At 33.6% G+C, this 63,875-nt stretch overlaps 1 long non-coding RNA gene across 3 annotated transcripts; it reads left to right on the top strand.

Moving 5' to 3' along the window:
* Positions 1 to 23,427: 23,427 nt before the first annotated feature.
* On the top strand, positions 23,428 to 57,051 carry LOC105377409 (uncharacterized). Of its 3 annotated transcripts, none has more exons than XR_001741523.1 (4): positions 23,428 to 23,699; positions 40,490 to 40,567; positions 49,971 to 50,093; positions 56,941 to 57,051. It is a non-coding gene; the product is annotated as an uncharacterized LOC105377409 (long non-coding RNA). The 3 variants fall into 3 exon arrangements; XR_939181.2 differs by lacking the exon at positions 23,428 to 23,699 and adding an exon at positions 35,586 to 35,897; XR_939180.2 differs by lacking the exons at positions 23,428 to 23,699; positions 56,941 to 57,051 and adding exons at positions 35,586 to 35,897; positions 51,763 to 51,799.
* The last annotated feature ends 6,824 nt before the right edge of the window (positions 57,052 to 63,875 follow it).

Below are 63,875 nucleotides of genomic sequence, written 5' to 3'. Positions count from 1 at the left end.
TTTGGTATCTCAATTTCATTTAATGTAGGTCATAGATTTCTTCCAGTTTTAGAAAATCAACATAGCAATCCATTGGAGCTATTTCCAGCTGTTCAAACTAGAAAACGATGAAAACATATTACATGGGATTTGTATCTGTATAAGATAACAAGCTTAGAAAGGTCATCTAGAAAAACAGAGAACCAATTTAATGGAAAAGTAGGTAAAAGATGTAAATAGCAAAGAACATTAATGCAAATGGGCAATTAACACGTGAAAAGAAACTCAGCTTCATGGTAATTAGCAAAATCCAAATATTAACAAAAAAGAGATATTGTTTTTTACTTATCATATTGGTAAATGTTAAAATATTTGGTAGCAGTCATATATTTTTTCCAAAAATAAATTGGTGCAATTTGGAAGGGAGGAGAAAAGTGTTATAATCCCATATACACTTTTATTTTTTATATGCATCTTACAGAAAATTTTGTTCATGTCCACATGGATAAGTGTCTGTGTGTACGTGCAAAACTACAAAAATAAGGAACCCATCTATGGAAATTCTTTACATAAATATAAGCATTACAAACACATACCCACACATACATTTTTTGTGTATCCATGTATGTGAACGAGTGCGTGTTTGTGTGTGTGTGTGTAGAAAGACTGACATAGAGATGGAGATAGAAAGCTAGAGGGAAAGAAAGGAATCCTTAAAATAAAACAGACGTTTTGCCCCATTTGTATGTCTTTCTTTCAGCCTGCAATGCAGACGTGAGAGTTGGAGCTCCAGCAGCTAGCTGTCTTGGACTAGGAGTTGATCTTGAGATAGAAATCTGATGTTAAGATATTTGAGCAGAAATATAGAAAACGTCTGTGTCCACAGTGACACTGTATCCATGATAACAATTCTGGACTAACCAAACCTTTAATGTTTATGTTGAAAAGGTTGAAAAGGTATGAAAAGGTATGTTGAAAAGGTATGTTTATGTTGAAAGGTATGCATTGAATCATTGCAGCTTCTGTGTGATTTTGAGCATCTGCTCTCTACAAAGGGAGTGAACGCAATTCTGCTTGCGCAGGACAGAAAGTTTGTTCTCTATGTGAAGTCCTCATTTTATAATATCTGGGGACAGCATGTGTCAGAAAATATCATAGTAGGGTGTGGAGTTGTATCTAAGAATGATTTTTTTCCATCCTAATTAAATCCACATTGAATTGTGCGGGCTAAACTTGATATTGTTGGTGGCAAAGTATAGACTGGAAAAAGAAGAACAGGTTTCAGTGGAAAGGCAGTACTTCTATAAAATGTTGGCTTGGGATCCTTGACTTTAAACTTAGAACATTGTCAATATCTTTATTCCCCCGTTAGTACTTACCAAGATATTTTTAACTATTTTAATATGCATCATTTCAATCTAAAACAGTGTCATATTTTGAGTTACATATATTTAAAGTCTATTTTATGCCATTCCAAAAATATACACTCTGCATATGTACTTCAAGTAATGTAGAAAATGCTGACTTTTTCCATGTCACTTTGTGCTTTCAATTTTATTTTATGAATGTTTACTTTTAATATTCTCCTTTTCCTCCCCTTAGGTCCGTGTTGCTGAGTTTATTGCTGAATATTATTTCCTCCATTCCTATAAATTCCCAATTCACCTATCTAAGTTACTGTTATTCTTCCTTTCTTCCTCTCCTGTGTCCTAAATGCTTCTATCCTTTCTTCCTGCCCACTGCTTTCACTTCCTCAGTAAAATTTCAAGCCAACACATGACTCAGTAATAAAATCATATACATTTACTATTTTCATTATTAGTAATGAACCTAAGAAGAAAAAATATTTTAGATGAAACAACATACTTTGTATAGAGCTCACAAATATACAGGACGATATGAAACTGCATGTGATTCTGCACAAGGCATGAGAACTTACTTTTAAAATACGTTGTTTTCCTGTGAAAATTTTCTCTTTCTGATAATACATGGTGAATAAAACCCCCAAAGGAAAATATCTACCTTATCTTTTTAGTTAAAAAGCATGATAAAATGTATAATGATATGAAATTTATAAAGAACCAGAAAGATCATTTTTCACTGGAAGTCAATCTAGGGAATTTTTCTTACTCCTATTTTTACAGGGTTTTTTTTTTTTTTCATGCAAAGGCCACTAGCGGGATATCTAAAGTATTATTTGAAAAAAACAAGTATGATACGTAAAATGAGAGGTTGATTATTCTTGATCCTCACCAACAACTCAATGTAATTCCAGATATCTCCACAATCTTTTATGGCTTAATTTAATTTCAGCTTTGATTATGATTTGATTGTGATTTAACTTCAAAATTAATGACTCTGTGCAGTCTATAGGACAGTTAGTTTTCTTCATGTGGGAATGAAGAACCTTCTACCTTGATGCTTATTTTCTGGACATACATGCTTTTATTTCTCCCTGACACAAACACACCCAAGCTATTTTCCAACAATACTTTGTCCCTTCCAATATCCATCCCTTTGATAATGTCATTTGCCTCGTTTATTTTTGGTCTGCTGGTTCTCATTTCTTCTTTATTCAGACTTCAGCCCATATCTGCCTCCTTAATAAAGTTTCTATTAATCACGTTGCATTTATTCTCTTTTGAACTGTAATAGCTTTGATTCAGTAATTGATAGATAACCATCATTTTTGGTGTTCCAACACAACATAGTACATTTTGTTGCACATGGTGCACTTAGGAATTTCTAATCATTTCTTAATTGTGTATCCTCAAAAAACCCTGTCGAATGAGATTTCATGGATCTAGGGCATTCACCTAAACATTGAAGGTATATACTAACATAAAGCATTAGTTCTCTATAAACATCTAGTTCTAAACGAATATTATACAACTGTAATTACCTTTGTGTTATGTTAAGGAAGTACTTAAATTTTAGTAGAGTTTGGTTTATATTCATATGAGATCCACAATGCCGTTGCAATATATGTAGAAAACTGATACATAGTTTTATGTTTTGATTTTAATATCATGAAAAACTTTGTAAGAACTGATCCTATAAAACTCCTAAGAATTTTTCATATATAATAGATAAAACAATTTTAAATGTGAAGTGGCTTTATATATAAAGACATTAGAAATTAATTTTAAAACCTACTCGGATAATTATAGAAATTATGTGGATCTGGGTGGGAAATATTGTGAATATATATGTACGTGTGTATATTCAGTGTGCTGCAACGGACAAACTATAGGAGGCACCAGTCATATGAATTACGATGTGAGTGGCACAATTAATGTTGGTACAGTGCATAGCCAGCACAACTATATGCAGCATTCCTGAACACATCTTAATATAGAAGGTATCAACAATCCACTTTTTAAGGGTTGATGTAATTTTGCCTAATTAATGCACTGAAATCTGATACAATATCAAGTGTTTTCTTTGATGAACAGCTTGCTCACATCAAAGAACATGAACTATTTGGAAGCAAGATATTATTTATCTAAAAATTTTTATATGCAAATGTTCATTGAAGTTGATTAAACAGAATATATTTTTTATGTTCTGTAAACAGAACATAGTTTATATGCAAATGTTCATAGAAGACATATTAAACAGAACATATTCTTCATTTTGTCTTGTTTTATTTTTTTTCTTTTTTGTGGAGAACTGGTCTTATTATGTTGCCCAAGCTAGTCTTGAACTCCTGGGCTCAAGTGATCCTCCTGCCTCTGCCTCTCTAAATGCTGTGATTTTTGAGTCACTGTGCCTGGCATGAGTCACTGTGCCTGGCAAAACAGAATATTCTTAATATTTCTTTTCTTAAAAAGTTTTGAATAGATTGAAATCACTTCTTTTTCTTATTAAGAAATGTTTAAATGTGTTTCCTCTCCATCAGGTATTCATTTCATATAAAATGAATCCTTCTAACATTATTAATATTAAGTTTTTACTATGTGGTAAGTACTTTTAAAAGATTTTCCATTGAGGATAATATACATTAAAGTGTACTAATCTTAGAAATACAGCATGAAGAAGATATAAAACATATCTAGCACCTAAGAATATTCCTCATATCCAATCCTAGTTAATACCTACCCAAAACCTGACTGCCCCCAACTCCCCAGCAGAAGTAACTCTTCTGCTCTTCTGACTTTATCACTCACTGTCACATTGTTTTGTCTAGGTTAATAAAATCATCAAGTATATATAGCAAATCTGCATTTGTACCTGAATTTTTCACAAAACATAATTTCCGTGAGATTCATCCTGTGGTCACTTACATAATTCATTATTTGTTATTGCTGCATAATATTTTATTATATGTATACCATAATTTATTCTAATATATTTTTCTCTGTTTTTGAAAGTGAGCATCAAATTGGAACTGCTAGAAAAAAGGTACAAACATCAATTAAAGGGATACACTCTTTCAGTTACATTAAGATTCAATATGGCTTTCTGTTTTACAAAGTAATGCAACTAAGAACTACTTTCATCCTTCATTTTGATGAGTAAAATTTTACATTTCTTTTATAACTCTAGATCTGAGAAGTTATTCTATTGTATATAGCTTAATGATGACAGAAAATTACTACACTCAATTTATGTGAAGTATAGAAGTTTATAGTGTGTATGTGTGTGTGTTTTGATGACCTAGGAAGTAGAAACCTAATTAAAATGCAATCAGCTATATAACAGATTTCACAGTCAGTAGGTATTAAGCATATGGAAGATATTATGCTTGGATTTAATAATCTGCACTGCCTCTGTTCTCCTCATAAGTGAATTCTTGCAATGACTCTTAAGCTAACTAAACTCTACAGCTCGTGTATACTAACACTTCACTAACACAACATTTTTCTTGTGTTAGTCTAATTATTTTATTCTGCTACATTGTTCACATGAAATTAATGTAGGAAGACATTCAATGTTGTAAGGAGAAACTTTGAACGCACCATTCTTTTACACAAAAAACCCTTGCAATATCATTAAGTTTTATCAAGAAAACCTTCCAAATTACTTTATTTCCTTAATAATTATGATGAAACAAATGATCTAAAGTTTGTGGATAGAAGTCAGAATGATTTTTTCAGGCAGAGATTACTTCAATTCATTGTGAAAATATACTTTCTTCATTTGCATTCACTACCATGGTTAGAATGTCATTTCACTACTCTACCACCGATAAATGAATATCAGAAACATATTTTTGAATAAATTTTAGGAAACAAATATTTTCTTTTTCTACATCTACTATTTGTTTAATCATGTGACTATTTGCTGAGGGCCTACTGTATATCAGGCATGTGTATAGAAAGCCAGTGATATAAACTTGAATACATTATAGGTCCTGCCTTCAAGGAGCTCAGTCTCTCACACCTTGGTATGATTTCACCATACGGATCACTGTTGACCAAATTGCATATGCAAATTTTAAGTGATGGACCATGAAATGTAGAAAAAATAATAATAAAATAACATTCGCATGTAAGCTGATCTTGTCAGTGTAGGCCATTTGTCAAAGTATTATTATACTAGGTAAGAAAATAAAATTAAAAATATAATAAAAATATAAAATCATATATTTTTTACTTATGTCTTTCCTATTTTCCATAATTTAAGTAGATTGAGTACCTTGCTATTAAAATCAGAAGAAAGCAGATAATACGTATTAACAAAGTTTATTTAATCCATATCATTCTTTTAATTTAATATCACGAAAGTTTATTTCATTCATTATTTAACTTAATTTTATTTAATTAATAATTTAAATAAATTATTTAAAGTTTATTTAATTAATATGTGTATTCATTTTTATATATTGGTAATGAAGAATATGAACTGTAAGAGTAAGGATGGTGTTGGCCAGAGTAGAAGTGCACACTAAGGATGAAAAGGAAAAGACGGTAAACATTTTATTGTTAAACAGGTGCATATTTTCTTTTCTCTTTTCTGCCCTCATCTTCCATTATGCAAAATGTAAATTATATATTAAAACTCACATGGATACTAAGATATTAACATTGACCACGTGTATGCAAATATTAACTTCTCTACTGCAACCATGCTTTATTCCATTGTACATATTTGTACTTCCTAAGGTACCAAATTGTCGTATACACTTCTAACATGGATGTTTAGCACCACATATCAAATGCTTACACAATCTTTGATAAGTGAATCAAAGCAAATAAATTAATACACTATATTATTTATTCTTTTTCTTTGTATATATAGTTGATCCTCGTGGATTCATGGATTTTGTATTTATGAATTTGCCTACTCACTAAAATTTATTTATAACTTCAAAATAAATACTCCTAGAGTTTTGTAGTTATCTGGAGCCATGTGCAGAGCAGTAAACATTTTGAGGCCTGGCACGGTGGCTCACGCCTGTAATCCCAGCACTTTGGGAAGCCGAGGCAGGCGGATCACGAGGTCAAGAGATCGAGACCATCCTGGCCAAAATGGTGAAATCCCATATCTACTAAAGATACAAAAATAAGCTGGGCGTGGTGGCACGTACCTGTAGTCCCAGCTACTCAGGAGCCTGAGGCAGGAGAATCGCTTGAACCCAGGAGGCAGAGGTTGCAGCGAGCCGAGATCGCGCCACTGCACTCCAGCCTGGCGGCAGAGTGAGACTCCGTCTCAAAAAAATAAAATAAATAAATAAATTTGAATCATCTGATGCACATGTCCCCAGCTGAGGTCAAGCAAGGTGATGCTCTGCTTTGTTTCAGCTCCTATACTGCAAGAAATGTCCCTCTCGTGGTGTATTTATTGCCACTTTTTTTTTTTAACCATTTGTGTACCTTTGTTGGTGATTTCACTATTTAAAGTGACCCCCAAGCGTAGTGTGGAAGCACTGTCCGGTGATCCTGAGCTCAAGAAGTCATCCATGTGCCTTACAGGAAAGATACAGATAAGCCCCATTCAGGCATGAGTTATCATGCATTTGGCTGCAAGTTCAATATTAATGAATCAATAAGAGGATAAACCAAGAAAATGGAAGAAAAAATTTGCCTGTTAGTATGTGAACCTTCTGCAGAATGCTACCATAACATCTATAATAATGATGAGGCTATAGAAAATATGAAAAAGCTGCTGAATTTGTGGATTCATGAGATGATGACTGATAAAAAAACAGTGGATAGCATTGTTGTGGGACTGAAAGCCAAAGAAATTTACAGCCACATTACCCAGGGTCATGAAAATGTTAAATCCTTCTTGGCTAATGCTGGCTGGCTCACACTTTTCAAAAGGCAATATGGCTTGAAAAATGTTAAACTTGCAGAAAAGCAGGTTCTGCAGATCAAGAGGTTGCAGAAGAATTTTAAAAATACCGACTAAGTGTTAAACAGGAAAAGGGTTATGTGTAAGAGCAGATTTTCAAAATTGATGAGGTTGACTTGTTTTACAAGAACATTGGCAAACAAACCTATATAACACACATGGCCTCCAAAGCCCCTGGTTTTAAATTATTCCAAGACCATGCAACTAATTATTTGTAAGAAATATGTATTAAAAAAGGTGCTTTAAACAGAGCTCACATAAAACAAGGCTATGTATTGATTGGTTGACAAAAATGTTGTTACCACAGGAAACCTAATTCTGTATTTTCCCCAGGGGCGATGGTTTCTTTTTGTTAATTCAGTGTGTGCAACAACTTTATAGACTATAACTACCTGTACTGTGAATAATAAAAAGTAATTGTGTTCTTTTTTTTTTGTTTTTTTTTTGAGGCGGAGTCTCGCTCTGTCGCCCAGGCTGGAGTGCAATGGCGCTGTCTCGGCTCACTGCAAGCTCCGCCTCCCGAGTTCACGCCATTCTCCTGCCTCAGCCTTCCGAGTAGCTGGGACTACAGGTGCCCGCCACCGCGCCCGGCTCATTTTTTTTTTTTTTTTTTTTTGTATTTTTAGTAGAGACGGGGTTTCATCATGTTAGCCAGGGTGGTCTCGATTTCCTGACCTTGTGATCCGCCCGCCTCGGCCTCCCAAAGTGCTGGGATTACAGGCGTGAGCCACCGTGCCCAACCAATTGCGTTCTTTTTAATGGTCACCTAATAGTCCACTTTTTGAATGCAGCATCAACAGCTGACATAAACTTCCCACTACATTTCCAGTAATTTGACCATACTTGATGTTTCTTGATAATCTTCTTTGACATGTTTTCAGACCCATCCTGCTTTATTCTTCCTTATTTTCCCTCTATGAAGTTTCAGTTCTGATCTTGTCTCTTCTAATTTGTGATCAGAAAGTATAACTCAATCCTATTTGTTAATTTTTGGTGCTGTCTCTACATGACCACATTTCCATTTCTGAACAGCATTGTATAAGGTTGGGGATTGCAATATGTTTGTTAAAGTAATCTATACACTGAAACATACCACAGAGATATCATTTATTTCCTGCATAGCAGATTCTTTATATTTGACAAGGGGTCAGCAAACTACTGCTCATAGACCAAATGCAGCCCACCATTTATTTTAATCAATAAAGTTTTATTAGAAAAAATTCACGGCTATTCATTTATATATTGTGCATGGCTCCTTTTGCACTACAGTGACAGAGTTGTGTAGTTAAAACTGATATCTTATGGTCAAAACCTAAAATATTTACTATTTGGCACTTTACTGATTTCTGACAAGACTATTAAGGCAACATTTTATCTTCAGTCTCTCATCTAGTATATATCTACTCACTAATTTCTTATTTTAATCTGTTTATTTAGTCAAAAATAATATTAGTACCATCATCAATTCTATAGTATTTATAAATATGTTATAAAATGATTTTTTTTCTAATTTTCATAGTTTTTCTGTAGGTAGGTAGGGCTAATACAAAATGTAATTAAAATTTCAACATCAAATCCCTCTATTATTTCCCTAATTTAATAAACTTGTATATTTCTGATTTAATCCTTAACATTCTATTATACATTGTTCACCTGGGAGGCATGGTGGCATGTTCCATAAGCCATCTGAACCTAAGTAAAATGTGAAAAGGGTTATCTACTAATTCGTGCCGTTGTAAGTTTTAGAAGAGTTCTTAGCACATGACAGAATCTCATAAATAATTAACTTTAATATTACTATCTTATATGCAAAGTGTCATCTATGAAGCCAGACTTTCTGGGCTTAATTTTCAAGTTACTCCCTTAGACATGTCAATTAACTCACCTTATTTATTGCTGTCTAACAAATTACCACCAAAATTAGTGGAGTAAAGCAATAAACGTTTTTATTTTCTGTGGTTTTGGAATTTGGAAGCATCTTATCTGGTTCATGATGTTCTGTAAGGTTGCATTCAAGGTGTCAGTCAACAATGTGATTATCTGAAGGCTTCACTGGGGCCAGAGGATTGATTTCCAAACTCACACTCATGGATGTTGGCAGGAGGTCTCACATTTTTGCTATGTGTTGCTGGCGGCCTCAGTTACCACGTGGGTCTTTTCACAGGGATGTTTGAGAATCCTAACACCGTGTTCTCTGACTTCACTCAGAGCAAGAGATCTGACAGAGAAATCAAGAGGGAAGCAACAGTATCTTAGATAAAAATAGTCTCGTATATCACACACTGCACTTCAATTATACTCGTTTCATAATAAGCAAGGCACTAAGTCCACCTCACACTCTAAAGAGTGGAAATAAACTCCAACCCTTGAAGAAAGGAGTATCAAAGAATATGGATATGTATATTAAACCTACTATACTCAAACTGCATCATCTGTAGAATGAAGAGAAATCAGAATAAAATAAAGATTAATTATTGTTTTGAGAGTAAAACGTAAATCACTTAGAATAGAGAGCAACACATGGTAACAAAAGTGAGCCAAACTTTGAGTTTTATATATAAATATAATACTTTCTGCTACAGTATTAGCAGAATGATGAAAATCCCTGAAATCCAACTCTCATTTTAAGATTATTTTGTTACATCATTTATCTGAAGTTTACATTTTATTTTCACACTTTAGGAACAAAATTTCTCTTAGGTTCAGTTATTTGTGTTCTGAAGAAAAATATTCCTTGCTTTTGTTTTCATGATGTAAGAACTGATATAACTTTTCATTTACCAAAATGCTGTTGGTTATGGTGCTCTCTCAGTGACTAGATGGGTTTCCTAGGTTACCACAGCAGAACCCCTTTATCTAGGGGTTATTATATTCACTTTTCTGTATTTATGGCCAAGATAAGCAGAAACATTTTTATAGAAGTACAGCGACGCCTATATATCTCTTTTATTTGACATAATTCAAGTTTCTTTCTGTGTTATTTTTGTTATTTATTTTTGATTTTCTGAAATTTTGCTATATATTTTCAGATTCAGATTATGATATTCAAAGTATATTGTCTGAAGTGCAGTCTCATTGTTATGAAAGATTGTGCAAGAAGTCACAGATTATGTCATCAGATGTAATGTGGAATCATCACAAAATTATGTACACACATGTATAAACACACAAGACAGACAAATCAATTGGCATAGGGACAGTTGACTATATATGGATTTAAAATGTACTTTTTGTAAGTTGCCACACCAATTCTCTTCATAACTTATTTAATTTCTTAATTATATTTGTTATACTTTTTTTGTCCAAAAGTGCAAATGTAAGGATTATAATCAGTGCCTATAATATTTACATCAACTATGGCTTGGTGAGTACAAAAGCTTCCCTCTAATCATGAGAAAAATGGAAACCAGGAATCACAGTTTATCATTTGTAGCAGTTCTCAGCTTTAACATCATTCTCTCTGGGGGAATTTCTCTGATTGAGCAAGGTTCTCTTGTGTTCGATTTCATAGCACTCTGTTATTTCCTTGTCAAAGCACTTATCACTCATTACTGTGCTTGCATCTAACATTGTGTGAATTCCAGTAAATTTTCTAAATTTCATAGCTACAAGGCATGGTGAACTTTTTTGCAAACTACTGTATCCTCAGTGTCTTGCACAATATTTGAATCACTGTAAGACTTGAAGATAAATTGCTTGAAGAAATGTTGAATAAAAGAGTTTGAGGTCAGAATTATGTTTACAATATGGCTAGGAATTATTTGACTGTCTGGGAGCTCCCCTACTTCCAACTGCACACTAGCTCCCCAACAAATATTTTGTAGGATTTGACAAAAATTCTAGAAGAATTTAAATGCATTAGATGTTTATGGAAATATAATTAATAAACAAAGGCACTTAGGATTATTACTATGAGTAAATTCATATTTGTTGAGATTGGCAGTAGGATATTGAGTACCAAACTTTATTGCAATTATTGTCACTATCAGAAGCAGAGTATTGGAATGGATGCAAAAGAGGTGTAGTTTAAGATGTTCTTTTCACTTTTTATATTATATTTGTAAGTGTATTTCTAACCCTAATCAGTTTAGATTGAATGGAAGTGGACATTAGGAGATGTGCAAAATCATTTCATTTTATACTGCCAAATAGTAAGCATTAATTGTTAATAAAACCTGTATAGCTACTATTCAATATCTACCATATGCCAAGCACTATATTTAGTATTTTACAAATATTATATAACCATACAACCATGCTGTGTGAAACTACAGATATTACCTTGAGATGATATTTGGGTAGCAATCATGGGTTTGCCATTTAAACACATCTGTGTGATCATAAGCCACTTAGATACAGGCTATTTGTATTTGTTTTGTCATTTGTTAAAATGGAGCAAATGTTACTTTCCTACATGAAGCATACATTAATAATTGATGATAGTCTGTATTATATTTGCACACATATTCAGCTAGTAAGCAGCAGAATTTGGTCTATACTTCTTTTTATCTTTTCTATGTGCCAGTTTTAAGCATCTTTTATCTCTTCTATTTTATTTTAAATCATCCATGGTAGTTTACTCGCCACAAGATAGGCCAGACATTCTTTGTTTAATTTCAGTTTCAATAGCATATCTCTACTACTTCCCAACCTTGGGAAACCTTCCCCATGTGTTTGCCTGTGTATGCCCCTGTGTGAGTGAGTGTGTGTGTGAGTGTGTGTGTGTATTCTTTGTGTTCATGAAAACATTTTAGCACAGTTGGATGCATTTTTCTGTGATGTCATAAGGAAAGATACAACAGAAGATTATAAATGGCCTGTAAACACTTGCCCCTTGTCAGTTTATAAATAACTGCTATAAAGAGTTTAATAGAGATGGCTGTAATCCTCTGGAGGAGTTCAAACTCTACGTCTCACATTAGAACTTATCTTTTTGGAATCACTTATATAATAATCATGAAGTACAGATCTTTACTGTTCTCACAGAAATTGATTTAAGTTTTACCATTGTAGCCAATTAGGGTTTTTTTTCTCTTTTTATATCTGACATATACTTATGTATAGTACAGGATATATGTTCTGAGAAAATTACAGATCAATGATGCTTAAATAATTTAAATGACTACAAATTTAAATCACTTAAGCACAGAGATGTAGGGTATGCATTTGCAAATTAGATACTATTCATGAAGAAACCCAGTTGCCAAAATGATTTCTTAGCATTTAAGTATCAGATATACCAATTATGTCCCATAATTTGGAATTCTGAAACTCTGCAAGAGTAGGATTGCAATTCATATTCTCACAGAACTGGCCTATAATTTAGTACCTTCTATGCAGAATGAGTAATACACTTATTGGCCATAGTATGTCTCATTGTTAATGAGGCATCTCTTGTAAATGAAAACATATGCCACATGGATTTAATGTACTTAATATAGTTTTCAAAATACCTTCTATAAATTATATTCTAAAATTAAACAGGGCATAAAAGAGTATTTTAAACAATTTAATTAAACTGGTCATAAAGTAATATAAAATTCAAAACTGATTCAAAAGATGCACCTTTGAACACATGATCTTCATAACTTATCTGTCTACATTAAACTACTTGGTAACCTTATTTTAAGAGCCCGTCATTATCTCTAATTTTACCTCTAATATTCCATCATAAAAAATTAACTAAGATAAATTGATTCAAGAAACAATGTGAGTTGGTTTTCTAATAAAGTTAAGTTATGCAACTCAGTAGATTTTCTGTGAATAGAATGAGCTCCAACATCTTATTAGACTTGTAAATGTAAAATTTAAATGGAAACATTCTTTTGAATATGAGAACGGTTTATTGGCTTATCCTGGCACAAAGTAACATAATAAACTGCTAGAATTTTAATTTAAAGCAAAATTTAAAAGCTGTTGTGGTTTGCCAAGATTATCTTCCATCAAAATTTCTTGAATATTTATTTGTCAACAACTTATGTAATTATCCCAATTTAATCTGAAACCAAAATTGAACCCAACACTTTCAGATAGTTTTGGAAAGCAAGAAACTTTTTTTTTTTTTGGCTATGTTTTAATGACCATGACAAAAAGTAAAGAAATTTGAATTAAATAAGGAGAAGGAGGGAGAGTAATGAGGAGAAAGCAAGGCAGCTTTTGCAGTAAGAACTACTACCCACAAATTTAAATAGACATTATTTTATCCTAGGTTTTCAAAAGACTTCATTGGAGTCAAATTAGTGATACTGTGCTTTCACTATTTTATCTTTGATAATACTTTGGTATTGGGGAAAATGTTACAAACTTTGGTGTGATTTTTATCCTCTAGAAAGATGAATTGTGTCAGAAGCCACATTTTTCAGGAGCACTGTGGTCATCTCTTTATTACACATTTGCAGAGAATGAGTCAAGTGAGGGTGAATAATTCAAATACCTCCTTCCTTTTCTAAGCACAAACTAAAGTGAGTAGCATGTGTCTTCCTTCCAAACTCAGCATTTCTCATATGTGTGTATGTGCATACACACATATTTATGTTTGATAGATATATGGATATGGCCTACAATGTTTTGGAAACTGTGTTATGTTTTGTGAGTCTTTCAAAGACATATTAAATACAATGCTTTATTTGTAACAAGCTATAATTTAAGCTAGAATGTGAAAAGTACCCTGTCGATAGTTTAGACTGGTAAAAGAATAAGCACCAGCGAAGTATTTCAAACCTATTGGGGACCCAGAGAACACAGTGGATAAAAATTTGTACATTACTCTTTTTCTGCATGTAGGTTAAAGGGCATTAGACAAACACCTAGTGGTTGTCATGTCATTTTATATAGCAATATAACCAAAATCTGTCTACAAAAACAACTTTTATTTATTGGAGAAAACTGAGTTGAGAAAGATTTGAGTTTTTATTGTCAGAAATCAATCACGCCGAATCAATTTCTCTTACCTCTCTCTCTTTCTCTCTCTTCTGTGAAAAACTGGGACCAAATACTATTGTACCTAACATAGCATTGTTACTTGTGTGGCTAAATTTCTTCAAGTTCCAAGGCAGGAGATATGTACTTAATAATAAGCATCACAGTCATTAATTGCCTGACTTTAAATAGATTTTATAAGGCCATTGGGTTTAATAATAGCTTTTGAGTATAAAAAGCATGCATCCAGACTTCAGACCATTTCACTTTTGCAAATGTCATGTATATTTTACTGTGATGATTGTAGAGTATTCTGTGCACGCTGTGGCTCTCAATACAGATTAAACCAAAAACAGAAACAGAAAGCCACAGCTCCAAAAACTAATAATGTTCTTCTCACTATTTAGAAATAACTGCTGTATTCTTATTAAGTTATTGTATTGAGTGACAAGACCAAATTTAAATCAACACAACGGAGTGGAGAAGACTGTATGAATAATCATTTTTTAGCTGCCAGTCGTTTTGAGTGACAAAGACCACGACAGCAAACTCCTTATGTGTACTCCAATAGTATAGCAGTAAAAACAATTAGGACACTTAAAATTTATTTTTCGTTTTACATATGTACATTTGAGGTCTGGATATTTTAACCTACACCAGATCAGCCTTTGTAGTGAAGTGGGAACTTAAGCTAGAGAAGTTTTCCAGAAAAGCAGCGGAAAGAAAACCTGTTCTGATTGAAGTACATCTGGGGAACGCAGAACGCAGCTTCCTTGGACCTCCAATCCCTCCCTTCATCACTAGGATAGGAGTTCTGGATCTCTAGAATCCGATAGCTTGCTGAGCATTGTTTCAAAAATACTACCTGAAAAAACAACATGCATTCCTTTCCCTTTTCACCTATCCAAATGATTTGGCATGTTCAATCAGATTTCACCTATCCAAATGATTTGGCATGGTAGGTCAGATTGCCAGAGGAATCTACTGGCACATGTGAACAAAATCTTCCAGTAATTTCAAAGGCATTTGATATGTATACAAGGCACCTGCAGCTGCAGAACCTTTGTTCTTATTTGGCACAGGCTCTAAAATTCTGGAATACTTAAAATTTTATGAAGTGCAGGGAAAGAAATAGGAATAACTATGTGATAGCGTCTAGGTATTTTCCTGAGTTATCATTCTTAGAAATATTTGCACAGATGTCTTTGAACCATTTTGTTAATTTTTCCCTCAAGAAGGATGAGAATTTGTATATTTTTTGTCCAATATCTGCTTTCATTAATTCTTCAAATATGAGAGATAATGCCTTGGTCAAGGAGTGTTTTGGTGCATTTTTAATTATAAATATTCACTGGTAAAAACATGTTTTCATTATTCTACACATGGTCATAATCATGATATTCAAATGCTGCCCACCTGAATACCACTCGTGAAGAATTTAAAGAGAGCCTATCTTATATAAATGCCTTGTATATGATGCTAGAATCTGCTCTAGCTCCCCTAGTGTATTGTTTACTATATTCCCTCCTGATGTATCAAACACTTGCAGAAAGCTTGTTTCTGAAACACTCGAATCTTGGCAAAACCCAGGAAAATTACAAGTTTTCCTCATTAATCGTGTGCAGGCCTCTGTCTTCTCCAGCTTGCCCCACTCCTGTCTTTATTTTACAATTTCCAGGATTCATGAGATCATGCATTTTTCCCTGAATTAATGATGAACTACAGAGTAACTTTTGAAATCAGACTGGAAGGGAGAATGAAAATTGGAATTTTGTATATTAAAAGGACAAAAGCTCTAGTCTTTATGCATCAAAAGATACAGTATGTGAAGGCCAGGGACACTCTTAACCCTGAAATTATACGTGGGTGAGTAAGAAAAGCCAAAAGAGAAATCAGTGAAGAATTCAGACTCTGTACTAAGTCCTTTTTGTTTTATTACTTAGAACTTTTTCTCTTGTTGTGGATGATTAGCTGACACAAACATTTCAATTAAATAATTTATACTTTGACAGCAACCCCTCCCTACCCCAGTCTACTCTGTGTGTCCCTTACAGGTTAACCCTGAAATCCAACAGGATCTCCTGCAAATTCCTTTTACACTTTGCCCTGAGAATATGGAATGTGCTTTTCCTTCACTTCTGTGCCATGGGAATTAATTACCTGCAGTTTTCAGCACAGTGTGAAAGTCTTATCTGCTTTCTTTGGCAGTAAAATATTACTGCAAAGCTTTAAACTAGTTTTGAAGTTTTATTGTCTTTTTCCCTCTTGGTTTTAATTATGGATGTTTAAAATGTTTCATGTCAGTAGGTAATCTCATACCTATTATGGTAAAAAACAATGAAAATAATCAGACTGAATTAAACTATGAAAATAAAACTTTATATATAATTCTGGGCAAGCTATTAAAGACCATTGTTTTACTAGGTGTTATAGTATTTAAGTGATTTGTGTAAAGAAGAATCAATATTACTTACTAATAGGCAGAAAGTAGGTTATTTTCCAAAACTGCATATCCATTACATTTAATTGGATCCAGATGATAATACTAATATTTATGATGGATCCCAAAGTCAAAACATAATACGAGAAGGGAAAGAAATAATTATTAAAACCCTACAGTTCCACGGGACAGCATAGGTTCCTGGCTTTAGGGGGACAGTAAAGTTGTAATAAACAGTTGGAAAGAGGGTGAGAAAAACAAGTAGTTATTTTCTATTTTGAGAGTATTCCTTACCTTTTTAGCATATGGTGATTTCAGTTATGTAAGAATTGTTTTTCTTAAACTTAAAGCAAATAAACAAATTTAATAAACCACAAGAAGTGATATTGTATGCTTCCAAATAAATTGGGTATTCAAATACATCAATCTTTATGAAAAACTCATTTTTAGTTTATAAAATGGCACCAAAAAAGAGTTCAGAATGTATAACTCTAATACTTGGTCTGCAAGGTTTTAAATATTTGCACTTACTCTTTTTGTTTTTTTGCTTCCATTTTTATGGTCTACTGTTTTCATATTCAACTGTGCATAAACTGATTGGAAGTTTCAAATTAAACATATTCTTATTAATTGTTATTTTTTTCGTAGTCAACCTATACAATATATACATTCAAATTCAACTTGGAAAATGAAATATAATGTTATGTGTGGTAACAAAATATATTTCCATTTAATGAATTAGAGAGTAATTATTCAACAAGGAGGGAAAATTGTAAAGATCGCCATGCCTTTTTAGATGACGAGATTCTACGTGGTTATAGTTTTCTTTGGAAGTCACTTTTTTCTTGTTTAGATAAGTACAGTAGATATTTTCCTTATTTGTAAATAATATCAATACATAAGAATAAATTTCTCCATTTTAAAATATTAATAATATCAAAAAAGTATTTACTTATTTTGATTACTCTCAAAATATTTAATTTAAAAATCAATGAAGAAGAGAAATAATTACTATATTTAGAAGTTAGTAGAAGAAGAACTTGCCAGAAATCAACAAAGAATCTTCTATTTTGTACCATTTGTTCAAAACTCAATACTTTTCCTGTCTTTCAAAGTCTGTTATTAGCAATACAGTCAAAAGTAGCTTTTGCTTCGTCTACTTTCATATTTAACTTTGCTTTTTGGTTGTTTGTTTTCAACTGTTAGAAAATATGTCTACTTAAATATTTTCCTTTAAAGATATTTTATAATGCTTCAATCATACCATTATTCTTATTAAAAAAAGAGAAGAAAAGAAAAAAAGAGTAAATATGTTTTGTATCTTTAAAGGAAGGCGTGAAATATAATTATTTCATTATAATTCATTCTGAATCCTTTGGATAATTTTTAAGTATTTTTTTCTTTTTCATGAGTTGTTCTTACTCTGACTTACGTGTGGAAAAGGTTTCTAGATTCTGGAATCCATAGTCTCATTGGTAGTACAAAGTCAGTTGTAGACCACATGAATTAGTTGTTCCATTATCTACATAATGTAGTATGTGAATTCGCTGTTATTTGGACTGTGTGATAAACTATAATAAGCAATATTTATTCTATTTGTTTTACAAAACTCAACCAGTAACCCAATTATACCAAAATATACAATGTAATTTAATTATAAATATCATGGGGCAAAAAAAAAAAATGTGGTTTGTTGTTGTTTTGCTTTCTCTTATTTCTTCTTAATAAATTTTGTCAGAAACACATCAAGGCATACAGATATACTTAAGAAGAGGTGGTGGTAAATTATTATATAAACATTTAGAGTTGCACTAGAAAAATATTGGCACAAACAGGATCATATCTCCTAATATAAAGAGAAAAGGATTCATAGGTCTTCATGTTTATGGGGCATTATTTGAATTAGAAATTTATCAATATATATTTTACACATTTTCTCATAACAGCTATGATACATCATCTGAAAAATAAATTTGAATACTAAGTTCTTATTTATTTTAGGCATATTGTTTAATATACAACATTTAAAGTGATTACAACGGGAAAACTTTGGAAAGAAATAAAAAAACTAGACTCTATCATCATAGCCCAGGGAGTATGATTAAAGCCAATTCATACCCAGACACCCTATTGTGAAACAGCAAAATGCCAAATACAAAATATATGCAAAATAAATCCAGGGAAAATCCACAGGTTCCCTAGCCCTTGCTGATCCCCTCCATTCACATCCAGCCAAAAACAGAAACGTTAGAATAAGAAAAAAAAAGTCTATATCTCAACTGCGAAAATGACATACAGACTATTGAAAAATAATTTCCTCATAATACTGACAAACAATAATGTTAAATGTAGAATTTCGAACTAAAAAAAAATGTATATTTCAAGGACAGGAGGGAGAAAGGGAAATACTTAAAAATAAGCATAAACTATGAAGGTTGACCACCTGGAAAGATATGCTAAAGGAACTTACAGAGAATATAGTTCAGGAGAAACGGGAATGGTTCTAGGGGATTACCTGAAATGAAAACGGAATATGGAGCAAAAAAAAATTATGAAAAGTACAAGAAAAGTTTCCTGGATAGAATTACAGTCATAGTGATAATAATGATGATGATGATGGTGGCAACAGTGGTGTGGTGATGGCATGAAAGTCCAGAAGGGTCCAATTAGAGGGACTGTAGCCCCCACCTTATCCATGGGAGATACATTCCAAGACACCCAGTGGATTCTTGAACCTGAAAATAGTACCATAGTACCGAACTCTATACATACTATATTTTTATCATATATATAATAAAATATATATAAATAAAATTTAATTTATGAATTAGGCCTAGTAAGAGATTGGTAACAATAATCAGTAATAAAATTTTAAAAATTATAAAAATATACTGTAATAAAAGTTATATGAATATGATCTCTGTCTCTCAAAATGTCTTATTTTACTGGACTCACCTATTTTCAGATCGTAGTTGACTCTGGGCCACAGAAATCTTAGAAAGAGAAACTGTGGGTAAGGGATGACTACTGTACTTGTATTGCTCAGGAGAAAAGTAAAATACATCTTTTCTTTTTAAAATTTAAATATTTTTGGCAAAATTTTAGAACTTATTACTTAAAGAATAGAAATAGAGTATGTAACTGTCAAACTGGTTCAGAAAAATAAGTGGAAGAAGTTTAGACAAGAAAGATAACACACACACATACAGATATATTGATAGATATAGACATCCACACACATACATTCATTATATATAATATATAATATATATACAATATAATTATATAATATTTTATATATTATATATTACATACATTATTATATATATTATATATAAAGCATTTTTACCACTATAAAAATACTGGGAAGATAAACAAAATTTTACAGTGGTTATCACTGGATGTAGAGCGTATAGATAATAAAAGACCTCCTATGTTTTGTTCTTTTTGAGACAGGATCTTGCTCTATTGTTAAGGCTGGAGTGCAGTGGTGCAATCATAGTTCACTGCAGGCTCAAACTCTCAGTGAGTAGCTGGGCTACAGGCACGCGCCACCACGCCTGGCTATTTTTTAAAAATTTTGTAGAGATAGGGTTCTGAATACGTTGCTTACACAGGTCTCAGACCCCTGGGCTCAAGTAATCCTCCTGCCTTAGCCTCCCGAGTAGGTGGGAATACAGGCATGCACCACCACCCCTGGAAAAATTTTAAATTTTTTTGTAGAGAAGGATTCTCACAATTCTCCTACGTTTAAACTAGCAAGTAAATATTGTTACAATCAGATGAATCCAGATAAAAGTTACATAAAACAAACTTTCTTAAAGCTATTACTACTATTTGATATTCAATATAAAGACAATATATCAATATGCTTAGAAAAAATAAACAGAATGATTTAACATTACCTTTAAAGTGTTAAACATGTTATAATTTATTTGGCAATGATACATCAGGGAAAATTCAATTAAAAGATGTAGAATTTAAAATGGAATGAGAATATAGCCATCCTTCAATTATTCTTTAACTCAGCTTAGGTGTTTAATACATAAAAATGAAAAAAATGCAATCTTTTCTTTGATAGTTTAGTAGGAGACATACAGAGTTTTGTTTTGTTTTTCTCAAATAAAGGCTAAAAGATATGAGAAAACTAAACATAGAAGTGTTATATAGCTGCCATCTAATATATAAGAGGGGTTGGAGAGAATGACATAATATCACACAGTCTGAGTAAAGAAACAGTATTTGTTGGGGAAATGTAAAAAAGAATTACCAAGAGGAGAAATGTGAACCCCAAATTTTCATCCTCCTACAAAAGACACAGGTGATTCAATGGAAAAATCAGAGGGTTGAAGTTACAGGATAGAGATTCGATTCCGCCACAAAAAACAACCCCTGATCTCCTTTTCTTAAATAGTGATGTTTAAAATTAACCTTGTCTATGAAGGAATACTGAGATGCCAGACAGCCTGTGTTTACATTCTACATTTTGACAGGTATAGTAAAAAGTCTAATTACTTGGGAACTTTGGTGGCCCATGGAGAAGCAAGTTTCCATGCAGACACTAGCTGGAAAAAGACACCAATAGTTTAAGATGATTTCAAATGGAATCCCTTCTATTAGGATAAGGAAAGGAGACCCTTTCCTAGCCTGTACATTTTTTTTAAGTAACCAAGAGCAAAGTCCCAGAATCCCAAGGGATAAATTTAGGAAGGTGTCACTAGCATTTAGCATCTTGAAAACTGTAATTTTTGTCACATGCTTTATCTCACTCTTTTACATTTTTCCGAAATCATTCCAATGAAAAGAGAAAACGGATGCTCTTGGTGCAGAGGAAGGAAAAGAGTGGCATGAGGATAGTTTCACTCTGTAGTTTTGTTTGAATAATTATGAAGGAGATAATAGAGGGTAACATGAATCATTTATGATTTATAGGGAATATTAGAAATGGCAAAAGAGTTATAAACAAAATAGTGCATAAACTCAAAGGAAGGGAACCTCTAATAAGCGTCTGGTTTGCTCTAATTAATTATGTAATAACAAACATTAATAATTCATATAATATGTACTATGTTAAAATTTATTTGTTACTGTAGTCTTACAGTTTTAAGTGGGACTACATTAGCAAACTCTAAATTAGAAAACTCTGCTTATTCTTCTTTAGCTGTATAAAAACAACATGGAAAGACTTGTGATTTATTTTAATAAAAACTAAGCTCTTCCAATCTATCATATTTGTGTCGTGAGAAATATGATAAATACATTTTTGTGTTTCTAACAAATGCAATGCATTCCATTCAGAATTCTCACAGCGTAAAATAACAGAAAGGAAAGCAACACTGTATATTTGCTATTTTTTAGAGGCTTTTATTTTAGGACCTTAAGGTTTCTAAAATATTAATTTGACCCTTTGAGAAGAAGGGTTCTATTACTGCCACTTTTTCCCTCAAATTAGGAAATTAGACTGTAGACAGTTTAATATTAGGCTTTAAAACAAACATCCTGGCTTAAAATAGTTCTGTATTTTCACAGTACTTTTCAAGTGGTTCGAAAGCTATTTTGATTTACCACATAATACCAATGGCAGGGGTGGAACAAAAGGCACAAGGAAAAATACTGGATAGAAAAGTTCTGAAATCGATATAACAACCTAGAGTCATTCATTCAAAAAGCATCTATTAGCTACATATTATTTTTTTGTCAGGAAGACGTGTATACAGAAATATCTCATATAAAATGTCGTATCAAAGGTTTGAATAAAAAGTTATAAAATCCTAGAAGTGGTAGTAGCTAATTTTCCTAGCTGATTGCAGTCTTCCCAGAGAAATTACTTTCTGAAAGATAGAACTTTGCTTTCAAAGTTTGGATCCCTTGTCTCATATCTGCGGGCCAAAGCAATTCAATCTAATTGCAGCAGTGCTACTGACAGACCCTACTCAGGAAAACTTATCTGTCACCACATGCCAATCAACAGTGGTCACCTGATCTACCTACAGAAACCAAGTGAGCTCAACTAAACCATCTCCACCTCACACCTGTTAGTGAGAGGTGAAGCTGTCTGGGCTCTGGGTCGGGTGGGGACTTGGGGAACTTTTCTGTCTAGCTAAAGGATTGTAAACGCACCAATCAGCACTCTGTGTCTGGCTAAAGGTTTGTAAAGGCACCAACGAGCACTCTGTGTCTAGCTAATCGGGTGGGGACTTGGAGAACTTCAGTGTCTAGCTAAAGGATTGTAAATGCACCAATCAGCCCTCTGTGTCTAGCTAAAGGTTTGTAAACGCACCAGTCAGCACTCTGTCAAAACGGACCAATCAGCTCTCTGTAAAACAGACCATTCAGCTCTCTGTAAAATGGACCAATCAGCAGGATGTGGGTGGGGCCAAATAAGGGAATAAAAGCAGGCCACCCAGCTAGCAACAGCAACAGCAACCTGCTCAGGTTTTCTTCCATGCTGTGTGAGCATTGTTCTTTCGCTCTTTGCAGTAAATCTTGCTGCTGCTCTCTCTTTGGGTCCGCAGTACCTTTATGAGCTGTAACACTCACTGCGAAGGTGTACGGTTTCACTCCAGTAGCCAGGGAGACCAACCACGAATGCAGTGCGAAGAACAAGAACCCACCGGGAGGAACAAGCAACTCCGGACACGCCACTTTTAAGAGCTGTAACACTCACTGCGAAAGTCTGGGGCTTCATTCTTGAAGTCAACGAGACCATGAACCCATGGGGGGGAATGAACAACTCCAGACGCGCCACCTTTAAGAGCTGTAACACTCACTGCGAAGGTCTGTGGCTTCACTCATGAAGTCATCAAGACCATGAACCCACCAGAGGGAAAAAACTCTGGACACCTCTAAACCTCTGGAGGAACAAAGTCCCGGCACACCATCTTTAAGAACTGTAACTCACTGCGAGGGTCTGCGGCTTCATTCTTGAAGTCAGTGAGACCAAGAACCTACCACAAGGAACCAATTCTGGACACACTAGTGTTGTTGGATCTGAATCTGTCCCCAGCAGTTACATGGTGGAGTGAGTGAAAGTGCTGGAACCCACATGATAAAACTAAACAAGGTGAGTGCCGGGTAAAATAGATTTATATAGAACTAAACGTCTCCTAACATAATATTTGAAATACACAAGATACAATTGAAAATCTGTTGTCATACCAAGATCCAAGTAAAGCACAACATAACAAAAGTAAATCAATTGGCACAAATACCTAGATGAATCAGATATTAGTGCTATCTGACAATGATTTTAAAGCAACAATCTTAAAATTAAATTAATTCAACAAATAATTAAGCATGTATTTGGGACAAGTAAAAAGTGGGAAATGTCGGCAAATACATTATTTATAAAACTAAACCAAATAGAAATTAAAAACAAAATATGATAACTTAAAAGCTCATTGGAAGAGATCAAAGGTAATAAGACAATGACAGAATCAGTGAAGTTGAGAATAGATCAATAAAATGTATTAAATCAAAAAAATTGAGAAAATATACTGAAAATAAAAATGAATGAACATCTAAAAACCAATAGGAAAATAGCAAAATTCAAATATCTCTATCCTTAGGGTTCAAGAAAGAAGAGGAGGAATGTGGGACTGAACGGTATTCAAAGAAATAATGGGTAAAAAAGTTCCTAAATTTTGCGAAAGACAAAACCATATATATTCCAGAAGCTAAATGAACCCCAAGTAGAATAAATCCAAAAAATTCCATACCAAAACATATCATACTTCTAAAAACTAAAGACAAAGGTGAAATCTTCAAAGCAGCCAGAGGGAAAAATGGATTACTAATAGAAGAACATCAAGGTAAAAGAAAATGGGTTTCTTATAAAAAAAAATATAGAGGCCAGAAGGAAGTGGAACAATGTTTTTCAAGTCCTGAAAAAAGTTAACTGTTAACTATAAATTCTACCTCCAGTTAATATATTCTTTAGGAATGAAGAGAAAATAAAGATACTCTCAAATTAAAGAAATGTTTTTAAAATTATCACTTGCAGACCTACTTTTTATTTTTTCAAGGCTGTTTTCTAGAGCAGTTTTAGGTTCACAGAAAAATTGGAACGAAGGTCCGGAGGTTTCCCATATACCACAACCCCAACACATGCATAATCTCATTCATTAAAACATTTCAAACAGAGTGGTGTACTTGTTATAATTAGTGAATCTACATTGACACCATGAGTACCCAAAGTCCACGGTTTACCTTAGGGTTCACTCTAGGGGTTGAATATTCTATGGTTTTGGACAAACGTATAATGGCATGTATCCATTATATGTTTGTCCAGATTTCCAGGGCAGTGAAAATACTGTAAATACAGAAGATTTTCTCTGTATATACTCTGCATATACAGTATTTTCACTGCCTGCTGTGCTCTGTCTACTCACCTATCCTTCATCCTCAAGCCCTGGCAATCACTGATCTTTTGTTTTACTGTCTGCATAGTTTTGCCTTTTCCAGAATATCATATATTGGGAATAATACAATATATAGTCTTTTACGATTGGTTTCTTTCCTGAACAATAAGCATTTAAGCATCTTCCATGTCATTCCGTGGTGCTTTATCTAATTTACTTTTAGCACTGAATAATAATACTTTGTCCAGATGAACCACAATTTATTCATTCACCTATTGAAGAATATCTTAGTTTTTTCCAAGTTTTAGCAATTATAAATAAAGCTGCTATAAACACTCACATGCAGGCATTTGTGTGAACAAAAGTCTTCACCTCCCTTGAGTAAATACCAAGGAGTATTACTTCTGGATTGTTTGGCAAGAATATGTTTAGCTTTGTAAAAGAGTAGCAAACTGTCCTCCAAAGTGGCTGTACCATCTTGCATTTCCACCAGCGATGAATGGGAGTTTCTATTGTGCCACATCCTAGCAAGCATTTGCTGAAAGTATTCTGGTTTTTGACCATTTTAATGGGAGTGTATTTCATTATTTTAATTTACATTTTCCTGATGATGTATGATGTGGAGTACCTTTTCATATGCTTATTTGCTACCTTTACATCTTCTTTGGTTAAGTGTCTGTTAAAGGTTTTTGGCTCATTTTTGAAATCAGCTTGTAGGTTTTCGTACGGTTGAGATTTAAGAGTTCTTTGTGTATTTTGTGTAAGAGTTCTTTATCAGATGTGTATTTTGCAAATATTTTCTCCAAGTCTGGGGCTTGTCGTCTCATTCCCTTGATGTTGTCTTTCAAAAAGCAGAGGTTTTAATTTTAATAAATACGGTGTATTCATTACTTCTTCCGTACATCATGCCTTCGGTGTTGTATCCACAAAGTCATCACCATATCCAAGGTCATCTAGGTATTCTCCTGTGTCATCCTCTAGGAGTTTTATATTTTCACATTTTACATTTAGGTCTATGATCTATTTTGAGTTATTTTTCATAAAGAGTGCAAGATCTGTGTCCAGATTCATTTTTTTTTCACATGTGGATGTCCAGTGGTTCCAACATCATTTGTTGAAAAGACAATCTTGTTCTATTGTATTTTCTTTGTTTCTCTGTCAATGATTAGTTTATCATACTTATGTGGGTCTATTTATGATTTCTCTATTCTGTGCCATTGGTATATTTGGTACATTTGTCTATTCTTTTGCCAATACCGCATTGTCTTCATTACCATCTTTATTAGTAAGTTTTGAAGTCGGATAGTATCAGTCCTCTGATAGTTTTCTCTCAATCTGTATTGACCATACTGGGTTTTGACTCTCCAGGTAAATTTTAAAAATAGTTTGTCAATATCCACAAAATAACTTGCTGGGGTTTTGACTGGGATAGCATTGAACCTATAGATCAAGTTGGGAAAAACTGACATCTTGACCATCCTAAGCCTCCTTCTCTATGAATAATGGAATATTTCTTCATTATTTTGTTCTTGATTTCATCAGAGTTTTATAGTTTTTTTCATATAGATTCTGTACATATTTTGTTAAATTTATACCTGAGCATTTCAGTTTGGGGAATGCTAATACAAATGGTATTGTGTTTTTTGTTTCAAATGCCACATGTTCATTGCTGGTATATAGAACCCCTAAAGTGATTAATTTCTGTATACTAACCTGGTATTTGCAACCATGTTATAATTGCTTACTAGTTACAGAAATTTCTGTTGATTCTTTTAGATTTTCTACATAGATGAGAATGTCCTCTGTGAACTCTCCATTTTTAATGTTTCCTGACAGCTTTTAATCTTCATCACTACCCATTGTTCTGCCCCACATCTTGGAGAGCTATTTGGTAAATGCAAATTAAAATAATAATGAGATAACTCTTTGCATCTATAGCAAAAACTAAAATAAAAAGTAATGACAACACTAAATTTTGGTGATACTGTGGGGAAACTGGATTGCTGCTACGTTTTGCTGCTATGTATGGAATGTAAAATGGTACAGCCACTCCAGAAAACAATTTCTTACAAAACTAAACATGCAGGTACCTAATGGCTCAGCAATTTAATTCTTTGTATTTCTCAAATTGAAAACTTATGTTCACACACATACCTAGACATTAATGTTCATAGGAGCTTATTTGTAGTAGTCAGAGTGTAAACAATTCAAATGCCATACAATAGGTAAGTGGTTGATTTAACTGTAGTCTATTCAAATCATGGACTATTACCCAGCATTTATTAAAACAAATAATAACAACAGCAACAATAAACAAAACTACATTTTGGATGAATCTCCAGGAAATTATGCTGAGTGGGTAAAAAGCCAATCCTGAAAGCCAATCTCAGGAAAGTATAATTCTAATAATGTAACAATTTTAAACTGAGAATATTTATAGAAATAGAGAACAGATTAAAGCTATGAGGGATGGACACAGGAAGGGGAACATCACACTCTGGGGACTGTTGTGGGATGGGGGAAGGAGGGAGGGATAGCATTGGGAGATATACCTAATGCTAGATGACGAGTTAGTGGGTGCAGCACACCAGCATGGCGCATGTATGCGTATGTAACTAACCTGCACAATGTGCACATGTACCCTAAAACTTAAAACATAATAAAAAAAATTAAAAAAAATAAATAAAAATAAAAAAAAGTAAAAAATAAAAAATAAATAAATAAATAAAATATATAAAGCTATGAGGGATGGTGAGCATAGACATGAGGGCAGTTATAAAATGGCAATACAATGAATCTTGTGATTACAGAATTTTCCTGGTTTTTGTCTGTGATAATGGTAATATGAATTTATTCATGTGATGAAATTGTATAGAACCAAATATACACACACACAAATAAGGGCACATAAAACTGATAGAGTCTCAGTAAAATCAATGGATTATATCAATACCTATTTTCTGGTTGTGACATTTTGCTGTTGCTGTGCAAAGTATTGTCATTGGAGTGAAGTGGGTGAAGGTCATGTTGGTTCTCTTTGTATTATTTCTTATAAATGTATGTGAATCCCAATTATCTCAAAATAAAATATTTTGTAATGTCACCCCAAATTCATGATGCAGAAATAACTCTTGGTAGTATTAGAATAATATATTAGTCTAGACATCCTTCAAACATATATATGGAATAATTTTATAAACATGAATCATACTTTTTTATTATTTATATTTAAAATACCACATTTAAACTTGAAGATAATAGAAGAAATAGAAAATGAAGATAAACTGAAGGAACTAGAGAACTAATTATTATTTTGTGCAAGTTTAACTGTCGTAACTAATAATACTAGTAATCTTGAATTCTGTACCAGTGGTTATATGTTATGTCATATCACAAGAAGTTAAATGTTAATCTATAGTGCTATGAAGTGGGTGACACTGTCAATCTTTATGGCGTAGGAAAAAGATGGTTCAGACAGTTTAGGTAAGTTTCTAGAGATTCTATACAATTAGCTGAGCCAGCAGTTAAATCCAGGTCTATTTAATTAATCAACCTGCCTCACTGAGTTATAAAATATCACACTGTTTTTAAATACTGGTAAGAATTTTAATATGAAGTGCCTAAAGATAGGACATCTACTGTGGATATAGTTAGTGATAGAACTGGAAAGGTAGTATGTGTTTGACACTGAAGTCAGATCCAGCCCAGAAAAGATATTTTGTGAGAGCCACAGTCCTTTCCAAGGTGTCCCACCACAAGACTGTACCTTTCATGTGACTCCTGCTGAGATTGATTTAGATTGCCCCCAACTGGCTAGGATGTGCTATCTTTGTTAGCTGACTCCATTTTGACCATGTATGTACTCAGCTCTGTTTTCTTTCTCCTTATCCAGGTAGGTAGTCACCCATTTCTCTTATTTCTAACCTTGGCCTGAACCCTATTTCATGGGTAATGGTGTTGACAAATTGGCAGTTATTAGAAGGAAACTCATATTGAGTTTGGCTTGGTTATATATATTTTAAATTAATGATCTCTGTGAGATATTTAGGTTTAGCGCTCAGGGGGAAAACAGCACCATACACACTTTCATCAGTTTGTTTATTTAATCAAAATATGTTTTAGCATTAAAGATGTAAATAAACAGGCACAAAATGATTTCTGACACTAAAAGGGAGGGGAGACATGGTAGTATTAAAAAAGTTTCCCAAAGAGGCACTGATAAGTATTAATTATCAAGAGAGAGGTAAGGGAAAATAATCTTTGAAGTCCACATTTTATACGCATGAACTACAAATGACCTGTATCAGAATGAACTAGATATTCATTAAAATAATTTTGGATCCACACTTGTGCCCACTCAATCAGAATCTCTAAGGATATGACTTATGATCTTCATTTCTGCAAATTTGAAGTTGCCCAGGAGTTTCTTATGCATGCTAAAGTTTGCAAACCTCTGTTCTTAACAGACTCTAACAGAACAAAATAGCCAGATGGGCACTACGAAGGATTCATATAGCCACAGAATTTAGCAAATAAAGAACTTTTTAAAATTTTATTTTAATTGACATATAATAATTATACATATTTATGGGGTACAGACTGACATTTCAATAGATACATTCAATGTGTAATGATCAAATTCAGAGTAATTAGCATATGCATCACCTCAAACATTTATCATTTCTCTGTATTGGACATATTCAAAATCCTTTCCTCTTGCCCTTTAAAGATAAATTATACATTAGTGTTAACTATGGTCACCCTACAGTACCATAGAAAACTAGAATTTATCGCTTCTGTTTAGCTATAATTTTGTATCTGCTAACCATCCTTTTTATACCTCTCCTCCTCCCTCTTCTTCCTAGCCTCTAGTAACCAGTATTCTACCCTCTAATATGGGGTAGAATACTTATTAGAGCAACTTTTTAGCTCTCACATATGAGTGAGAATAGACAGTATTTGTCTTTCTGTGCCTAACTTATTTCACTTAACATAATGTCCTCCAGGCTCATCTTTATTGCAGCAAATGGCAGGATTTCATTTTGTCTGGTAACAAAAGAGTTTTCATTGTGTATATATACCCCTTTTTAAATCCATTTATGTGTTGATTGACATTAATACCATAGAAGTACAAAGAATTAGCAGAGACTATTATGAATAGTTATATGCCACAAATTGGAAAATCAAGAGAAAATGGATAAACACTGGACACATATAGCCTACCAAAATTGAACCAAAAAGGAAACCTAAACAGTAGAATAGTAAATAACGACATTGAATCAGAAATAAAAAGTCTCCCAAGGAAAAAAAAGGCCCAGGACCACATGGCTTCACTGCCAAATTCTACCAAACCTGTAAAAAAACTACCATCAATTCTTCTCAAACTATAGCAAAAAAATTGAAGAGAAAGACGTTATTTCAAGCTCATTCTATAAGGCCAGCATTACCTTGATACCAAGATCAGACAAGGGTACAACAAAAAAGAAAACTACAAGCCAATACCCCTGATTAACATAGATGCAAAAATACTTAACAAAACACTAGCAAACCAAAGCCAACAGTACATCAAGAAGATTATCCACCAAGATCAAGTGGAATTTAACCCAGGGAAGCGAGAATGAAAATCCCAAATGATCATCTAAATAGACACAACAAAAAAGCATTTGTTAAAATTTGACATCCCTTCATAATTTAAAAAACACAGTAAATTAGGTATCAAAGGACTATGTCAACAAAATAAAGGCCATATATGACAAACGCAGAGCAAACTTCATACTGAATGGTGAAAAGTTGAAAGGCTTTCCTCTAAGAACTGGAACAAGACAAAGCTGCTCATTTTCACTACTATTATTCAACATACTATTAGAAGTCCTAGCCAGTGCAATTAGCCCAGAGAGAGAAATAAAGGGCATCCAAATTGGAAAAGAGGAAGCCAGATTGTTCCTGTTTGTAGATAACATGATCTTATAAATAGGAAAACCTAGACTTCACCAAAAATCTCCCAGAACTGATAGATGAGTACAGTAAAGTTGCAGGATACAAAATCAACATACAGAAATAAGTAGACTTTCGTATGCCGATAATGCAGTAGCTGAAAGTGAAACTCTGATACAGCAGCTTTGGTAGAGTGAAGAGAGTGTAAGGCAACAGTAAGTTGAGAAGTACATTTGAGTTTACATACTATTCCCCCAAACCTCAAAACATACTGGCACAGTTTTTCACTTAAGAAGAAGTATGGTAAGTTAACTACTAGGAAAATAGAAGGAAATGAGTCAAACCGAACTTTGCCTTTCTATATGGAAAGTTTCCCTTCTTAAACAGCTATGTTCATTATGAACGTGGCAAAGTCCTTAACTCTACCTTAAGTATGGTGTTAAAATACAGTTTCATGGTTTTTTTTTGTTTGTTTTGTTTTTTTTTTTGAGTTGAAGTCTTGCTCTGTCGCCCAGGCTGGAGTGCGGGAGTGCAGTGGCGCGATCTTGGCTCACTGCAACCTCCGCCTCCTGGGTTCACGCCATTCTCCTGCCTCAGCCTCCCGAGTAGCTGGGACTACAGGCGCCCGCCACCACGCCTGCCTAATTTTTTATATTTTTAGTTGAGACGGGGTTTCACTGTGTTAGCCAGGATTGTCTCGATCTCCTGACCTCATGATCCACCCGCCTTGGCCTCCCAAAGTGCTGGGATTACAGGCGTGAGCCACCATGCCTGTCCTGTTTCATGGTTTTTAGAAGTATACATATATGTAATTTAAAGATATATAGTGTGTACATATAAAAATGTGAATTTTTTGTAACTTATTTAAAATAAAAACATCATTAGATAATGTAAATATTAAGAAAATAAGTAGATTTTAAGTTCATTTATTTTATTTAAATAATTTTATTATTTAATTTTATTAACTTTTTAACTTTGTTTTTTATTTCAGTAGGTCTTTGGGGAACAGATGGTGTTTGATTACATGGGTAACTTCTTTAGTGGTGACGCCTGAGATTTTGGTTCACCCATCACCCAAGCAGTGTACACTGTACCCAATGTGTAGTCTTTTACCCTTCAGTCCCCTCCCACCCTTTCCTCGAGTCCCCATAGTCCATTGTATCATTTTTATGCCTTTGCATCCTTATAGCTTAGCTCCCACTTATGAGTGAGAACACACATTGTTTGGTTTTTACATTCTCGAGATACTTTCACTTAGAATAATACTCTCCAATTCCATCCAGTTTGCTGTGAATGCCATTATTTTGTTCAGTTTTATGGGTAAGTAGTATTCCATGGTGTGAGTATATATGTATACATGTACACCACATTTTACATCACTTGTTGATTGATGGGCATTTGGGCTGGTTCCATATTTTTGCAATTATGAATTGTACTGCTATAAACATGTGTGTGCAAGTAACTTTTTAGTATAATGACTTCTTTTCCTCTGGTTAGATACCTAATAGTGGGATTGCAGGATCAAATGGTATATGTACTTTTAGTTCTGTAAGGAATCTCCACACTGTTTTCCATAGTGGTTGGTGGGTTGTTTACATTCCCACCAACAGTGTAAAAATATTCCTTTTTCACCACATCCATGCCAATATCTATTATTGTTTATTTTTTATTATAGCCATTCTTACAGCAGTGAGATGGTATTGCATTGTGGTTTTGATGTGCATTTCCCTGGTAATTAGTGATGCTGAACATTTTTCCACATGCTTGTTGGCCATTTGTATATATTCTTTTGAGAATTGCCTATTCATGTCCTTAGCCCACTTTTTGATGGGATTTTTTTTTTCTTGCTGATTTGTCTGAGTTCTTTGTAGATTCTGGATATTAGTCTTTTGTCAGATGTATAGGTTATAAAGATTTTCTCCCACTCTGTGGGTTGTCTGTTTATTCTGCTGATTATTTCTATTGCTGTGCAGAAACTTTTTAGTTTATAAGTTGCATCTATTTATCTTTGTTTTTATTGCACTTGCTTTTGGCCTTGGTCATGAAGTCTTTGCCTAAGCCAATGTCTAGAAGGGTTTTTCCAATGCTATCTTCTAGAATCTTTATGGCTTCAGATTTTAGATTTAAGTCTTTGATCTCTCTTAAGTTGGTTTTTATATAAGGTGAGAGATGAGGATCCAGTTTTATTCTTCTACATGCGGCTTGCCAATTATCCCAGTGCCATTTGCTGAATAGGATGTCCTTTCCCCACTTTATGTTTTTGTTTGCTTTGTCGGAAGTCAGTTAATTGTAAGTATTTGGCTTTATTTCTGGGTTCTCTATTCTTTTTCACTGGCCTATGTGGCTATTTTTATACCAGTACCATACTGTTTTGGTGACTATGGCCTTATAGTATAGTTTGAAGTTGGATAATGTGATGCCTCCAGATTTGTTCTTTTTGCTTAGTTTTGCTTTGGCTATGTGTACTCATTTTCAGTTCATATGAATTTTAGGATTGTTTTTACTAGTTCTGTGAAGAATGATGGTAGTATTTTGATGGGAATTGCATTGAATTTGTAGATTGCTTTGGCAGTATGGTCATTTTCACAATATTGATTCCACACATCCATGCTTATACTCATAAACATGAATCCATTTGTTTGTGTCATCTATGATTTCTTTCAGCAGTGTTTGCAGTTTTCCTTGTACAGGTCTTTCACCTCCTTGGTTAAGTATATTCCTAAGTATCTTATATTTACTTTTTGCAGCATTGTAAAGGAATTGAGTTCTCGATTTGATTCTCAGCTGGCTCACTATTGGTGTATAGCAAAAATATTGATTTGTGTACATTAACTTTGTATCCAGAAACTTGGCTGAATGCATTTATCACTTCTAGATACTTTTTGCATGAGTGTTTAGGGTTTTCTAGGTATATGATCATGCCATCAGCAAATAGTGACAGTTTGAATTCCTCTTTACCAATTTGGATGTCCTTGATTTGTTTCTCTCGCCTGAATTCTCTGGTTAGAACTTACAGTACTATGTTGAATAGAAGAGGTGAAAGTGAGAATCCTTGTATTGTTACAGTTATCAGGGGGAATGCTTTCAACTTTTCCCAATTCAGTACCATGTTGGCTGTGGGTTTGTCATAGATGGCTTTTATTACCTTACAGTATGCTCCTTCTATGCCAATTTTGCTGAGGGATTTAATTATAAAAGAGATGCTGGATTTTGTCAAATGCTTTTTCTGCATCTATTGAGATGATCATGTGATTTTTTAAAAATTCTGTTTATGTGATGTATCATGTTTATTGACTTGTGGATATTAAACCATTCTGGAAAAGTGAATTCAAATGGAATTAAAATAGTTACTTTAATTTTGCCTTATCATGTGCTGAACATAGTTTCCTAAAGAAGTGTGTAGTCTTTGACTTGGTATATTGTCTTTGACTTGAACAAAATATGCTATAGTTTTTATATAGTGGTTTGAAAGAATTAGGAGCTCTCTGAGATTTTCAACTATATTTTCTGTGAATGAATCTTTTCTAAAATAAGTATAATAAACTTACAAATGTATTGAAGGAGGAATAACCACTCCTCTTAACTGAGAGATTCCAAACTTTAAAAATTTTACTGAGGAAAAAACTTATTATTAGCTACAAAAGGCAGGAGAATAAAGAAATGGTGAAAAATAAATTGCCCTTTTCATGAGATTCAAGGTTTGGAATCACTGAGTAATGTGATTTTCTTCTCATGAAATAAATAATGAAAAGAGAGTAAGCTAGATAACGTTTAACTTTCAATTATTTAATTGAGATCTGTGTATTTTTTAAAAGGTGCTCACTTTATTTTTAAGAATGTGTCAACAAGCCAAAAATTTTGATTTCCCCGCTGGAAAACTGTCAGTGAGATCATAGCAAACATGGATGCCCAGAATATAAATTTTCTTCTAAGTTTTTAGGGAATACCACAATGGCCCAGTTTCAGTGTTTAAAATGTCTGAGCACCACGTTTCCATTGTTGGTTGCAGCATTATTACCCCCAATTTACCATAGCAAGGGTTCAGTCGTATTCATTCATTTTTGCTTTTACATAGCACATATATAGTAAGTGCCTACTATGGATAAGACACACTTCCAGATGAATGAGATATAGAAGGAAGAAAAAGAAACAAAACCCTGAACTCATGGAGCTAATATTCCAGGCAAGGAGGCAGAAACTGTGTGAAATAGATAAGTATGTTATCTAGTATGATGGAAAGTTGTACGTGTTCTCGATAAAAATAAATAAATAAAGTCAGGGAAGGGGATTGAAGGCGTGATGAGGGGGAAAATTTGGCATTTTAAATATATGTTGAGGGAAGACCTCATCTACAAGGTGTCATTTGCAAATACCACTGCACTGCATTGAAGATAGGCCCAGTGAATTTGCAGGAAGTATTATATTTGACTTACAAAATGCTGTGACAGGAAATGGAGGCCTTCACTCATGTCTGCTAAGTATTGGAAACTGTCACAGAGCCAGCTGGGGCAGAACAGTGAAAGCCAAGATCAGGAGTCCAACTGGAAGGGCCTTGAAGACAGTGAATGTCTGGCAGGCACAGACCCAAGCACAGGAGGTTAGACGGCACAGATATTGTAAATCCGGAGAGAGATGACGTGCTCCAATCTAATGATATTGTGGCAACAGGAAAGGAGCAAACAGGGCATAAAATCCAAGTGCACAGCCTGAGGTCATCAACAAAGTTTCCAAACAGAGTGGGAAGAAATAGACAGGAAACAAAGACAGAATAGAAGGAGCAATTTAAGTGCCAGGATTCAAAACCAAGTTGAAAGTGAGTGGCAGAAGGTCAAGTCAAAAGTATTAGGCATATGTCAGTGCACAGTTACTAGGAGAGAGCAGGCTTCTGTAAAACCAGGGAAGCACAATAGGATTCTGATGAAGATCGGAGACAGAGATCAACTGCCATGGCCTTTATACACAATATGGTAATTGGGGTGTGTGTGTGTGTGTGTGTGTGTGTGTGCGTGTGTGTACGTGTGTGTCTGTAGGGGGTAGATTAGAGAAAAGCACAAACTCTAAGCTGCTCAGCTCCTTTAGATAACTATAGATGCTTCGTTTGACAGTGAAATTGTCCTGACACTATGAGTCAAGAAATAGGAGTACATTCTACGTTTGATTTGTTGCTGTTACTTTACATACATCAATTACTTATTTTTATGCTTGTTTTAAAAAGTAATTTATATCACTTTTTAATTTAAAAAGTTGTGAAATTCATGAAATACACACAGAGACATACACATACACATACACACACACACACACACACACAGAGAGAATAAAATATACATCAGGTTTCTGTAAACTTTCTTTATGACTATTATATTCAAATGTAGTGACTTTAAAAATACTGTATGGAATACTAGGCCCAGGGTATATAAATAAATGTTATATAAAAATGAATCCAGCAGTAACATACATGTAGGAAATATTGAGCTGAACAAGATATTTGTTGGTGGGCTTTAACTGTAGGAACAGTATTGCAAACATGTATAATATAAATATGTATTTTTATTATATAATCTCAATTTAAAATATACTTTATTTTTAGAGAAATTATAGGTTCATAGCGAAATTAAACAGAAAGAACAGAGAGTTCTCATGTATCCCACAACCCCACATTCCTGCAGGCTTCTTCTTGATTATCAATGTATCACACCAGAGTGCTACATTTATTATAATAAATGAATCTACACTGGCACATCATTATCACCCACAGTTCATAGTTTACATTTGTTCAGTCTTGGTATATTCTATGGGTTTTGAAAAATGTGTAATACCATGTATCCATTATCATGGTATCATACAGATAAGTTTTCACTGCTTAAAAATTCTGTCCTTCACTTTACTTCTTCCCCACCCCACATTATTGGCAATCGCTAATCTTTTTACTGTCTGCATAGTTTTGCCTTTTTCAGAATGTCATATGGTTCAAATCATGTGGTAACATAGCTTTGTCGGATTGCATTCTTTCACTGAACAATGTCCATTTAAGATTCTTCTATGTATTTTCATGGTTTTTAGCACTGAATAATAAGTCATTATCTGAATGTAACATAGTATATTTATCTATTCACCTGTTAAAGGACACCTTGTTTGCTTCCAAATTTTAGCAATTATAAATCGCTAAATTATAAATTATAAATATAGTTGTTATAAACATATCTGTGCAGTTTCTTTGTGTGTGGACGTAAGTTTCAACGCCTTTGTGTAAATACCAAGGAGTGCAATTACTGGATCATACAGTAAGTGTATGTTTAGTTTTGTAAAAAAGTATCAATCTGTATTCCAAAGTGGCTGTAGCATTTTGCATTCCCACCAGCAATGAATGAGAGTTCCTGTTGTTCCACACCCTCACCAGCATTCGGTGTCATCAGTGTTCCAGATTTTGGCCATTCTAAAATGTATGTGGTGGTAACTCATTATTTTAATTTGCAGTTTCCTAATTACATATGATGTAGAGCATTTTTTAAGTTTATTTGCCATCTTTATATCTTTTTTGGTGAGGTGTCTGTTCAGCTCTTTTGTCCATTTTTTAAAGTTAGTTGTTTTTTTTTTATTGTTGAGCTGTAAGAGTTTCATGTACATGTTGGATACTGTTCTTTATTAAATGTGTGTTTTGCAAATATTTTCTTCCAGTGGCGTGGTTTGTCATATTCTCTTGACAGCATCTTTCACAGAACACAAGTTTATAATTTTATTTATTTTATTTTATTTTATTTATTTATTTTGAGACAAAGTCTTCCTCTTGTCACCCAGGCTGGAATGCAGTGGCACGATCTCAGCTAACTGCAACCTCCACCTCCTGGGTTCAAGTGATTCTCCTGCCTCAGCCTCCTGAGTAGCAGAAACTACAGGGGCGTGCCACCACGCCCCACTAATTTTTTGTATTTTTAGTAGAGACGGGGTTTCATCCTGTTAGCCAGAATGGTCTGGATCTCCTGACCTCATACCCGCCTGCCTTGGCCTCCCAAAGTGTTGGGATTACAGGCATGAGCCACCGCGCCCGGCCCTAGTTTATAATTTTAATGAAGTGCAACCTACCAATTATTTCTTTCACAGAACATGCCTTTGGTATCATATGTAAAAATAATTGCCATATTGAAGATCACTATATTTTCTTCCACATGATGTCTATCTATATGTTAACATAGGTAGGTTACCATTTAGGACTTTTGTATTTTTGAATTCTGCGTGACGTCCTATAATCTATTTTGAGTTTGTTTTTATTATGGTACAAGGTCTGTGTCCAAATTTATTTATTTTGCATGCGCATGTTCAGGTGTTTCTGTACCCTTAGTTGAAAAGGCTATCTTTGTTCAACTGTATTACCTTTGGTCCTCTATCAAAAATCAGTTGATTACATTTATGCAGGCTTATTTCTGAGCTCTCTGTTCTGTTCCATTGGTTTATTTGCCTATCCTTTCATCAATACCATGCTGCCTTCATTACTGTCTCCTTATGGTAAGTCTTGACTTTGGGTTGTATCAGTTCTATTCCTTTGCTCTTCTTCAGTATTGTAGATTGGCTATTCTGGGTCTTTTGCCTCTTCATATAAACTTTAGAATCAGTTTGTCAATATTTCAAAAGAACTTGCTGAGATCTGACTGGAATTGCATCAGTTCTATGAGTCAAGTTGGGAAGAACTGACATAATGGCAATATTGAGTCTTCTTATCCATGGTCATAAACTATCCATTTATTTAGTTCTCCTCTGATTTTGTTCATCAGAGTTTCATAGTTTTCCTCACATAGAGCTTGTATATATTTTGATAGTATTTTACCTAAGTATGGTATTTTATTTGAGGGAAGGTGTTAGTGTAAATTATATTGTGTTTTTATTCTCAAATCCCATTTAGTAATTGCTGAAATAGAGGAAAACAATTGACTTCTCTATATTAACCTCTTATTCTGTAACCTTGCTATACTCACTTATGAGTTCTAGGTGTCTTATTTGTCAGTTGCTTTAAATTTTGTGCATAGATAATATGCCACTACGAATATAGACAGTTTTATTTCTTCCTTACCAATGTACCCTTTTTTCATTTCCTGTTTTATTGCATTTGCTAGGACTTCCAGTAAAACATTGAAAAAGAGTGGTGAAAGCCAATATCCTTGCCTTGCTCCTCATCTTGGAACATTCCTAGGTTCTCATCATTACACATGATGTTAATTATAGGGATTTTTAGATGTTCTTTATAGAATTCAGGAAGCTTTCCTCCATTCCTTTTGTGAGTTTTTATCATGTGAGTTTTTATCATGTGAGTTTTTATCACGGTTGACGGACTTTATCAAATGCTTTTTCTCTGTCTATTGATATGATTGTTTGGATTTTTTTCACCTGTGGATGTGAGATATTACATTAATTGATTTTCAAACTTTGAAAATCAGTTTTGCATAACTGGGAATAATATCACTTGATATTGGTGTATAATTATTTTTGCATATTTTAAGTTCTATTTGCTAATGTTTTGTTGAGGATTTTTGCATTATGTTCATGAAAGATGTTAGTTTGTTGTTTTATTTTCTTTTAATATCTTTGGCATTGATATTAGAGTAATGCTGGCAACAAAGGATAATTTAGGAAGTATTCCCTCTGTTTCTGTCTTCTTGGAAGGGTTGTAGAGAATTTGCATAATTTTTTCCTTAAATGTTTGATAGAGTTCACCAGTGAATTCATTTAGGCTGTGCTTTTCTTTTTTATGAGATTTTTAATTCAATTTCTTTGGTAGTATAGTACTATTGTGATTGTCTATTTTTTCTTGTGTTAGTTTTGAAAGATTATGTCTTTCAAGGAATTGGTCCTCTAAACAATAATAATAATAAAATAAAAGAATTTTGTCAAATATGTTTAATAGCAAATAATTTTCTTTCAGAGTGCCTTTCACAGCTAATGTTCCAATTGCAGTAATTTAGTAAATATGGGTCTACATTATATCCTAATACTTCATATGCCTTGTATAGTTCCTATAATTAGCTTAAGTTTATATGTTTTTTATCACTATTATAGAATACACAGCATGTGGGTTAGAAAATCTAGATTATAATTTTGGAAAGTCATTGGTTGAAATATTAGCACAGATCACCTTTCTATTTTACTAATCTGTGAAATGAAGAAAATGTTCTAAGTGGTTTTAAGTCCTTTTCTAGATCGAAAAATAAAAGACAGATATATTAAAAGGAGACATAGCATATGGTAAATCTAAAGAAGATGTATTTAATGTTTAAATTTAACCATCAAATATTCTCTCATTTACCAAAATAGTATCCTCTGGAATTAAAGTTTAGTCTTCAAAATGACTTAACTAGATAGAATCAGAGCTGAAACAGAATATTGTAGGTCAATGAATCTAACTATTCTGACTTCAAATAAGAGGTGCTTTGGTTCTATTATTAGTTATTTACTGGTGCACAACAAATTTAAACAAACTTAGTGGCTTAAAACAATACAGTGTTAATGGATTGGAAGTCCAGACACAAATCAGCTGTGTCCACTGATCAGGTTACCCTTCTCTTATCAGGTTACAGTCCTGATGTTGGTTGTGCTGCATTGTCATCTGGTGGCTCACTTGGGAGAGAAAAACTGTTCCCAGTCTCATGTAAGTTGTTGGCAAAATTTATTTCTTTCTGACTTCCAAACTGAGGTTTTAGTTTTTTGCTAGCTGGCTGTTCAAAGATCCTGGAGGTACAGTATCTTGCAATGTGGGATTTTCAAAAATGGTTACTTACTTTACAGAAGTTTGTTTCTTCGAAACTACCAAGGAAGAGTGAGAGTCACATAATGTAACATTATCACAGTAGCGATACCTATTATCTTTGCTGTCTATTGGCTGGAAAGAAGTCAAGGTATCCCTCACACCCAAAGGAAGAGAGTAAGCAAACTGGTGAAAACTAGAAGGTGGACATCATTGGGAGTCCATCTCACTGATGGTATTTCAGAAATAAAAATAGACAGAAAGGTAACAATTGGCAACCACAATGCAATAACTACTACAAAATGAATTTTCCCACCATTTTCAGAAACTAGATAAGAATGTGTGCAGGACTGTGAACCTTGAGCTAAAGAAAAACAAAAGAACACAAAAATAAGCTAAATTCCCACAAACGCAAAGGATTTCTGTTAGAAGATAATTTACAAAATTTGATAAGAGAAATGAAATTCAATCAACAAAAAGTGGTCTTGCTGAGTTATGTAGAGAGAGATAAGAGTTTTGGGGGACTGAAATTGAAATACTAGAGAACACAGATCTATGGAGAAAAAGAGTTCCAGAGGACTATGCAGTAGTCACTTCAATTTTTTAGCTGAATTCTAATCTGCCTATGCATAATATGAAACTACATGAGACCAGGAAACAAATTCCCAAAAAAGGTATCAGCTGAATAATACTTAGTGCAAGCCTGGAAGACAATAAAATTTTGATATTCCAGAGGAAGAAATCGCATTGTAAAGATGACTGAAGAAGTAACCTTTAGTATTAGAAATAAACTAACTCTCAAATAAAGGTTACTCTTTAATTACCACTAAAGGCTTTTAAATAAGTTTTGAATGAACTGAGTAGATCTGCAAGTAATATAACTGCCAACTAAAACAAAAGCTAATAATATTTAAAGAATAATATTAAAATGCAAATATGAACCAATGTGGCATTGTTGTCTGGCATTCACTAAAAATTTACTAGGTATGATAAAAAGCAGTAAAATATGCAAAATCAGGGGGAAAAAAAGTTAATAGAAGCATACCTGAAAGTGACAATGATAAGGAAATTAGTTTTAAAAAGATGGAAAACAGCTATTTGAAACATATATATCAATTCAGGTAAAATATAATCATAAGATGAAGATACACTGGAAATATAAAAATGATACAATCTAGTGATGAATTTTTTTGACATTTCATCCCATAAAAACATCAGTAAGGAGGCTCAAAAATTAGACCATTCCAAAAAAATATTAGCTTACTAGAAAACAAAGCAACTGATACTGTGCAAAATTAAACTTAGAGAGAAGTAAAATTGGGAAAAAAGAAAAGAACAATCTCAGTAACCCATGGTATAATGTGAATCTATTCTCACAAGGAAAGGTTCTAGGAGAAGGGGCAGCAGAAAAGTATATTAAAAGAAATAACTGCTAAAACATTTCAACATTTATGAAACTATAAATCCACAGATTCAAAGAAACTAAACACGTCCCAAGAGGGATAAACACACACACACACATATGCGTGCACACACACACACACAGTTTCATCAGTTTGAAAGTTTGAATATCAAGTACATTATATTCATACTGGTAAAACTCTGTATCAGTGAGGAAAAAAATTTTGAAAGGGTCAAAGAAAGAAACATCATTTGTGGGTAAGAAAAGTTCAGGCTCCTGAACCTTCTTCTAGGCCCATCTAGCTATTTTGCAAAATCCAATTTTAGCAAGGAATTCTGCTAAGTCAATTTAGTAAGAACCTTCCACCCTTGATAACTGATCACCCTGATATCTGATTGAATTCCTCATCCTTCACCATCCCCCAGGTTATGTCTGACTACCCTGTCCTGTCTTCAGCAAGACTCCTGTTAAGTCAGTTTAGCCAGAATCCCCCTTTACTCTTAATGTTTTATTTTAGTAACTTTCCATCCATTAACCCCTAGACCACTTCTTTTTATATTTATTTATTTATTTATTTATTTTGAGATGGAGTCTCCCTCTGTCGCCCAGGCTGGAGTGCAGTGGTGTGATCTCGGCTCACTGCAACCTCCGCCTCCCAGATTCATGCCATTCTCCTGCCTCAGCCTCCAGAGTAGCTGGGACTACAGGCGCCCGCCACCACGCCTGGCTAATTTTTTATATTTTTAGTAGAGATGGGGTTTCACCATGTTAGGCAGGATGGTCTCCATCTCCTGACCTCGTGATCCACCTGCCTTGGCCTCCCAAAGGGCTGGGATTACAGGCATGAGCCACCACGCCCAGCCCCCTAGACCACTTCTTGACTATAAATTGTCACTTGCCTGTGCTGTGTTCAGAATTAAACCCAATCTCTCTTCTCCATTACAAAATCTCATTGCTGAGCTCCCTAAACCTATTGTAATGGTCCTGAGTTAAGTCTTCCTTACCATGCTTTGACAAATGTCGTTGAATGATATCTTTTCTTTAGCAGGACATTATTCTAGTCACATTACATATAGTTGAGCAAAGATCAAATTGTTTGTACACTTTTAATCAGAAAGAATTAAAGCAAGAAGTCAATGAAACTACATAAAGGATTCACAGAAACAAAACAAAACCAAAACAAAATAAACAAAAAACCCTGTCAACTTTGAATTCTATATTCAATAAGAATATCTTTCAAAAATCAGGAAGCAAGAATAAAGCCTGATGTAAACTATAGACTTTGGGTGCCATTCTAAGTTCATTGATGGTAACAAATGTACCATTGTGGTGAGAGGTGTCAATAGTGGAGATTGCATGTTGTGAGGACAGAGAGTATATGGGAGTTTCATGTACTTTCTGATCAATTTTGCTGTGAACTTAAAGCTTCTGTAAAGATGAAGATTATTAGTTAAAAATTAAGGTAATATAAAATATTTTAAAGACAAACAAGAATTTACAGAATCTATCAGTAGCAAATATTTTTTTACAAGCAATAGTAAAGAAACTTCTACAGGCTGAAAGAAAATGTCAGATGGAAAATAAATTTGGAGAAAGCAATAGTGTCAAGGGTGGGGAATGTGTTAAAAAAATCTTTTTCTTAGTTAAAAGTTAAAAATATCATAAGACTTCAATTTTTGGACATGAATGAATACCTGGTTTATAACTGGCTTTCACATTGTAAACTATAAGAGAATTGGACAAAACTTACAACAATGCTACTTTCAGAGATTGAGACAATAAGAAGTATAAGACTAGTTTCCTCAGAAAAGGGAAACAAAAAAGTATGCTCTACAGTTTACACAGGTTACCACTTGGAAGCAATTTTCTGACCTGTAGTATGGGCAGAGAAAACAGAAGCACAGCCTAGTGACTTACTTATTTGGGGAACACATATATTTTACAAAGCCAACTCAGCTAGAATTTGCAGAACAGAGACCAAAGAGATAGGAGTTTGGTAAGACTATCTCCAGGAAAATGCATGAGGTGCCCTTGAGTCTTTAGTTGAATATTAATTTTCACATGCAATATGATTACGATTCATGAAGCCAAGCAAATTAAAAAAACCATGAAGTTAAAGGGTAATAAATTACCCAGTTTATCAGAATAAACCATTCAAATCCCATTCAGTCTGAATAGAGAAACCATGAGGAATACTCCAAGCATCAAGAAAGGCCATGCCTTGTATTAAGCTTAAACTAGGCTAAGATAAAGGCTATATTAGACCCATCAAAACAGAGTCTATAAACAGGCTATTAAATGTTTAAAATTATCCACAAGCAAGTTAGCTTCTTCCCAGGCCAATCTTCAGCAGTCTTACAGAAGAAAACAAAATTAAACAAACAACAGCATAGCCATCACAATGCTTAACACCAAATCAGGGGACAAAACAGTAGATATGACATGTAACTAGAAAAATTAGAAAAGAAAACCCAGAAGTGACAGAGATAATGGTAGTAGCAAAGGCCATTTTTTGACTTGTGAAGTATTATTAACTTTTATCATATATATTTATAAGCTACAACATGATGTTTTGATGTATACATCAAATATGATGTATACATTGTGGAATGATTATATCAAGTTAAATAACATATCCACCAACTCACATACTTTCTTTTTTTGTGTGTGGTAAGAATACTTAAAATCTTACTCTCAGCAATTTTTAAGTGCATAGCACGTTATTACTAACTGTAGTGGCCACATGGTAATTCCTCCTGTCTAATATAAACTGTTCCTTTTCTCCAGCAAACAAAGGCTTTTAAACATCTACTGTAAATGTTGCAAGTATGCTGAGGCATTTAAAGGGGAACATAAACACAATAAGAAATGAAATAGAAGATAGAAACTGAAAATTATAGAGCTGATCTACTTAATGCATACTGTGGAAAATTCACTCGAGATTAACAGCAGATTAGACATAGAAGAAGAAAAGATCAGTGTAATGAAAGACATCAATAGAAAAATATGTAATTAAGCACAATGAAGTTTTAAATATCAATACAGAGACAAAACTTAGAAAAATTCTCAAAGCAGACCTGGGTTTATTCAGCAAGATAAATTTAAAATGTATAATTTGCGGTTTACTCCTGGCTCATCATTTTAATTTTATTGCCAACATTTTGCTTGGTACCAAATTTTAAAATTTCTTTATGAAACATTTTTTTACATTTTGCTGTTGCCTGTAATATGTAGAATATTTTCTCTATGTAAACAAATCCAATTTTCAAAAGAGATAATTTTGGTAGAAACTAAAAAAAATGGAAAAGTATGTGGTATAAATGACTTGTAAAAGTGAATCTCTCTTTTAGAAAATATTTTTAAATAATGCAAGCTAAAGATCCTATTAATGGTGAAGCCGAGTAAAGAAAATGGTCTTTTAACAGAAATAAACGATTGGATTCTAATGTCAAGGTACCCCCACACCAACCAGAAAAATTTCTTGAACTTCCACGTTTCAAGAACTAATAGCGTGACCTAAGAATATAATGAACATCTTGTTTATGTAATGGTTATGCCATTTTGTTAACTCACCTCCCAAAACATATGCTTATTTAAAAATAATCTCCTTTCTATTAAAAATAACTATCCATAACAATTAAAGGTCAACATGTTCCAAATAATTCCCAAATAGTTAATATTAGCTATCTTTACTACATTTTCCATGTTGTAAGTTACTATGGCGAAGCAAATAAGTTTAAGTAAGACACGATCTCATATTCATTATTAATCTCATGTCATGTTATTATAATTTATACCACATAATTTGTAAGCTAGAAAAATCATAAAAGTAACTTCTTATCAAAGAGACTCTTAAATTGTTTAGATTTAGATAAATTTCAAAATCTTAGAGTAAATAGTTTTTCTTCTTTAGGATTAGGTTTGTTGAATAACATATGAGAATACCTTTCATGTCCTGACATAGCGATAATTTCAGAGGAGTGGTGAGGCTGCAGGGTACATTACATACTAAATGCAGGGGCTGGCTTAAAGTCAAATAAAACAGAATGGCAAACGAACCGAAAAACAAAACCAAACAACTCTCAGAGCTGTTACATTTATCTAGAATTCCGGTGATTACAATATATGTTTTTCTTTAGAGATAAACTTTACAGAAGAGGACAGAGCTAGAGGCCAGATTTTATTCCTTTCTCCCTTCTATGTTTTATCTTAAATCTCAAAAGTCACCTTTTCACAAGGGGACCTGCTTCACGGTCTAATTCACTGAGTTCCACTGCATGTCCTGATATAAATGTTAACGTTCCAAATCTTTTGCTTTTAATGTAACTCCAAGAATAGGAAATATAGCCTATTTATTATTTTAAGCCATTTTATTCAAAGCTGGAAAATATATTAATAACATATTAAGAGAGTACTAAAATTACTTATTTGAAGTTCACATTTAACAGCCCAAAGTTCAAGACTATAAATATTGACACATATTTGCCACCAATATCTGCCTCTAGTAATAGCCCCGTGGTTTATATCATCTTCTGTCATTTTCTAGATTATGGTATCTTTATTAGATGTTAATTTAGAGATAACTTATTTTCAGACTCCAGATTTCATTATACTTTTTCAGTGAAAAAGTAAAGCATCAAACAATTTAAGATTGGTTTATTAAAAGAGAAGTAGGGTCGTCAGTGACTTCCATATTTCTAAATGTAATGGCATTTTCAATTGTCACAGTACTTGACTGTTAGCAAACTTTTCTAATAGGGACTACTCTATGTTTGACATATGTTTTTTTCTCACTGGGTTTCAGGGCATAATGTTTTCCTGCTTTTATCTCTACATTTATGGGCCTTTTTTTATTCCTCTTTTGTTGGCTCAAACTTCTCTGGCCATTAATATTTGTGGTTTTATAAGACTCATTTTATTATTTATTTTTATCCAGTTGATTTTGCCCACATTTATAGTTTGTTATATAAAGTAATTACTGACAAATATATATATATCCCCTGGCTAGACTTTAATGCAAACTCCAACTATATATAAACAATTACTTCTTTGTCATTTCCACTTTCATGTTTCAAAAATCTCTCTAAATACAAAATGCACAAGACTAAACTTGGGATAATCACTCAAAACCCAATACTGACCTAGTATACTTATTCTCATGGAATGATACCACCATTCATGTAGTTCCACAAATTTCGAATGTCTTCTTTCCCTCATAGCCCATAATGATGGGAAATTCTACTTAATTTACCTCTTAAATATTTTCAAGTTTTTCTTCTACTTTCCATTCCTGTCGTCACTGCCCAAATTCATTGCCATCACCTTGATTACCACAATAACTTCTAAGTGGTTTTGCTTCATTAATGGTTACACCTGCCAATTATAGTCTCTACAGAGCTATAGAGTAGACAGAGTAAGTTTCTCAAAACTCAAATCTGATTATCACTTCTTTGCTCAAAACATATCAATGGCTTTACAATGTTTTCAGAATAAAGGCCAACATTTATTTAATGTGGCTGTCTTAGTTTTGTGTTGCTATAACAGAACACCTGAGGCTGGGCAATTTATAAACAAAAGAGATTTATATGGCTTATTAATCTTGTGGCTTGAAAGTTCAAGACTGGGCAGCTGCATCTAGCGAGGGCCCCATGCTAGTTCAACTCATGGCAGAAAGTGGAAAGGTGAAAGTCTTGTGCAGAGATCACATGGTGAAATAGGAAGCAAAAGAGAGAAACCAAGGGAACCAGACTCTCTTTTTGTAACCTGCTTTCACATAAACCAATTTATTCCATATGAGAAGGAGAACTCACTGACCCCTGAGGGACGGCATTAATCTATTGATGTGTAATCTGTTCCCATAACCCAAACACCTCCCACTAAGCCCCACTTCTCAATACTGCCACATTGGGAATCATATTTTAATATGAGTTTTGCGGGGGACAAATTGTATTCAAACCATAGCAATGGCCTACAAGACCTTGCATGGCCTGGCTTCTACCCACTTCCTTAGCATCATCTTATACTACACCTCCTTGATTCCTAGCTCTAAGAACAAGTTTCTTTGATTTGTCAAACAAGCTATAGTTGAACCTACAGCATAAACTTTGTGTATGTTGTCCTTTCGCCAACAATGCATTCCCCCATTGCCTAGGTAACCACTTACAGTTCCAGTTTCAACTCAAGTATTTCAATTCCTCAGGGAAATCATTTGTGAATGTCCTCCACTCCCAGTCTGTGTGTTTTAGGTCATTTCTTTGTTGTACAAAGAGCTAGGGTACTTTTCTCAGCTGACTTAAGAAATGAATAACCTTATCATGTTGACCAGAGATCTGAAAAATAAGAATTAGTCTTTCAAAAAAAGTCTTAAATTATTTATAGCACATTTTTTAATTTGATGCTTTTTTCCTTTCACTGTTCAACTAGTAAATCTCTTCAATAACTTCCAAGTATTTGTGATTGATTCATTTATTCAACAGAATATTGAAGTGAACACATATTTTATAGCAGACACAACTCTAGACTGTGGCTATTAAGCTGTAAGCAATACAATAGCATTTGTAGGGTCAGCATTTATTGAGTATATGTACAGAAAATAAAACAAAGAAAAAGGAATATACATTAAAATGGCTCTGGAATTTTACATATTAAGAACTGAAGCTAAACTAGCTTAAGCAATACTGGGACTAGACATCGTTTTATCATCCTAGATTTTTTAACAAAGCTGGCAGTGAGTGAATAATTTTTTTGCTTCCATCAGAAATGAATAAATGCGGAAACATCCATGAAAAAATACTGTTACTGAAAAGTGGGATAATGAACTAACTGAACAGCCGATTTTTAAGACTCTGAGCCTTCTTATCAAAACTCACTTCAAGATCTTTGCTTTACTCTTACCCCTCCCCCATTTGAAGCTATTTTATAAATTCTGTTCAATCCCAATTGATTTCCTGCCTAACTAGGCCTACTTAAAAAATTTCCCACACATGGTCCTAAAACCTTAACTCTCATAAATACTCTGCCTTAATTTCCCATTTTGAGATATAAAGATTCCATTAAGGTGGTATTCTCCTTTACTTCAGCAAGCCTAATACAGTTTTGCTTTAGCAACAGTTTTTTGTTTTTGTTTTTGTTGTTTTGTTTTTCTCGGGGAGCCAACAGTTAGCAATAGCACTGGAAAATATACTGGAAAACTGATGACAAAAGAAATGAATAACAAAACAGAGATGATGTTTCTGCAAATGTGCCTGAGAATTGATTAAAATGTTAACAATATAGACTCTGCATTCTACTTTGGTAGGAAGATGACAAGAAGAGGGTAAGGTTTGGACAGTGAGCATTTTGGGGATTATACAAGGTTTTAATGTGCATAGACACTCAGGGAAAAACTGGAGCTATGAAATTGTGTATGGGGCAGGGGACTATTGGGGAACACTTGTACTTACAAATATGGTTTCTTAATATCTCATAATTGCCCCAAGAATTGACTTGTAGTGACTAATATGTATGCCATAAACAAATGCATATTTGGCATCCAAATCAAGTGAATTCCTCAATATTCTCATGGACCTATGGAAATGGTGTAGAAGAGAAGAGAATTAAGAGAGATTGAATGTGTTCTCTAGTAAAAAAAAAATGTATATTCTATGAAGCAGTCAATAGAAAATTCTATGGCAAAAATCAACTTCCTTTGGAAAGCAGTTGTATCAGAGGCAAACTTGTAAACATTGTATGCTTATGAATAGATAATTAAAAGTACTATGATTTAATTTAAACTACTAGAAATCATCTAGAAGGAAACAGTTAAGAGTTTATCACTTTTAAATGAAAAATAGAAAATAATTTACTACTGTTTGAAAACAAAATCACAGAACCTGACATTGTGCTGTTCCTCCATTCTCTTCCTAGTAATCCTATATGAATAGAAATACAAGGAAAACATGATTTAACAGTAGGGAAACATAAAGAAGATACAACAATTTTATTTCTCCTGGTGATGTTTCTTTGCAAGTGGCTTTGGTCAAAGAGAAGGTAAGAGAGCAAAGACAATTCTATGTTAGGACACCAAACATAATTTTGTTTCCAACAGCAGATTTCTAGTTCTGTGAAAATATATTATAGTTTTTCCACTAATACAATAAGAATATTTTTCTTTTGAAGTTAAATAAGAAGAAATAAGTATTTACATAACAATGTAAAATATTTTACAAAGTAAATTACATTTATATATTTTCTGTAAATATAATTCTGTTGTGGACTCAAAATGATCATGTCATGTACTACTATGCTTGCCATTCAAAAATGTGTTTTACTTGAGAGGAAGAAATTGTAAGATAGTGTTTTTTCCAGAATTATTCCTGAATTATTAAGGTTTTATTTAAATGTTGAAGAAACTTCAAAATGAAAGGAGGGTAAAGGCCAAGATTTTCATAACTGTTAAGATAGTGCATTCCACATAACAAAATTCTTCATGCTTATCTTATGAATGAACTATTAATCATATTGTTATGATTATTTAATCTTAACATTAATATGTTAAGAAGTAAATATTAATATATTAATATGTTAATAAGTTGAAGAAGAAATGATGAGTAGCAGGATCCAGTCCTCAATATGGGTAGTATATTATAGTATACTATAGTATAGTAATACAGTTATAGTATATAAAATGTAGATCATATGGCATATCTGGACTCATTTAAGGCATTTTTTTAATGTATTTAATAATAACATTGTAGCTGGCCTGAAGGAAGAGTATGTATCTCACAATGTTTGATAGCCTAGAGTAACAGAACAAATGCTACAAGATAAAACTAAATTTAGTTTTAAAAATATCAAAATCTCCTTAAGGTAGGAGGAATTTTTACATATATTAGCAGATGTTGATTTAATAAAGACGTAAAGATTTCAGATTGCAATAAACATGAATGGGAAAGGTGATAGTCTTGCCCCACTCTTTGTTCGTCAGAGTACATTTGAATATTGAATTCTTTTCTGGGTGTTGCACATTAAGAGGGAGAGAAACGCACGAACATATTCAAGAATGGGAAACCCAGATGGTAAAGAGAACAGTTTGGACACAAATTGTACCACAGAAAACCATAGTTAGCAAGTATAAGATAGTAGATTTTGGCTAAGTGTAAGAAAGAACTTTCAAATAACAGAATCTTTTGAAGAAGGAATTGAGTTATTTTGGAAATATAGCCAAATATGTATGCTTGTGGGTGTATGTGTATGTATATGTGCACATATAATATGTTTCCCTTGTTTGAACTTACTTTTAAAATTAACATCTTAGTTGTCTTATTTTGTAAACCACAGCAGTGGTGCATTGTTTTAAGAGAGTTACTTTATTTAAAAAGTGGAATAATTACTTAAAATAGAGTGAAGCAACTGAACAGAGAATTCTATGTTTATGATTTATTAATCAAATCCCAAATATTTATCTTACCCATACCTATTTGATATAACTTGTCTCTGGCAACTTACTTTTATAGATGTTTTTCAAAACATTCAACTTCATTTTATAATTGGGTTGCATGCTATAAATTTAATGATCTTTTATTTAAAAAATGACTCTATTATACAAAGATTCAGAAGGGATGGTTCAAATTGTTGACTAGAGCACTGATCGCTATAATGCCAAGAATAATTGAAATGAACTTTTATTTTAATGTAAAATGATTATTATTATTTTTAGATGGAATCTCACTCTGTTGCCAGGCTGGAGTGCAGCAGCGCGATCTCGGCTCACTGCCACCTCTGCCTCCCGGGTTCAAGTAATTCTCCTGCCTCAGCCTCCTGAGTAGCTGGGACTACAGGCACACACCACCATGCCTAGCTAATTTTTGTATTTTTAGTAGAGACGAGGTTTCACTATGTTGGCCAGGATGGTCTCGATCTCTTGACCTTGTGATCCACCTGCCTTGGCCTCCCGAAGTGCTGGGATTACAGGCGTGAGCCACCACGCCTGGCCTATAATGTAAAATTCTAAGTTACAGTAATGGCATATTATTCTTTTAGTATTTTTAAATAAAGAGTATTTGGTGTATATTAAAAATTAAGCAAATTAACATAAAATATTAAATAATTTCTACTTTACACCCTTCGATCTATAGTTTTTCTCCTTCAGAATGATTTTTTTAAATTTTTTTGAAAACTCTTTTATATTTTTAATTCAGAAAAATTTCTCAGTAAAGCAACTGTTAATATTATCCATTTGTGTTCCACTAAGGAGGATAAAGGAATGGACTTATTTAAACTACCAGTCACTACCTCTTTCTCAATTTTCTTCTCCAACCTGAGTTTTGTAATAATCGTTTTTATTAATTGTAAGAATAAATTTTAGCAATACATTTATTCCTCAAATTCTGGATCCATTCACATCAGATACATCAGATACTGTCCTTTGGACTCTGCCATGGGAAATTAGGAATTTAGTGTATGTCTCTTACCTCCACATATCTACTCAGCCCCTGAGTTATTTGTGTGATGCCATAGCTTTTAAATTGTAAAGTCATGTAATATTTACCTCAATTCCAAGTTTTGTCAATGGCTTGATTCTAAAAAAATTGAAAACCAACTTTCATAATATACCTAAGTAGAATTGACTCTTGAAGCAAGTAATGTAAAATAACTCATTTTAAAAAGTCATATATACTGTCACTTAGAAGAGCATTTTCAAGTGTTAAGTTCAAATTGATCTCCTTTCCTACACTTCATTGATTGCTAAAGTGATAATTATCAGATAACATTTTGCTTCATTTTTGAACAATTAATTTCCTTTATAGCTTTATGTATCCATTCAAGTTGCTAATCATTTTTCTTTCTCTCGTTTACAGAAAAGATTTGTTAGTTTTTCACCAGGTTACTATAGTTTTCTAACTTCCTGATCATTATCTCTATTGACTGGAATATATTTTCTTTTTAGGAGAGATTCTATTCATTCTTTTGCCTTCATATTTTGACCAATATTTTTAAAATAGTTGGAGAACTACCATTGTAAAAGGATACATGATACTCCACTGTGCCAGGAAATACTATTAGAATTAACTGTTTTTCTAATTATATATAATTAAGATGTTTCTAACATTTGGTATTGTTAAGAATGTAGCTAAAGTAATATGTGTATATTATGTATATAAATGTACATTATATATAGTGTATATTTACAAAATACAATGTAGTATATACACAATTGTTATTTGGATTTTATTACATTCTTAACCCATGAAATACACAAATACACTGTTGTCAAAAAATAATATTGTGTTACTCTGTTCACATGCTGCTAATAAAAACCTACTTGAGACCGGGTAATTTACGAAGGAAAGAGGTTTAATTGACTTGGAGTTCTACATGGCTGGAGAGGACACACAATCATGGTGGAAGACAAATGTAGAGCAAAGTCACGTCTTACATGGTGGCAGGCAAGAGAGCTTGTGTAAGGGAACTACCCTTTATAAAACCATCAGATCTTTTGAGACTTATTCACTGTCATGATAACAGCATGGGAAAGACCTGCTCCCATGATTCAATTACCTCCCACCAGGTCCCTCCACAACATGTGGATATCATGGGAGCTACAATTCAAGATGGGTTAGGATACAGCCAAACCATATCCAACATAATATCGAAAAATTAGTATAGTACCAAAAATACAAAAGTACACAAATAAAGGATTCTAAAGGTAACCACTAAAAACAGAGTAAAATACATAATTCCAAATATATTTTTATGCATTTACAAACACAGATATACATATAGAAATGCATACTTTATGTACATATTTGGCATAATTTAGAATACAGCATGTAATACTCCACAGTTCCTTTTTTATTATAATAAATGTACACTGAAAAAATTTCAAAATTGGTACTTTTTGTCTTTAACCTCTGCATATTATTCCGTAGTATAGATGTACTAAGAATTATTCAAACATTTTTATTGATTTAGCTTAGTTTGTTTCTTTATTTTCAGTTTTACAGAGAAATCCAAAGTAATCTTATTTTCAATACTTCTTCATGATCGTGAATAAATATTTACATAAGTGTGAAACTGAGAATTAGACCTGACATTAGAAGGGCATCTACTTTAATAATGTAAATAGAAGTAGTCACATTAAACCATAAAATATTTGTAAAACTTTCATCTTCCATTAACAGCTAATGACCCATTCTCCTGCCCCCACCAAGTTGCAAATTCTTAACTTTACAAGGTTTTGATATTGCTTAAAACACAGATTAGAAAGAAAATGTATTTGATGTCTAGATTTATTTGTGCATCATAGTGACCTCCTCCACACTTTTTTTTTTAATTTAGCAAAGCTAAGGAAACCAGATAGCCCCCAGAGTGATTTGTTTTGCTTCGTTTTATTATACACAGAGGGTGAAACTGGGAAAAGCTTCTGATGGTGGAAATAGTCCAAATAAAAGTATAGCTTAATAAAAACTAGGATTTAGGAAAAAGGTGAAATCTATATTTCCCTGGTTTTAACATAATTATATTTTGATTAGATATTAATATCATCAGTGGGTATTATTAGTATGTTTTACATGAATTTTATTTGTGGACAGAGGCAATGCTAACTTACTTGTGAGGTGCAAATCACTAATCTTAGCTAATTAAGACTTGGAAATATTAATCACTAAACTACATTCCTCCCTCTATTGGCAGATAAGGGAATCACAGTCTTAGTGGCTTAGGAGGAAATGCTTGTAGAGAAGTGGTGTATTTTTTAAAAAGTAAATATTGCACAGAGAGTACTCAGGGGATGTTTAGGAAGAAGAAAAACATCATAAGAAATGATAACTGAAAAACTGTATATACATACCTACATTAGAAATGTTTATTCAGCACATCGGGAGTGTAATTCTGATATGGTATCTCCATCTTTATCTTCTATAACCATCCATGGTTTATGCACATTTAATTTCTTAAATGTTATCCTATTTCAAGGAGAATGCCTTAGGAGCTGCACAATTTCCCTAATGCATTTAGGAGTTGAGGCTTTAAAAAAAATTAACATTACCACTTTTCAGAATATGATTAAATTTTTATGTATTCTCAGGATGTTAGTAAAGTAACAATAATTAGATAACAAATGTGTTAACAATGGTATCAGTAATAAAAATAATATTAATATATTGTTGGTGTTTTTCCTATTATATTACTTTAGAAATTCATTTTTCATTATTTATGCTTTTTATATTTATTAATAGTATTTGAGTATCCCAAGATGCTAAAAAATTGGAATACATACTATGAAAAAAATTTTCTGCTTGCAGCCATATTCATCAAAGATGTTAAGCCTACATACAGTGTTTCAGCACAACCAGTTAATTATCTGAAGCTGATCAAGGACCATGAACTTCTAGTGACCTAGTTTGCTTGACTCTTCCAAGATCTGGTTGAGATAACACTTTGCTAATCAATGAAAAATAGAACTTTTAGCCTACCGTACATTGGCTGATACATACATTTCATATTATCCAGAGAGTGAATTTCCAATGCTGAATTAGCTTAACCATCGTGAAGCTACCTTTCCATTTCTAGCTCTAAAAAGCCCTTGACTGTTCCTCCTTACACAATTTCCTCATTGTTCAGGGTTTCCTTGACTGTCAGATTGAAAGACTCAAGATAAATGGGTTATTAATTAACTTATTTATTCATTCACTCCCATTCTTCATTTATGTTTTGTAATGCATTGCAACAGTTTTCATTTTTAAATAGTAAATGGCACATAAAATGCTATTAAATTTTCACTATTATATCATAATAATTTGTTTAGTCTTTTTGCCTCTTTGGTACTAAACTATACATCATTTTTCATACGCCCTTATTATCTGTTTTAGATTATGCAAAAAATGATTGAAGTGTATATGGATTTGGAAAAGTTTCAAGTACTTGAATTTTTGTGCAATCCTACACATTATTCCTTTGCATTTTTAAAAAAGGCCTTCCAAAAATTTTAAATTCAGTAAATTATAAAATCATTATTGAAAATGACATATTAATATAATTTCACTTTCCACAAATATTACAGTTTTAGAGTAAACTGAAAAACGCAAGTACTTTATCAATGGGGTACTTAGGTATAACTTGAAGCATACAAGTGATGAGTAATATATTTACTAAATGCATATCTGGGAAAACTAAAATATGTTTTCATAGATGAAGAAAACTGTAATAACTGGATAATTTGTTTTTCTATAATGGCAATATGACACAAAGACGTGATAAAGCAACAGAAGTCAAAATTATACTTCACCATCATATTTGTATATAAATGACATTTGGTAAATAAAAATGTGTAAACTATCTCAAGATCAGTTAACTTTATATAATGGTGACTGTTTAAAATGTCTCTGACGGCCTGTATGGAGATTACATTTGGTTAAATGTACATGCAGCCACAGGCACAGGGCCTCACACATTTTAAGACTTCAGTTATGTTTGTATTTCTTGGGGTGTGTCTTTTTCCTTCTCCAAATGGTTAGAGCAAGATTTTTGGCAGGCAGTATTGCTCTCTTTTTAAATTAATGTTTATATGCTTCTCCCTGTGTCTGTGAAGATTATAGATTCTATCCTAACAAAGCTGAGAAAAAGAAGCTACCATTGATCTGAAAACAGAGAGAGAAAGCCATAGAAAGAACAGAAGAGAGAAAATGCCCTAAGTTGTTATCTGAGACAGAAGCAGGCCCCATCTGTTGGCCAGATTCTGAGCCTCTGGATAGGTTCTGTTTATTAGGACTGATCCCAGAGATATCAGCCCAAGTGGCTGAGTATGAGAACATGGGGAAGGTGGTGAGGGCTCAGGGGCATTTATTTTATTTTATTTTATTTTTTTGAGGAGAGGTCTCTGTTCTTTGAATTCCAGGTCAATGAGAATGTCTGGAAAATGGATTCCATCTGTTCACAAGAGTACATGAAGAGGGGAAGGTTGTCATTGTGTACAGACTGGAGAATCAGACCTAAACAAAACCCAGAGTTAAGGAAGTAAGTTTTCTTTGGAGAGAAATTTCAGCTCCAGAGTAAATGCCAACTATTGGGGTAAGCTTCCAGAAGGAAGTAGGGAACAGCAAAAGGGGGAACCTGCCAGAAGTAAATTCCAGCTGGAATATCGTAAAGTGACATATGTGTGAGGTGCTGTAGCACAGCTGGTTTACTTCTCTAGGTATCATCAGGCAGCTGAACATGCTGGGTGAAACCATTCCTGGCACAGACTTCTTGAAGGTTCAGTGAAGGACCCGGACAAGCCTAGGTAATTCATTCATTTCCAGACACAGTCTCCTCTAATATTTTCAAATAAGTGAACGTTATGTTTTTTGGAACAATTACTAAATTACAGTTTCATAGTGTTTCTATTTGATGAGCATTTTTTTCCCATGGACCCAAAAATAGTTTTATTGTAGAAAATAATGGAGTTATGCTGCGGTCTGAAAGTCTGTGTCCTCCTAAAATTCATATGTCGAAATCCTAATTCCCAAGGTGTTGGTATTAGAAGGTAGGACCCTTGAGAGGTGATTAGGTGAAAAGGGTGGAGCCTTCAGGAATGAGATTAGTGCCTTGTGAAAGAGACTGCAAAGATGTGCTTTGCTTTTTCCACCATGTGAGGACAACAGTGAAAACAGAATTATAGCTAAATGTGATAGCGCCTTTCTTTGTGAATCAAGAAATGATCCCTCACCAGACACTGAATCTGTAGGTGCCTTGGTCTTGGGTTTCACAGACTCGAGAATTTTGAGAAATAAATTTTTTTTTCTTAAACTCATCGTTAATTCTTTATTATTATTATTATTATTACTATACTTTAAGTTTTAGGGTACATGTGCACAATGTGCTGGTTAGTTACATATGTATACATGTGCCATGCTGGTGTGCTGCACCCATTAACTCGTCATTTAGCATTAGGTATATCTCCTAATGCTATCCCTCCCCTGTCCCCCCACCCCACAATAGTCCCCAGAGTGTGATGTTCCCCTTCCTGTGTCCATGTGTTCTCATTGTTCAATTCCCATCTATGAGTGAGAACATGCGGTGTTTGGTTTTTTGTCCTTGTGATAGTTTACTGAGAATGATGATTTCCAGTTTCATCCATGTCCCTACAAAGGACATGAACTCATCCTTTTTTATGGCTGCATAGGATTCCATGGTGTATATGTGCCACATTTTCTTAATCTAATCTATCATTGTTGGACATTTGGGTTGGTTCCAAGTCTTTGCTATGGTGAATAGTGCCGCAATAAACATATGTGTGCATGTGTCTTTATAGCAGCATGATTTATATAGTCCTTTCAGTATATACCCAGTAATGGGATGGCTGGGTCAAATGGTATTTCTAGTTCTAGATCCCTGAGGAATCGCCACACTGACTTCCACAATGGTTGAACTAGTTTACAGTCCCACCAACAGTGTCAAAGTGTTGCTATTTCTCCACATCCTCTCCAGCACCTGTTGTTTCCTGACTTTTTAATGATTGCCATTGTAACTGGTGTGAGATGGTATCTCATTGTGGTTTTGATTTGCATTTCTCTGATGGCCAGTGATGATGAGCATTTTTTCATGTGTCTTTTGGCTGCATAAATGTCTTCTTTTGAGAAGTGTCTGTTCATATCCTTTGCCCACTTTTTGATGGGATGGTTTTTTTTTCTTGTAAATTTGAGTTCATTGTAGATTCTGGATATTAGCCCTTGGTCAGACGAGTAGGTTGCGAAAATTTTCTCCCATTTTGTAGGTTGCCTGTTCACTCTGATGGTAGTTTCTTTTGCTGTGCAGAATCTCTTTAGTTTAATTAGATCCCATTTGTCAATTTTGGCTTTTGTTGCCATTGCTTTTGGTGTTTTAGACATGAAGTCCTTGCCCATGCCTATGTCCTGAATGGTAATGCCTAGGTTTTCTTCTAGGGTTTTTATGGTTTTAGGTCTAACGTTTAAGTCTTTAATCCATCTTGAATTAATTTTTGTATAGGGTGTAAGGAAGGGATCCAGTTTCAGCTTTCTACATGTGGCTAGCCAGTTTCCCAGCACCATTTATTAAATAGGGAATCCTTTCCCCATTGCTTGTTTTTCTCAGGTTTGTCAAAGATCAGATAGTTGTAGATATGAGGCATTATTTCTGAGGGCTGTGTTCTGTTCCATTGATCTATATCTCTGTTTTGGTACCAGTACCATGCTGTTTTGGTTACTGTAGACTTGTAGTATAGTTTGAAGTCAGGTAGCGTGATGCCTCCAGCTTTGTTCTTTTGGCTTAAGATTGACTTGGTGATGCGGGCTCTTTTTTGGTTCCATATGAACTTTAAAGTAGTTTTTTCCAATTCTGTGAAGAAAGTCATTGGTAGCTTGATGGGGATGGCATTGAAACTATAAATTACCTTGGGCAGTATGGCCATTTTCATGATATTGATTCTTCCTACCCATGAGCATGGAATGTTCTTCCATTTGTTTGTATCCTCTTTTATTTCATTGAGCAGTGGTTTGTAGTTCTCCCGGAAGAGGTCTTTCACATCCCTTGTAAGTTGCATTCCTAAGTATTTTATTCTCTTTGAAGCAACTGTGAGTGGGAGTTCACTCATGATTTGGCTCTCTGTTTGTCTGTTATTGGAGAAATAAATTTCTATTGTGTATAAGCTATCTAGTCCATGGCATTTTATTATAACAGCCTGACCAGACTAAGACAGCTTATAATTGCAGTTTTTTAAAAAACTCAACTTATTGTGTAGACCTTTATGAAAAGTTTGCAGTATCTAAACACTTAAAAACAAAGCAGGACCGGTCTTGTCACAGATCAACTCTAACAAAGTAACAAAAAAATGCCCTTAAATGTTTTCTACAAAAATATGCTACTTACCTTTCATCATCAAAATCACAGAAAAAATATATTATTAATCAGTTCTACTCAAGTGAGCACATGAGAGACAAAGATTTCTGGATTAGGATTCAGAAGGACCGAATTTGAGACAATGTTTTAACACTTACGTAATTGATCACCACAAAATCCCTGGACTCTGATTCTTTATCTGCAAATTATTATCTCTTACCTACTTTCTACACTAAATTTTGATATAACATTGATCTCCATTTTAGGGTAATTTGTTCAAACTGAATTGTGGCTAAATATGAGAGCCTACAATCTAAATTTATAGTCTGAATGACAGTTTCAGTGGTGCAGAGACAAAAAAATAGCAGATTATCTCATTTCCTAAATTGTAAGAATTTGCCTATGTGCTAGACTAGTTATTGTAGTAGCCTTAAAATATCGAAATTGTTCTATCTGTCATTAACTATAATGAAGACAGACATCCTTACTTTCAAAATTAACATTAGGATCAGAAAGGCATGGAAGAGTAAATTACCATGCTGTTCAATCTGACACAATTCCGTTTTAATTTGTGGTGATTTATAAACACATAAGCATGTGGAAGATGTGCATCTACTGATGTAAACTCATGTTAAGTCATGGGCTGCAGCAGGATGGATGAGCAGGACACAAATCTGGAAACAAGATTTACCAGTCAGGGTGAAACAGGTGGGGCTAATCATAGGACAACAAATCCCAATTGTTGTTTTTGTGTAGACCAAGGAACTGTGATCATATTCATAGAGAAAATGAATCCAGCCAAGGCTGGACGTCTCAGATCAAATTAATCATAAAAAGAAAAACTATTTAAACATCAAGTTTTGAATTTAAATCCAAGATTAAATTTTGAATTTGGAATTTGGCAGGAAACCTGTTCAGAAGACAAACAGAATAACAACGATCAGAGAAAGAAGCATAGTAACCCCCGGTCCACTGATGATCTGCTGTGAAAACTTTGTATTGTTAGATATACCCCACTTCCCAGGGCAAAATAGGCCGCTTGGTAGTAATAACCAATGATTGCAACTTCAATTGAAGGTATTATATTGATGGAGAACTTCTTGACTAAGTTAGCAGTGTGTGTGTGCACATATCCTTACATTTATGTGAACACCTTCAATTCATTCTGTGACATGGTGTAAAATAATACATCACTGAAATTGTAAAATTTCTAAAAGCCAGTGGGGGTTTATTTCATAACACTCTAAGGACTTTCTTTGTATATAGTACTTGATGAGATTCCCAAATGATGACATTGTTAGAAAATGTTACTCTCACTGTCCCTATGAAGAAGCAGAAGTTTGGAGAAGAAACACAATGTGCCCAAATTCGCATGTCAGGAAGATGTAGAATTAGGATTCAGATTCAAGTCAGCGATTCCAGAGTTCTTTGTTTCTATCTTAACACATATCTCTACATTAGATTTGTTAACATTATTTTACCCAAATGTTCCCAAATATTTTGTTATATCGTTTAGTACATCTGCCTAACAAACATGGATTTTGGTGGTATTAATTTTGCTTCACTTTGCCAGTACTCTGATGTTAAACAAAAATTATGGGAGGCTATTGTTTGGGGCTAAGCTCCTGCACGAGGCCCCAACAAAACAAAACAAACCAAAATGGAGCTGCTTATGCTATATGCCACATAATCAAACTGAAACTTTAAGGAAGCAAATCATTCCAAAACAGACCAGCTTTTTCTGAGTCAGATCAACTTCTACCTTAGTCAGCATAGTTAGAAAGTTCCTCCTGCATTAACCCTTACAAAAAGTCACTGGAAGTATCCTGATGTTAGACAGCTTTTTTCCTATTGTTCTGTTTTCTTGTTTCTTACAAAATCCACCATTCTGCCATTGTTCAATGGAGCTCTCATTCTGTTTTGTAGAATGAAAGCTGCCCTGATTTATGAATTGCAAATAAAAGCCAGTTAAGTCTATAATTAAATTTGTTGTAATTTTGACTTTTGACACTGATAAAAGTGCAATAGTCAGCAAAAAGGGAGAAAAATCAATAATTCAAAAAATAGGACCAAAAAACAGTGTATCATTAATGCTGAGAGTAAGATAAAATATGCTGAAGCAAGGGGGATGTAAAAAGGAGAAATTTCCCCATTTGCCATATTTTGTTTTGTAACTCTTGTTTTTCAGTCAGAAACTTTGACTTATTTCTTATTATGAAATTAAATTCAGCATTTATACAGTTAAATTTTGAAAGGAAACAAAATTCTGCATGATAGATAAAAGCTTATGACTTAGATTCAGTTCACTCTGTCTGTGTACAATTGAGTTGCCTTGTGACTAGAACAGTGATTTTTTTTCTAATTTTAGGTGAAATGTCTGATATATGTAAGTCTAGAAGCCATGCAAAACTATATATTTTATGACATTTTAATTAAAATTGTATAACTTATCTGTAATTTTCTATCACTCTTACAACTTGACAACCAGCTTTACAAGCAATAAATGTTTTCAGTTCATAAAATGTAACTTCAGGCTACAGACAGAGATTATAATAAAACTAGGAAAATCAGACTTAAAAGTTATTTATAAATTTCTTCTCTTCATTTACCCTCAATTCTGATCAAATTTTGGAGATATAAATAAGGCTCCTGGTAAAAAAAGTTCAGTTTAATTTTGAACTGCACACATTTGTCAATTTCACACTTTGACTGCCTAATCTTCCTATTTGGGGGCCACAAAAAGCTTCTACATATACTGTGGACTAAGCAAGAAAGAGTTACCAAAAATAATACCTGATTTGACCTTCGTCATCCTTCCTTTCATTCATTTAGTTAATTGTGCCAGGTAAGAATGTCTCTAGTTGGCTGAGTACCCAAGGTCACCATCATGACTAATAATCATTGTCTGGGTAAGGATACTATTGTTGTTTTAAAAGGAATGTTAGTGTTTCTGAGTAAATAAGGAAACATGTGACTGTGCTTTTAATTAAAGTTAGTTCTCATACAAATTCCAAAGATGTATAAAAAACAATTTTTTACTTACTCTCAATTCACTAGATTATAGGCTTACTGAACACAAGTATAGTACCAATTGGTTCCTCAGTGCCTAGCAGAAGTAAGTACTCAATAAATGCTTTTGGCAAGAAATGTCTCTATAGTTTTTGTCTGTATCTCTCTCTCTCTCTTTTTTTTTTTTTTTCTGAGACGGAGTTTCACTCTTGTAGCCCAGGCTGGAGTGCAATGGCACAATCTCAGCTCACTGCAACCTCCGCCTTCTAGGTTCAAGGGATTCTCCTGCCTCAGCCTCCCCAGTAGCTGGGATTACAGGCGCCCACCACCATGCCTAGCTAATTTTTTGTATTTTTAGTAGAGACATGGTTTCACCATGTTGGCCAGGCTGGTCTCAAACTCCTGACCTCAGGTAATCCACCAGCCTTGGCCTCCCAAACTGCTGGGATTACAGGCGTGAGCCATTGCACCTGGCCTATTTTTCTCTTTTTTTTTTTTAAATGAAAACTTGAAGTAACTTTCATATATATGGGATCATGCCACTTGATAATAAACTGGTCAATCTTGCAGTTGCACAAATTTATTTGTGTGAATATTAGAGGTTTCTCTGGTTTACAAATCATTTAAAAATACAGGAATATCACTTTGGTTAGTGAGGTTTCTTTGAGTGGTTTTCCTATAATTTTTTTCTTTCTTTTTTCCTTTTTTTTTTTTATGTATCATCTATTCTTTATCCTGCATTTATAGAGAGACTCATGTCTGCAAAGCAATGTGCCGATCCTGAGAATAAAATGAAAATATGCTCATAAGGCTACAGGCAGCATCGAAAACAAGGGGGTGTCAGGAATGGCAGCAGCTTCTAAGGCCCTACACTGGAGCCCCAAGTGAATCATTGATTTGAGATTAAAATTAAGGGACTATATAATAATTTTCTAATTTTAATCTGTTAAAAATTAATCATATAACAAATTGGTAAAGAGACTTAAC

This window comes from Homo sapiens, chromosome 4 (genome assembly GCF_000001405.40).
Source record: "Homo sapiens chromosome 4, GRCh38.p14 Primary Assembly".
NCBI classification, from domain to species: Eukaryota; Metazoa; Chordata; class Mammalia; order Primates; family Hominidae; genus Homo; species Homo sapiens.
This window is presented reverse-complemented; position numbering and strand designations above follow the sequence as displayed.